The following is a 57756-nucleotide window of genomic DNA, read 5'->3' on the forward strand; positions in this document are numbered from 1 at the left end:
GCCTTACTAGAAGTGTGATGGGTTTGTAATCGTTGTTTAATTTTACTGCTGCCAAAAAACAAAAACCTTTTAATGCCATCCGGTATCGTTAGTAAGTGATTATCGACATTTCTCAATAATGTGAATACAACATGCACCGCTCCACCCAACCGAAGTTATCCAATTTGACACATAATCACGTACTTATCTCGCCTCACAAAGAAAACTTTGAAAAAATTATTTTACAAGAAAAGTGCAATATATCGAGATTATTATTAAAAACACATTAGTCACCTTAACTTTTATTATAAGCGTGCCAAATAAAACATATAACAATGAGTTGATAGGATACAAGATAAGGGTTAAAACATCAAAAACACGTACATGCAAACTTTTAATTCAAAGAAATAAAACAAACAAACGAAAGGTAAACGCAACACTATCCCATATATATATAGTACAACTCATTGCAGTAACGTCATTTTATCATGCGCGATCTAGACTGGGATTGAAATGTCGTCTCCATTACACCCAACCTGCGTATATTAAAATTCATCAGTCTTATAAATTGGATCTCACGCACTATAGAATAAACTTGGTAAAAGAAAGTGCTTGAATTGATATAATCGAGATAATTAGAGCAGTATGTACCAAAATTAATAATAAAATGAGTACATATAATATAAAATGGCTTACTAATAAAAAACGGTCACAAACTACGATAAAACAGTTACGGTTATTATTATCAAATGAATGAGTTATTTTAACTCACTATTAATACACAAATATTACTATACAACCAGTTGTATAATAAGCATTGTACAACCCTATACATTAATCCGAGCTTATGTGCAATTTTATTGAGTTTTGTAAGAGTTATTTTTTTTATGTTTAAGTGTGTGAGTTCAAAAACTTTAAAGCATGACTCAGATTCTTTTTAACAAAACTCGAAAACTTTAGTACACAGCTCGGATTGTACACCATACAACCATATACAACTGGTTGTATAATCTACTAATTGCTATTAATAATAGAAGAATTACGAAAAACATTAAAAAAGTACAAAAAAGTGGTCTGAGCTCAATAATTTATGTATTGAGATACCATCTTTCACAAATCTTTGTATTATTAAGTTAGAAAAACACAATGATGTATCTGGCTGGGAGGGACTATAAGGCCGAGGACAGTTGGCTTAATGTGTCCGAGTGCAAAAGAAGCGGCCATTCTCACAATCAATAATTTAATTTAGAAAAAGAAGGAATGTAAAATGTATGGTAAGATATATAGATAATTGCTAATTGTTGGTTATTAATGGTATAATTCATGGAAATTGGCCAATATTTATAGAGCGAGACTACACTACAGTCTACCATTCTACCCATCACGTAATAATATAATTTACCCATACCGATATAGGTTTGGGATAAGGTCATTTATCCACATACACGACGTCGTTCGACTAATAACCACACACACATGTTAGGAATGGGTTCATCTTATATTTACTACGCAATAAGTTTATTGTCCATGCATTACAACTTGCATGCAGACGATGCAGTGTGAGTTTTATTATGAGCAATGGTCGACTCCTGCGCAAATGCATCTTATATTATGGCTTCAAAGACGATGGATAAGAGTTAGAAGACACTTGATTGATGATGCCTAGTTTCATTGTTATTTAATTGTTTGCTTCTTAGTTATAATGTTTAACATTTGAAGTACACAGTTAATTTTCAACGATGGTTCAAGAATCTAGAATGATCAAGATGAAGTCATAATAGCTCGTATTCTTTTCATAGTAGCTCGGATTTTTGAAAGTACATTACAATTAAGTTTAAGCTCGTATTCTTTGCATAAAAGCTCGTATTTTGTTTCATACTAGTAGAAAAAGTGCTATTGACATCGCCTCAATAACATCGCTTCTTCATAAAAACGATGTAATCATTAATAATAGAGTTATTAACATCGGTTTTTAAATAAAAGCGATGTTACCTTTTTTTTTTTTTATTTACATCAGTTGTTAGCATCAGTTATTTGAAAACCGATGTTAATATATTTGTGTTGCATCGATTTTGTTGTAACCGATGCAATTTATTAGAGGGTATTTCCATTGCATCGTTTCATAAACCGCTGTTACAAAAGTCCTACTCTATTTTTTACACACATAATCACCTAAATGACCTAATAGCAAAGCCGACCCTTCAGTTAGCTCATTTCCACAAAACCCACGTACAATCCCGTCGTCGACCTCCTCTTCACATTATTTTTTTTTTCCTGAAATCAAATGCATACTTATTTTGTATCTTGGATTTGTCTTTCTATGTTTTCGAGACCACACACCTGACTACTGAGTATACTGATTTCTTAAAGCCTGAATTTATGCATTTCATATTAGATACAGATTTAGCACACTCATATAAGAACTCAAAACAACTATTCTGAATTTCTGAGGCCAAGATATATATCATTTTCGGTATGCTAGTCAAGGATTATTATTATTGAACTGAGGATAGTTTCAGTCCGATAATGATCAGAAAAGAGTGAGCCTTGCAGTCAGAGTGGGACTTTCCTTCTTTCTGTTGTTTGATAGAAGGATCCCACTGTCTTCCCTCGTTTCAATTTGATAAGGAACCAAAGTTGTATTATTTGAAAAATTAAACTGAACATAGAAAAGTTCATGCCAGGGAAACCACTATCCTAATTTTCTAGCAATGTCATCAACAGTTATGGCTGTTTTTTCCTCAAATATTTAGGATTGTATTATGAAACTTAATGTTACATTATATTAATGTGAAGCGCTAAAGCCACGTTATTAACTCCCTACGAATTTCAAGTTGAAAAGAATAAACAAGGTAAACAAGTTGAAAAGGCATTGAGTTGGTTAGTAATCACCACATGCTTCATTTTTTATTCTAATATTACTTACTCATCCAAGAATTAATCATCCAAGAATCATTCTAGGACCATGGGACATTGGATGGACGAGTTTACATCGCATGTAAATGGGCAAAAATACCCTTGAGTGTTCCTTGTTCAAAACAGAATTGTTGCATTTTACTCAGCAGCACCTTCAGTTCCTGTGTCGACTTGCAGCCCTTATAAATTTCTGATCCCTTGGAACTAACATTCCCAACCTATACCATTTTGAAGCTAAAGATGTTAGCATTCATGTCAAACAAGAATCACCCTAAATTATGACTTACAACTCGAGATACGCAAGTTTGAGTAGTAGCAGGTCAGGTCTGCAACATTCAGCATTCAATCATGTTCCAGCGGCAACTTTGAGGCTTTATATCTCTTTGCTCAGGTTGAACCAATGTATAAATCATACGTTAAATGAAATATAATTAAGTTATATTTCATTCCCAATTTGAATCACACACAAAAGATTTCAAGAGTGTGAGATATGGCCACTTCTTTGATGACAGGTCAAAACTGATTGCAGGGCATTCCAGTGCACAGTCCGCTTGCAGTGGCTATTGCTAGAGTTATACGCAAGATATGAGCAGGATTCTAACTTATACATTTTGCTAACACTTTAAGCTTTCTAATGATATAAGAACCATAGGATTTGCTGAAGTATACATGGAGATATGATACTTTGAAAACAACCCTGCTGTAAGCTACTTGTCAGAATGCTACAAGAATTTATTCCTTTTACCCCTAAATAACATCCAATTGTGAAGAACACGTGAGTAGTCCTTCAAACATCACTAATTTTTTACCATCTATGTTATTACTAATTTATTATTTAGTGTGGTGTGCATTTCCCTTATGTATTAGTTTTATGGTTAAAGAGTGGGTTTTATCTTTTTTTTTTCTCTTAATTATCTACTACTGATGTAATTCCATTATTTTATGATTTTTTTTTTTGGTTTGAAGCCTTAAAGAGTTGATGGTTGTGTTAAGTTTCACTTTATTTACCATACAGGTGATGGGTTGGGAGAAGGATATGGCATGCTTAGTCAAGGCGGAAGTGGTAAATTGCATATGTCGTCCCAACAAGCTTATTGTAAAAGCTGCAAGAAGTAAGCTATCTGTTTCCTTCTTTGCTATTTGTTGACATTTCCTCATTGTTGTTGACAGATCTAAGGATAAACGGTATGGAAGTAGTGGCACTACCTCCGAGTTAACTTCAAATTTGTCATTTACTCATGTTCAGGTTCATGCCCTCTCTTATTGCTTGAACTTAATGATTACTGTTCCATTTCCAAATAACGTTTATTTTCGAGATCTCAAAATTCATGTGTGTGCTGGTATTTATGAGCCGTGGTCATTTTGAAGCTGCAAATTATGTTTTTGTGCTTTATTTTGGCGACTTTTGTCCTGTAAATGTTGGTAGCTATAGAATTCTGGATTATTCCTTCACAAGTGCAGGGCTTTGATGTTGGTACTAGGTAGTACTCACTGTTTTTGTTTTGTAAGCTCATAAGAATGAAAAGGTTGTCGTATACTAAAACCAAATTATAACAATTTCTGTTACTATCCCACCAAATTATAACTTAATTTCCATCAAATATTAAGGAACATAAATCCGAGATGCTTGGTCGTCATGATAGTGTCCTCTTCAGCTCTTCTCTTCTGCTCTTCCTGATAACTTAATAACTGTGCATTAATAACTGTGCATTTTTCACTGTTTCACCGTTTTTCCTGGATATTTTTTTATATTTATACTTTGGAAGTCGTATACACTATTCGTACTATATTTGGAACATTAGGCAATTTTTTATAAGAGTTTTTAAGAATCATGTTCTAAGAGTCTATGGGATTATGTTTTGCCGCCATGTGTTCGTCGTTATTATGGCCATTTTTATCACTTGCCTAGGAATGTTTATGGGTTAGCCTCAATTCCGCGAATAAAAATCTGGTAACTAATGTTTGGGGTTATAATTTTTTCGTGCAGGGGATTGAACTTTCAAATCCACAAGCTCTTGCGCATACATCAACTTGGAAGTGGAACTCATTATCTGAAAAAGGCATATTTTCAAAAGTCAAGAGCAATTTAGGTAGAATTTTTCAGTCCCACTTAGAGAAACAAGTTTGTCTATTGTTTGTTTAGGATTTAGGATTAGTTTAGGATATTAATTCATTATGTACCGCTTGTGAAGCCATAAGTTGTTGCTGGTATTGGGTGTTGATAGGTATTTATTCATGAAATGATACATGTATTTAGATTTCATAGCCAAATTTTTCCCTTACTCAAGACATGATTTCCTCATGATATGGCCGGAGCTAATGATAAATTGGGCTTCAGAAAAAAGAAAATATTCTAGAAAAATATAATTTTTTTTAATTAAAAAAATACATATTTACATCGGTTTTACTCAATAAATGATGTAAATAAGGTTGATTTACATCGGTTATGCACCAAAACCGATGTAAATAATGATAATATACATCAGTTTTAGACCAAAAACGATGTAATTGAGACACTATTAACATCGGTTTTCACCTATAACTGATGTATATTATATGCTATTTACATCGGTTTTAGAACCGATGTTAAGGTTAAAATACTATATACGTCGCCCCCAGAAACATCGCCACAAAACCGATGTAAATGGGGCAAAATAACCGATGTCAATGGCACTTTTTCTACTAGTACGTGCAAGTGGGTGAAAAATCACAAATAAGATCCTACAACCAGTTGTATATTAGCATTATACAGCCGGCTCATTTATAGAATATTTAACTGAAACCCAATCTAATATTTATTAAACAAAACACTCTCCCTCTCCAAAATATCAGAGTAACCAAATGGTTATTGCAAAACCTCCCTCTCCTCTCTTAAATGACCGAACTTCATTGTTCTCTAATGTGGAAGACTTTCATACTCGTTTAAGTCCAACCAATTCCGATTTTTCAGTTTCAATGTCTATGAACTCGTAAATTAAATTCACATGAAGAATACGAGCTATTATGAAAAGAATATGAGCTATTATAAACAGAATACGAGTTTAAATTTAATTGTAATGTACTTTCAAAAATACGAGCTATTATATATGAAAAAAAATACGAGCTTTTATGCAAAGAATACGAGCTTAAACTTAATTGTAATGTACTTTCAAAAATCCGAGCTACTATGAAAAGAATACGAGCTATTATGACTTCATCTTGATCATTCTAGATTCTTGAACCATCGTTGAAAATTAACTGAGTATTTCAAATGTTAAACATTATAACTAAGAAGCAAACAATTAAATAACAATGAAACTTGGCATCATCAACCAAGTGTCTTCTAACTCTTATCCATCGTCTTTGAAGCCATAATATAAGATGCATTTGCGCAGGAGTCGACCATTGCTCATAATAAAACTCACAGTACTGCATCGTCTGCATGCAAGTTGTAATGCATGGACAATAAACTTATTGCGAAGTAAATATAAGATGAACCCATTCCTCATATGTGTGTGTGGTTATTAGTCGAACGACGTCGTGTATGTGGATAAATGACCTTATCCAAACCTATATGGGCAACAGGGCATGGGTAAATTATAATATTACGTGATGGGTAGAATGGTATACTGTAGTGTAGTCTCGCTCTATAAATATTGGCCAATTTCCGTGAATTATACCATTAACCAACAATTAGCAATTATCGATATATCTTACCATACATTTTACATTCCTTCTTTTTCTAAAATAAATTATTGATCGTGAGAATGGCCGCTTCTTTTGCACTCGGACACATTAAGCCAACTGTCCTCGGCCTTATAGTCCCTCCCAGCCAGGTACATCATTGTGTTTTTCTAACTTAATAATACAAAGATTTGTGAAAGACGGTATCTCAATACATAAATTATTGAGATCAGACCCTTTTTTCGTACTTTTTTTTAATGTTTTTCGTAATTCTTCTATTATTAAAAGTGAGTTAAAATAACTCATTCATTTGGTAATAATAACCGTATCTGTTTTATCGTAGTTTGTGACCGTTTTTTATTAGTAAGCCATTTTATATTATATGTACTCATTTTATTATTAATTTTGGTACATAGTGCTCTAATTATCTCGATTATATCAATTAAAGCACTTTCTTTTACCAAGTTTATTCTATAGTGTATTAGTGTGTGAGATCCAATTTATAAGACTGATGAATTTTAATATACGCAGGTTGGGTGCAATGGAGACGACATTTCAATCCCAGTCTAAATCGCGCATGATAAAATGACGTTACGGCAATGAGTTGTACTATATATATGGGATAGTGCTGCGTTTCCCTTTCGTTTTTTTGTTTTATTTCTTTGAGTTAAAAGTTTGCATGTACGTGTTTTGATGTTTTTAACCCTTGTATTCTATCAACTCATTGTTATATATTTTAATTGGCACGCTTATAATAAAAGTTAAGACAACTAATATGTGTTCTTAATAATTCCGATATATTGTACTTTTCTTGTAAAATTAACTTTTCATAGTTTTCTCTGTGAGGCGAAATAGGTACGTGATTATGTCATATTGAATAATTTAGGTTGGATGGAGCGGTGCGTGCTGTATTAGCATTGAGAAATGTCGATAATCACTTACTAATGTTATCAGAAGATTGGGAAATATTGAATTCACAGAAGTACAGAACGCTTTCATTATCTAAGACTACTTCTTAACTAACATACTAATTTTAATCCCATGCAAAAACATGCACGAGTTGATTTTTAGATAACATATGAAATATGTTAGTTAATTCAATAATTAGACGTAATATTCTGAAATAATAATTGAACGAAATTATGCTAAGGGCTTGTTTGGTTGCCCATTAAAATCATGGGATTTTAAACTTCCTAGGAAGTGTAAAACCATGATGTTGTTTGGTTGCCAAAATCATGGGAAGTACAACTTCCCACATGAATCTACTTCCTCCATTATGTGGGAAGTCACTCACCAAGTCCCCCCTTGGTCATTGGAACTTCCCACATGAATTAACTTCCCACATGCAAACCAAACACTTTTTGGGAATTCACATGAATTTCCAATTCATGTGAACTTGAAGTTCCCGGGAACTTTAGTTCCCTTATGTCAACCAAACAAGTCCTAAATAATCTAAGGCATATTTGTGGTAGGGCCCAACTCTAAAAAATGAAAAAAAAAATTCTCTTAAATCAGAGTACCAATCAAAAAACTTTAAATAATTTAACTTTTATAGTAAGGGGATAATGATAAAAATAGCTTGTAGGGATAAATAACCCATTATAAACTTAGTTAAGAATATAAAAGTATTTTCCAATCGTAGACAAAATTCATGTACTCGTCTAGTGTTCGTCGATATATTGGTGGTGTGCCAAAGTTGTATGCTATCAACTTAATTTTATCAAAACAATCGTATTTGCAGGATATTAAAATTTTCACCAAAAAGCTCACTTTAATTGTATAAATGAGTAAGAGATTAGTATCAAGGAAAATGAGATGGCGTTACCGGGGTATCTAAATGCGGTACTATCCAGGGTGTTTTGATTTAAATTTTTCGATTAAATTGTTTGTGTTTACTTTGATATAAATGTTTGGGGTGAGAGGGGTAATTTGGAAAGTTTATTAAAATTAGATGACGATTGAAGTAATGTGTCGATGAATAGCGATTGGGTAATCTACTTCTGAGTCTACGCTAGACAAGCCCACATAATACCAACAACTACTGTTGTCTCCCAACAAATCATAGAGAAATCGTACCAAAAAAAAAAAAACAAATCATAGAGAATGACCCAAAAGTTCCCATTGAACCGGCCAAGTATAAAACATCAGACCGTCTTGCTTGTGACGGTCACAACCTTGTGACGGAATAGTGTCATGACAAATGAGAATTTGTGATATAACATATGGACACATATGCACTGTGCGGTGTGCTTGTGTGCTTGTGTGCAAGTCTCCGGTACACAAGCATTGCCTTATAGTGAGCAGCTAGTCTTGCTTGTGACGGGCTAATCCCGTCACAAGCTTGTGACCTCTCACAAAAAGGGAGAGGGGATAAGGTGTGGCACTCCCCATGTGCTTCCCACTCACCTCTCAATGGACATTTTGTGAGAAAAAACGGTATCCGTCATAAGCTTGCGACGGATATCGTCCGTCTTCAATGAGATTTTGTGTTTAGTGAGTAAAGGGTTCATTGCAATTTTCAATCCTATTTCAGAAATTTACGAATGTGCTTTTCCATGTTAGAAAAGTTTACAGTAAAATTTAAGAGCAAGATGTGGTTTGAAAGCCGATGACTTCAACTTACCTCTATCATTCAAAAGGATGAGATAGGTTGATCCTACCTTAAAGGATCAATCTAGTTTTATTACCTTATTAAAAAAAACAAACAAACAAACAAACAAAGGGAATTGGAATAGACACAAGTATAGCGCGTACTTTCTGCTAACTTTACTGATTTTAACTTTTTTTTTTCATTTATATGGGTAATGTAAAAATTTGGCCCCAAAAATTTTGAGGTCCAGTGCCATTGCACATAAGGCCCCTAGGCTTAGACGGGCGTGTTGAACGGGTCAATATGAATAAGACAAAACCAGAATATATAGATAAAAGTAAAAAAATTATGTATTGTATGCTCAAATGGGGTAATTAATATTTCGGAAAATTCACGTGGTACCCCTAAACTATGTCATTTTGCACATGGTAACCAACTTTTTAAGTTTGTGTACATGATAACCTTGAAGTTTAATTTTCAAGTATGACATGCTCTTTTTATCGTTATTCGAATCTTCAATTGAGCATAAATTATAGATCTGAAATCGGAATTGACCAAATTTTTTTTCTATATTGATTATCTCTTCGAGATCTATAATTTGATAAAATAAAAAATGCTCATTAGAAAATTTAAGATCGAATTTATGGTCGATTTAAGGTTCCATGAGAAAAAACCATAGAAAATGTGTGGACACGAGCCACGGGGGCGCTTGGGACAAGCGTTTGCATTTGTGGAGTCGCCACCAATTTATTGTGGAAAATTGGAAACCGTTCGAATACCTTGTGTCAGTCAAGACACAAAGTAGTGACATGAACACCAAGAACTCGTTACCCTTAGCATTCTATGTCTAGAATGACTCTCGTGGATGCCAATGAACACGGATGTTCACAGAGATTTGGAGTAAAGAGTGAGGGTACGTATTAGGAAGCTCTTTTGATCAAACATCTAATCCCGCCCGCCTCGATAGCGACCTCTACTAATGATTAGGGAAATCATCTACATTTGATATTTTGTCGATTATATGCATGCAATGCAACATCCAATAAATTAATCCTAGCATGTGAGAATTAACTATGTCGGTAAACATGTAATTTAACATACAATTGGGTTGAAGTAGGTTTTAGATTGATTACATGTGAAAACATACAAACAAACGATAATCTATATCTATATATATACATAAAAGAGAGTTTTTTCGAGCGATTCTAGAGTGTCCACATCATCAAAAATTAATTTAGGAAAATTTCGTAAATAATATTTTCCACATAAAAAATAAAGTGGAGAATCTTTTAATTATTATAATATATATATTTCCTATTTTATATTCATGAGAAGTTTCTAATTTTTATATAAAAAGTTTAACATTTCATTTGGCAAAAAAATATCGTTATAAAAATTATGAAGATAATATAATTAGATTCGTGGTAAAATATGCTTTCATTAGAGTATAGATTTCATATGATTTGCACATATTAAAGATAGTGTATTTCTTAATATGTTATATGTCTCACATTGAAAAACAATGTTAGTGTGGTGATTATAATACGTATAAATTATAGAATTGTCCCACATCGAAAGATTAACATAAGGTGGGTGATTCTATGATTATAAATAGGAGTCATCATTGAAACCTATATACCAACCAAAAACCTTTTGAGTCTCTTAAGTATTGTTTTGGAGAGCTCTTAAAGAGTTTATATCATTACCTTCACAGTATGATATATATTTTCTATATTATATATTATATTCAAGTGATGTTTATAATCTTTATATAAAAATTTATACATCTCTTTTCCCAAAAAAAGTATTATAAAAAAAATTATGAAAATTATATTATAATAGATTCTTGGTAAAAGAAATGCTAGCATTAGTATATAGTATCATATTATTTGCATATATTTTTAATTATGATAAAAAAAAATTAAAAACAAACATATGAATATTCATAAATAATACTCCCTCCATTCAAGACCAAATACAACATTTTCATTTACACACTTGCCAAATCACAAATTACAACGTAAATATCTTTAAGTTTACATTATAAAAAATTAAAAATTTGATATTCTCATTGTACTTACGTGAATCAAATAAGATCACAGATGACCATATTTTGTCTTACATATTGCAAGAAATCGTAAAAATTCTATTCGTTCATGAATAGTGAAGAAAGGGAAATGTTGTATTTGGTCTTAAATCGAGGGAGTATAGTATTTGCTTATTATTATTAACCTGAGTTAGATGTCGAATTATGTGCGAAAAAGTTGGTGTATTTCTAAGTATGTTATTTGTCCCACATTGAAAAACATGTTGTTTATTTAAAGACAATCGATAGTATAATAACTTTATTTAAGACAAAATCATAATTTAAAAATAAAATGGGTGCTAAATATACATAAATTGGTCATTAATGTGTCCTATATAATGATGATTGTAAACAGAAAATTTATGAATTATAATACAATCAAGTGTTGCATAAAAAGATCTTGAATCCATAAATAAATCAATAATGAGCTTTTTTACTTTGATAAATAGTAGAATTAAATCTTTTTAACTTTCAAATATAGGTAATTTTATTATGCCTCATTACATTTAAGTAACTAAAACATATCATAATTTTTAACCATTAATGAAAATTACACCAGAAAAAGAAAATAGTTTGCATTTGTTTATACATTTTATTGCTACCTCAATTACATCTTAAAAGTCGTGTTAGGAAAAAAATGTTATTTGAATCATATCATTTGTTCATATTTTAATTATGACAAAAAATGGGAAAAACGTATGAATATAAATAGATACTATAGTATTTTCTCATTATTAAATCGGGTTGGATATCGAAATAGATGCAAAAAAGATGGTGTACTTTTTCGTGTGTTATTTGTCCCACATTGAAAAATAATGTAGGTATGGTAAGCATACTACATATAAATAGTTGAATTATCCCACATCAGAAAATTATCATAAGGTGGGTGATCCTAAAAATTAATTTAGGGAAGTATTATAAATAATATATTTTGATGTAAAAAATAAAGTGGAGTTTAATATTAAATATACTACATATAAATAGTTGAATTGTCCCACATCAGAAAATTATCATAAGATGGGGTGATCCTAAAAATTAATTTAGGAAAGTATTATAAATAATATATTTCGATGTAAAAAATTAAAGTGGAGAACTTTTAATTATTATAATATTTATTTCCTATATTATATTCAAGTGATGTTTCTAATTTTTATATAAGAACTTTTACATTTCATTTGGCGAAAAAATATCATGAAGAAAATTATGAAAATAACATAATTTGATTCGTGGTAAAAATGTTATCATTAGCGTTTAGATTTCATATAATTTGTACATATATAAAATTGTGTACTTCTTAGTATGTTATATGTCTCACGTCGAAAAATAATGTGGAATTATATAAAAATAATAGAATTGTCCCATATCGAAAGATTAACATCAGATGTGGTGGTCTTATGATTATAAACATGAGACATCATTGGAACTTAGGTATCAACCCAACATCTTTTGCGTCTTTTAAATAAGATGTTTTGACTTTTGATCATATCTAAATAAATGATTAGACATAAGATGTTAATATTAAGACCTTATAACCAATTTTTTTATTACTAAGTTAATTAACCCGTTGCAACGCACGGGCATCCAAACTAGTAATACAATAAAATACAATAATTAAAAATTACAATAGTTACATTGGTTTGATTGATCTACGTCGAAAATACATTTGAAATGGATAATTTAGAAAAAGAAAAGGAAAATAAACTAAAGAACAGATTAGCGGTGATAATACGAATAATAGTAGATTAATACGTAAGCTAATAAATTAGGTCAAAGCAACAACGGAAGTTGGAGGCGTAACTCAACCCTTAACAAAGCATCGTGGTCGTCCCTTGGAAGAGGCGCAGTGGTCACTGCGTCTGTTCCTGAGGTGAGTTCTGGTTGTGAAGCCGGAACTGTATATTGTTAATGTTCGTTGGTGAATTAATGATCGATTATTGATATTGGACTCGAGTAAAAGTGATTTAATGGATTATTTACATATGAATGGGTCATTAAAACAATAAAGGACGGGCTCGAATTAATTAGAACAAATTAAAGACTAATTACAAGATTAATTATGAATTAAATTTATTAAAACAAACTAATTAGGTTTATTAATGTCAAACTGTTGAGGATGATGACGATAAACGGATGAAAAATATACCAAAGGTCGAATTCCAGACACTTGATATGGATGAATCGAATCTCTAAAACCCGGATTTGATTTTATGACAAAAACCCGCAAATATTAATTACTCGGGATTTAAGTCGAGAATTAAAAGGGATGAATTATTAATGAACTATGTATTAAAATTAGTGTACGAACGAAATAAAAAGTAAACAAGAAATGACGAAGTAAAATAGACGAGTTGACAGAAGACGAAGAAAGAAGAAGAAAAGCAGGAACTGCGGCAGCCTCAGGAAGAGGCGCAACAGATGCTGCGACCCTTCGAAAAGGCGCAACAGTTGCTGCGTTTCTTCTCGACATCTGTCTCCCGTTAATCCGTAAAAGGGTTTGAATAAAAGGTTTTATAAATCGGTTTTAAATATGCTTTCGACGTAAATCTTACAATAACTAGTACAAAAATAAGATACAATAATAAAAGATGTGATTTACACCCTCAGACTTACATGTTTGACGAAACGAGATTAACTAAGTTAACGATTAGTGATTGCTCGACTCAAATGTACGACGAAAGTGCTTTCGTAAGAGGAATTTAAACTAAATTGATTAAGTGGATTGAGTGGAGTTGGTCAAATTGGTCGGTCATGCAAAACGAGGCTGGTACTCAGAAGGATCCGAGCTTACGTGGTCGAAAGTTCAAGCACGTAGACGCCAATAAGCAAAGAGCACGGTCTTAGAATGGAAAGGAAGAAGAGAAGAGCGGACACTCGCGTGAGAAATATGAGGAACGAAGATCCCTATTTATACTAATCACACGAAAGAATTAGGGTTTCGGTAAAACTTTGGAAGTAAATCTCGAAAAGATCTTAAAATACGCAGAAAGGAGCTGGGGAAGAGGCGCAACAACCACTGCGGCTCTTGGAAGAGGCGCAGCAGGTGCTGCGTCCTTTCCCCAGGGGTTTCCTCCTGCGGAAGAAAGATTTTCCGCGTTTCTGTTATAGAAATACGGTAGATCTCAATTTCCTTTTTATTTAAAATATAATTTCGGAAAATACTTTAATTTGCCAAAAGATTAAAAGATTGAAATATGGAATAGAAATATCCGGAACATTCCAGAATATTCTGACTCGTCATTTTAAACGGTTATTAGAAAATTAAGACGGTTTTTTGACCCGGACTCCAAATTCTAATTACTGTCAAAACGACCGTAACGGCGCGTAGATGACGACCAAGGGGTAGACATAGTTATTTGAGCTATCACTTGACGATAAACTTACGAATTGTTACAAATCGTTCCGTGTACCAAACATGCGGCCCAATCATCACTGGGTGGTTTGCGGGAGGTGCAGAAATGAGGTATCTACAAAATGTCAGTCGACAAATTTTTTTTTCAAATTGTAGATTATGACAAGAAAATGTGTGTAGAACAAAAAATTGTCTGATTCCGAATTCCGATGCATGGATTATGCTGCATTGAATTTTGTTAGAGCGACAAAAAAGATATGTTGTGGATAAAAATCAAAGGTAAAGGATAACATGTACACAAACTTAAAATATTGGGTACCATATACAAAGTGGCAAAGTTTAAGGATACCACGTGAATTTTCCGTTAATATTTAACCCATTTTGCAAGATTGTTCACTTTGAAAGCTTTAGGTTATCATAGATTTAGGTTACCATACAAAGCCACCTATCATTCTTGTATAGACCTCGACCCTCGGTCTTCGAATTCTAGAGTTTTTTCTAGGTACTCCCTTCGTCGGTCTGTCCGAATCAATAGTTTACACTTTACAATTACTCTAATTCTCCCTCACAAAATAAATTAAGTGTAAACTATTCATTAGTACAGAATGAGTAGCAGACTAGCCGTCATAGCACCAATGAAGGAGATCAGATGAAGTGTAACCAAAGATTAAACACTGTAATTAAAAATTAAATATATCTACATTTTATCATATTAATAATATTATAAAATTGATGAACATATAAATTTTAAGAAAATAATCAACAAAAATACGACTATACGAGTGCACGGCAAGCGGCAACCATATCTTTCTTTCTCTAGAACAAAAAGCAAGATCAGACGATCATACACAATCTTATCCGATCCATGCTCATTGAAGCCATAATATATGATGAGTAGTTCTTCATTCAAACATGTCATTTTCATCTGAAATAATAAGACGGGGTTTTAAGATCATTTTATAGCTAATATGAATTATTCCAAAAAAAAATTATCAATAAACTTTAACACTAACTTGACCATTGTGGTTACAACATTTGACCATAATATGGATATAAAACCCTGTCAAATTTTTTCAGACGAAAATAATCCGTCTAAAACAAGAATTTGCATAATATAGGTGCATTTGCTCATGAGTCCACCATTGCTCATAATAAAACTCACACTGCATCGTCTGCATGCAAGTTGTAATGCATGGACAATAAACTTATTGCGTAGTAAATATAAGATGAACCCATTCCTCATGTGTGTGTGGTTATTAGTCGAACGACGTCGTGTATGTGGTCATGTGGATAAATGACCTTATCCCAAACCTATATGGGCAACAGGGCATGGGTAAATTATATTAATAATACAAATATTTGTAAAAGACGACGGTATCTCAGTACATAAATTATTGAGATCCGACCGTTTTTTTTGTACATTTTTAATATTTTTCGTAATTCTTCTATTATTAAAAGTGTGTTAAAATAACTCGTTCATTTGGTAAATGTTGACCGTAACTGTTTTATCGTAGTTTGTGACCATTTTTATTAGTAAGCCATTTTATATTATATTATACGTACTCATTTTATTATTAATTCTGGTACATACCGCTCTAATTATCTCGATTATATCAATTCAAGCACTTTTTTTACGAGGTTTATTCTATAGTGTGTGAGATCCAATTTATAAAACGGATGAATTTTAATATACGCAGGTTGGGAGCAATGGAGATGACATTTCAGTTCCAGTGTAGATCGTGTGTGATAAAATAACGTTACTGCAATGAGTTGTACTATATGGGATAGTGATGCATTTCCCTTTCGTTTGTTTGTTTGTTTTATTTCTTTGAGTTAAAAGTTGCATGTACGTGTTTTGACATTTTTAACACTTGTAAGTTGTATCCTATCAACTCATTGTTATATGTTTTATTTGGCACGCTTATAATAAAAGTTAAGATGACTAATGTGTTCTTAATAATCCCGATATATTGTACTTTTCTTGTAAAATGAACTTTTTAAAGTTTTCTTTGTGAGGCGAGATAGGTACGTGATTATGTGTCAGATTGGATTATTTAGGCTGGATAGAGCGGTGCATGTTGTATTCGCATTGAGAAATGTCATAATTATTTACTAATGTTATCACTAGACAGGGAAATATTTAATTCACAGAAGTACAGAACGCCTTCATTATCTAAGGCTACTTCTTTACTAGCATACTAGTTTTAATCCCGTGCAAAAATATGTACGGGTCAATTTTTAGATAACATACGAAATATGTTAGTTAGTTCGATAATTAGATGTAATATTCTAAAATAATAATTGAATGAGATGATGTTAAATAAATCTAAGGCATTTTGTGGTAGGGCCCAACACTAAAAAATGAAAAAAAAAATTCTCTTAATTGGAGTATCAATCAAAAGACTTACATATACATAATCTGTAGGGATAAATAATCTATTGTAAACTTAGTTAAAAATATGAGTATTTTTCAATTGTAGACAAAATCCATGTACTCTTCTAGTGTTCGCGTCGGTATATTCGTGGTGAGCCAAAGTTGTACGGTATCAACTTAATTTTGTCAAAACAATCGTATTCGCAGGATATTAAAATCAGGCCCGTCTTTGAGCCCGTGCGGCTGCACAGGGCCCCCAAAATTTGAGCCCAAAAACCCAAGAAAGCAGACTATAATTAAATCTAGCGCATAGTTGAAAACATTGCAAGCATTGTGTCTCAGTGGTCTTCCTTTTGCTTTCCATCTTCAGCTCCCGCGTTCGACTCTTATTAATGTTCAGTTTTTTTTCTTGATTGCATTTAATAGTGGGTCCCACATCATTGTTTTAATTTCCATTTCCCTATTTCTAGCAAATGAGATTGAGAGTTGAGAGCAGCACAATATTTTTTACCTCTCAAGAGTTCAACCAAATTTAAAATAATCTCTATTATAAGTAGGATTTCACTTTAAAAAGATCCAAGATTATAAGTAGGATTTCACTTTAAAAAGATCCAAGAATGGTGGGAGACGACTTTCAATTTCGCTCACGAGATTTAAATAACTAATAAATTTATATTTTTACGTGGATTTAATTTATTATTTCATTTAGTATCCTAAATTGACTTTATAATAAAATTTAGGTTTTATTTTATAATATGTTTAAATTTTAAGCTTTATTTTCGATAGGTAATTGAAATTTAGATTTACACAAAAGTTAGAAAATTTTGCTTTTGAACAGTTATAGGGCCCCATTTTTAAATTTCGCACAGGGCCCCCTTAATATCCAAGACGGCCCCAAGACGGCCCTGATTAAAATTTTCACCAAAAAACTCACTTTAATTGTATAAATGAATAAGATATTAGTATCAAGGAAAATAAGATGGTGTTACCGGCACCGGCTACCGAAATATGGTACTACCGAGGGTGTTTTGATTTAAATTTCTCGGTTAAATTGTTTGTGGTTACTTTGATATAAATGTTTGGGATAAGGGGTAATTTGGGAAATTTATTAAATTAGATAACGATTTGAAGTAATGTGTCGACGATGAATATCGATTGGGTAATCTTAGTGTCTTTTCTGAGTCTACGCTAGACAAGCCCACATAATACCAACTATTATTGTTTTCTCCCAACTAATCATACAGAAATAGAATGGCCCAAAAATTCCCATTGAACCAGCCAAGTATAAAACATTAGACGTATGGGATTCTAGGGAGTTGGTATATGATTCTAGGTAGGGGTGAGCAAAAATATACGAAACGGTTTTAATATACGGATACAATACGGTATACGATTTCAATTAAACGAATTTCCGTATATACGATACGGATTTCCGTATACACGATACGATTTTCAAAAAACAGTATCGTATCCGGGTCGGGCAAAAACAAAACCGGGTATACGGTTTCTGATACGGTTTTTGAAAATAAATAAAAAAAAAAACAAAAATATCTTACAAAAACTAAATAATTTAACCAAAATCACTCTAACTTGTCCACTTTATTTTTCCCTAATGCATTTGTATAATTAATATTGAAATTTTGCTTATTTTAATAGGCAACCTATTATTAAATTTAAATTAGGGTGTACCGGTTTTATCATGTATGCAATAAATTGAACAACAAACAACTGAAATCCGTATCTGGGTATACGAAAACCGTATATACGGAAAAACCGGGTATACGAAAACCGGGTATACGGTTAAACCGGGTCGGATCCGTATCGGCAAAATTGTGAATTTAAAAACCGTATACTCGATACGGTTTTCAAAACCGTATCGGGTATACGGTTTTGCTCAGCCCTAATTCTAGGGAGTTGGAATGTAGTTAGAATCCATTGGACATGTAACTTAATTCCAAAAGTCTCCAACCAAACATTGGAATGGAGAAAATCCATTCCAATTCATTCCAAGAGAACCAGCCAACACCCCCTTAGTTAATTCGATAATTAGACGTAATATTCTAAAATAATAATTGAACGAAATGATGTTAAATAAATCTAAGGCATTTTGTGGTAGGGCCCAACTCTAAAAAATGAAAAAAAAAATCTCTTAAATCAGAGAACCAATTAAAAAACTTTAAATGATTTAGTTTTTATGGTAAGGTGATAATGATATAAATACATATACACCATCTGTAGGGATAAATAATCTATTGTAAACTTAGTAAAAAATATAAAACTATTTTTCAATCGTAGACAAAATCCATGTACTCTTCTAGTGTTCGCGTCGGTATATTGGTGGTGAGCCAAAGTTGTATGGTATCAACTTAATTTTGTTAAAACAATCGTATTTGCAGGATATTAAATTTTTCACCAAAAAACTCACTTTAATTATATAATAAATGAATTTTTTTTTTTTGGTGCATAAGAGGGGCCAAGCCCCAGATACAATTCAAACTTAAATACGAACTATTCGGGGGATAACTACCCCGAGTACATCTTCACGAATAATATTGCGCAAGCCATCAGGAGGGGCATCGAAGTAAGTCACGGAAATACTCGAGTTAACCCCGGCGTTTGCAAGACAATCTGCTGCTCTGTTAGCTTCGCGAAACACGTGATCGATCTTAACAGTCCATCCTTCTAGCTTAGTGAGTTCGATGCACCTTTGGACTAGTGGTCGAAGACTGTTGCTGAGGAGCTGCTCCTCTTGGACAAAACTCACGCACTGTGAGTTATCCATATGAACCAGCAACTTACGTACCCGTAACGATCTAGCGAGTTCCAACCCGATAACCAAAGCTTTCATCTCCGCCCTCATGGAATTACATATGCCGCAAGAAACATGAAAGGCTCTAACAAAATTACCCGCCTCATCTCTTAGGATACCTCCACTTCCAGCCGGTCCCGGGTTTCCTTTGGATGCACCATCCGTATTAAGCAGTAGCTAATCGTGTGGAGGAGGAGACCATCGGATGAAACGCTCTTCGTGTACAGTACCTGGAATGGGTATGAATAAGGAAAACGGGTCGAGAGCTTTCCTTGTGCACTCGAATTGTCCTCTCAAAAAAGTAATCGGATCAGTCGGGTTTTCATTTGCTCGGCCAAATGAGACATTATTACGCCAACGCCAAATCCACCAACAAGTCAAAGCGAATTTCATGGACCAGTCGTGAGTAGCGAAGGGTATACTGTTGCTAGCATTCTTTGAGACCCAATCTGAGAAGGACAGTGTATAAAAAGTAGAGGAAACAGCACACTCACCGAGCTGCTCCCAAATCTCGGTCGAAAAGGGGCACTTGCGAAGTAGATGATCAGTTGTTTCATCTGCTTCTAAGCATCGTGGGCATATAGGGTCGTCATGAATACCACGTCTTACTCGATTACAATTAGTCATAAGCCTGCCGTGAGCAGCTAGCCAAATAAACATTCGAGTTCGTTGTTGGACCGGTAATTTCCAGATGACGTGCCATGCCATGGTATCCGTTTCTGGTGGAGTATCCGCTGTTTTGATGAGAGCTAAAGCGGATTTTATAGAAAATTACCACTTGACGAGGCATTCCAGTAAAGAGAGTCTTCTAAATATGGTTCCGGGGACAGTGAATAAGCGGCTATTTTTAACAGGTCCTCACGTGATAGGAAGTTGGAGAAGACGTCCCATTTCCATCCCGAAGATTCATCCCACATGTCGGATACTGTGGCTCCCAAAATATCCTCCGGTAAAGGTAGAATGGTCCTATCCGATAAACTTCCTGAATCCACCCAAGAATGATCCCAAAAGAGAGTTTTGCGCCCGTTTCCAACCGCAACAGTGCTGCCCCGATTAATTATTTTAGCTTGTGACGTTATACCGGCCCACACATTAGACATGTTGGGTTTTGGCTGAAACATATCGACATCGCACCGACCATTACAATATTTATTACGGAGAACTCGTGCCCATAAGGTCTGTGGTTCAGTGAGAACTCTCCATCCTAGCTTTGTTAGGAAAGCTGCATTAGATTGTCGTGACGATCGTATGCCTAAACCCCCCATTGACTTGGGTTTTTGGACTGTATCCCATGAAATAAGGTGGATTTTCCTTTGCTCTTCTGTGCCTCCCCATAGGAAGCGTCTAGTTTTCTTGTCTAAATTGTCACAAATTGAGCGTGGAATTTTAGCTGTCTGCATACTATAATTCGCCATAGTAGATAAAGTGGATTGAATTAGAGTATTCCGACCTGCCAGTGATAGATGTTTTGTCTGCCAACCCGCTAGCCTTCTGTTAAACTTTTCTTCGAGGTGAGCGAAGGTCTCTTTTGTCACACGACCATTAATAGTTGGCATCCCCAAATATGTACCCAAATCATTTGTGACTTCAAAGCCCAAGATATCCCTGATTTCTTCAATGGCTGCACTATCCGTATTCTTAGAGAAAAAAAGTTTCGATTTCGCCACACTAACCTTTTCCCCCGAGGCGCGACAAAAATTGTCAAGAACGTAATTGATGACGTGAGCCTGATCAGCTCTTGCTTCCGCAAATAAGACCATATCGTCTGCGAAAAAAATGTTTGAGATGCTAGGACCGTGCTTACATATGGGTATGGGAATCCAGTCCTTATTACGAACCCGAGTGTCAATCGCTTGCTGCAATTTTTCAAGACACATCACAAATAGGTAGGAGGATAACGGGTCACCTTGTCTAACCCCCGGGAGGGTTTGAAAGTTTCGGTTGATTCTCCGTTCCATAGAATCTTCATTGTTGTGGTAGTCACGCACTCCATGACCGTGTCGATCATAAGTAAAGGGAATCCCATATCAGTTAGAGTGCGTCTGATGAAGCTCCATTTGAGACGATCATATGCCTTTTCTAAGTCTATTTTAATTGCCATATAACCCGTCTTTCCGGTCTTTTTTCGCATGGTATGAATTGCTTCCTGAAAGACTACGATATTATCCGTTATTTGTCTCTCTGGGACAAAGCCACTTTGGTTTTCCGAAATGAGCCATGGGAGGACTTTTCGAATACGGTTGGCTATGGTCTTGCTTATAATTTTATACGCCACATTGCAAAGACTGATCGGTCGGAATTGGGATATATGCTCCGGTGCAGGAACTTTAGGGATCAATACAATATGTGTATCGTTGAGAGCAGCGGGCATTCCCTTGCCTTCTAGTGCTTTCATCACCATGTCATATACATCTCGTCTGACAATATCCCACTGTTTTTGATAGAAGAGGGCCTGAAATCCGTCGGGTCCGGGTGCTTTAAGCGACTCCATGTGCATAATCACGTTATCAATCTCGGTTCTGGAGTAGTACTTATTTAACCATGTCCAATGCTCATGGCTAAATTCTTGAAAAAGGTCGTATGGGATGTCTGCATCGAAGTCGTCTGGAGTATCGTCCGTGTAAAGATTTTTATAATATTCCACCACTATTTTCTTGACATCATCACTGTTGTCAATCCATACTCCTTCATCGTTCTTTAGTGTATTAATGCGATTTTTCCACCGTCGAATTAACGTACTTACATGGAAATAAGAAGTATTACGGTCGCCGTCCCGAATAAATTCCACCCGTGACTTTTGGTACCAAAGTAATTCCTCCCTTTCGAGAATGTCGTCTAGTTCTTTGCGTAGCTTTGCTTCGAGCTTAATCAAGTGGCTCTGCCTTTGGGTCGAGAGGATACGCTGACATCCTTCTATGCGTGCTATCAGCTGCCTCTTTTGTCGGAAAATATTACCAAACACATCTTCATTCCACCTCTGCAATTTATTAGAAAGTTCTGATAAATTTGTAACTAAGTTCTTGCATGTCGTCCAATTTGATTCAATGAAGGAAGAGAAATTCTCGTGTGTCATCCAAGCCGCTTGAAATCGAAACGGTCTTTGGATCGCATTGAGTGGAGCAAAACCATTTGGGGATATTAGTAGTGGGCAGTGGTCACTTTGGAATGCAGGGAGATGGTCTTACGCTTGCATCCCCAAACATTGTACCCCACTCGCTGTTACATAATGCTCTGTCAAGACGAGCACTCTGTCTTGTTGCTTCCGAATTCCCTCGTGACCAAGTGTGGGCAGGGCCTGAGAATTCGAGCTCGATAAGTTGACAACTTTCTATCCAGTTATTAAAGAGCTCACATCTTCGCGCCATGTTGTTATTGCCTCCATGTCGCTCAGTTAAAGACCGAGTCTCATTGTAATCACCCGCTAACATCCATGGGTGATCATTGTTCCGCGCAAAACGTTCCAGTTCTGACCAAAGTTCTACTCGATTTGAGGGATTTGGGCTGGCATATACAACCGAGAAAAACCAGGGCAATTCACCATTACGCGAGACTTCAATAGTAATGTACTGTGGATGTTCTTTGACAGGCAAAACAGAAACAAACTCGGGTCTCCAATACAACCAAATACCACCACTGAACCGAGTACCGAGTACCGAAATACGGTACTACCGAGAGTGTTATGATTTAAATTTCTCGTTTAAATTGTTTGTGGTTACTTTGATATAAATGTTTGGGGTGAGAGGGGTAATTTGGAAATTTCATTAAAATTAGATGACGATTGAAGTAATGTGTCAATGATGAATAGCGATTGGGTAATCTTAGTGTCTCTTCTGAGTCTACGCTAGACAAGCCAACATAATACCAACTACTACTGTTGTCTCCCAATAAATCATACAAAAATATTTTATTTTTTTTTGGCAGATGTAAAAAACGTTTTACATAACTAGCCATAGCCTTACACGCAAGGCTATGTGCCACATTATTAAACGATCGAGGAATATAACTAATAACTAAACAATGAAAAAAAAAAAGAGGTAAAAAAGGATGTCTTCAAGGACCGCCTTAAGAAGATGATGTGGTCGCTCCATACCAGAATTGACCAACCAGAGAAAAGCAATCTGTAGATATCTCCAAGTGACGAATTCCCTGTTCCCGAGCCCACAAAAGGTCCATTCGCACTCCCAAACCTTCCGCTTGGGAAGGTGACTCAGCTATAATCCTTCTGTCAGCGTAGCAACATCGTTCTCCAGTTCCTGATAAAGCGACCTATCCAACACCGGCATTATCCACCCCTTTCCAACATGCATCAACAATAACCCGAACATAGTCACATGCAATGTCTAATTTCACCCACAAGACAAACAGGGTTACTTTCGCGTATCCAGAGATGACGCTCAGTCTGCATAGTAATTGTTGATCCCAGTGCTAAATTTGTTTCCTTCTGAGCCACCGCAATTACCCGATCAGCCGTACCAACAATTTGTGTCCATGGATTATAAAACATAACCGGATGAAAGTCCATCCCTTGGAAAAGAACTCGATTACGAATACTCCATAAACACGAAATCATGGCAAAAAAACGGACTAACCGTTCTTCCGCTCCCTCCAAATTACCCAAATAAGAAACCCAGTCAATAATCCATTTCTCAACACTCAAATGTGATCCCATGTCAGTACGAGTACCAATCTCAGAGCAAGCCCACAACGTTCGTGACACAGGACAGTCCCGAAATAAGTGTTCTATTGTTTCCATGACCATTCCATCATTTTTACACAACTTGCATCTTGGATCCACCTCACTATTTCTACGTGCAAAGTTATATCCAACCGAAAGGGCATTAGTAATGATCCGGCATAGCAGAATTTTCCATGCTTGTGGTCCAGGAAGTCACCACAATGACTGCTTACAAAAGTTACGTGTAACCGCGGAAGCCCTTACCTTATCCTTATTCGATCCTTTTCGCACCATGAAATCCGCAAAAAGAACCCCATAACCACTCTTCACACTATACACTCCATCATTAGTATGTAGCCAATATACTTCATCACTTATCTGTGTCCTACAAATGGCTAAAATACTCATAGCACTATAATCCTCAAAAAGTTGATGAACCAACCCTTCATTCCAAACCACATCCTCGGCATAATGCACCCGTCCTATGAGTTCTTGAATCTTTAAGTTCCTAAGATCCACCGACTCCACACCTAAAAGATTCTGCTTAGGCTCAGGACACTCACCTCCAACCAATTTGTTCGTCCAGACATTCAGTTTCGAATCCAGTCCCGGTTTCCATCCCACATGTTGTCTCACAAAAGTCAGCCCATGTAAGACACTTCTGGCACCCCATGATAAATTATTTCCATAATTAAGAGCCAAATTTTCCGAAAGCAGTCTTTCACCTAGAAGCTTTTTCCGAAAAACTCTCGTGAAGAACGAGCCATGCCCATAAAGGATCTCCACACATGTTTTGCCAACATTGCCTGATTTAAACATTCTGTTATAACAGAAGTAAGAAAGAACTAATAAAAACAATAAAGAGACAAACGCACAGATTTACGTGGTTCACTATCGGTGTGTTAGCTACGTCCACAGGGCAGAAGGGAAAAATATTATTGATCTTGAGGATTACAGATTTCAGAGTATACTCGTTAGAGTATTCAGATTTCAGACGACTCAGATTTTTGACAGATTTCTGAATGAATAAAATAGACGGCTTATGAGAGTTTATATTAGGGCTGAGCATCGGTCCAAGACCGGACTGGACCGGACCAAACCGGACCGGACCGAAAACCGAAAATAAAAATTTTGTGGACCGAAGACCGGACCTAAACTTTTCGGTCTTGGACGAGACCAAACCCGAAATATTCGGTCCGGTCAGGTCTTAGACCGAAATGGACCTAGAACTAATTCTTTCAGTATTTCGTGTATGATAATTACATTTCAGTTTCACTAAAGTAAATGTCGATGAATAATTAGACGAATGTTTTTGAGAAAAAAATACTCAATATTAATTTATAATGTCTTGTGAAGATAAAATGGTAATTTAGTTTATAATATTCTAATGATAGTCTTTAGAAACATAATATTTGGTCCGGACCTAAAATATCCGGGTTTGGTCCGGACCGGACCGAAGACCGAAAACTCAAAAAATGAGGACCGAAGACCGGACCTAAAAAATTCGGTCCGGGTTTGGTCCAGACCAAATGGTCCGGTCCGGTCCATTTTTCCGGTCCGGACCTAAACTTGCACACCCGTAGTTTATATAGTACTCTCATAACAGATATTTTCCTTAACAGAATTAGGAAACCCTAACAATTTCCTAAACAGACAAGGAAACTAAATAATAGTTTCCTAAACAGATAAGGAAACTAAATCAGATGCGGAATTCAGAACAGATTCAAGGCATATTCTAACACATTCAATATTTCGAATTTCAAGACCTTCTTCACGTTTAGGTAAGCTAAGGTATTTTTTACTGCACCAATGAATAGGCCTCCCCAATCTCCTACCCGCCCACCAAAAATGTGATAATAAGGAATTTATCTTAGTAGTCACACATACCGGTATTTTAAATACCGATGGAAAGTAAATAGAAAGATTTGATAGGACAGACGGAATTAGAGTAAGTCTTCCCGCAGGTGATAAGAAAATCCCATTCCAAGAGGAGATCTGTTTCATCACAATATCCAACAGGCCCTTAAATAACTCTCTCTTTGATCCTTGAACATCCGTAGGTAAACCAAGATATTTTCCAAGGCCCTTATTGCCTTTGATCTTCAGGTTTTTCAACCCCGGCGCGCCTTTGCAAGCGTAGTACTCGGACTGAACATAATTCCCGATTTATTTTCATTCATAATTTGTCCCGAAATCTTACAATATTTATCCAAAATGACCCTTAATGATTTGGTCGAATTATGATTGTCATGTAGAAAAAACACCGCATCATCTGCAAAGAGCAGGTGAGAGAGCGGATCTTCACCCCGACACAAACTGATGCCTTTCAGGGTTCCATTATTCTAGGGTTCCATTATTCTGTGGACGGATCAGATTCGAAGAAAGAGCCTCCATGCAGAGTACGAAAAAGATAAGGTGACAAAGGGTCACCCTGTCTAAGCCCACATTTTGGTTTAAATAAATTTAGAGGCGCTCCATTGAAAAGGACCTGATACGAGACAGTGTTAAAACAATTCATGATCAACTTTATCATACGGCTAGCCGGCTAGGCAATCCAACCTTAATAAGAACAGCCCTTAAGAAGTCCCATCGAACACGATCATAAGCCTTACTCATATCAGCCTTGAATGCATAACGACCATGCCTTCCTTTCTTATGGGAATTGATTTTATGAAGTGCCTCATGTGCCAATAAAATCATACAAAAATAGAATGACCCGAAAGTTCCCATTGAACCGGCCAAGTATAAGACATGAGACCGTCTTGCTTGTGACGGTCACAAGTATGTGGCCTTTCACATTCGCAGCCCCCTTCCTGTGCCCACCCACTTGCTCTCCCACTTGCTCCTTGTGAGAGGTCACAACCTTGTGACGGAATAGTGCCATTACAAATGAGAATTTGTGATATAACATATGGACAGATATGCACTGTGCGGTGTGCTTGTGTGCAAGTCTCCGGTACACAAGCATTGCCTTATAGTGAGTAAAGGGTTCATTGCAATTTTCAATCCTTTTTCAGAAATTTACAAATGTGCTTTTCCGGTGTAGCTTCATTAGGCGGTAAATTGAATCGATTCTTTATTTGTTTCACGATTGATAAACAAGTGTTTAGCCTAAAAAGAAGGGTTTTCCACTTGTCAGTATTCATCTCCAGAAATCAATTTTTGACAAACAAAAGCGATCACAAATACGGAGTACTTGATAAAGATTGATGCCGATTTCTTCCATTACCCAACTCATTTAACGAGAGCAATAACAGCATTCTAATCTGTATTACACGACGGTCTTAACCAAAAACCAAATGAGAATAAACTCTCGATTTTTTCGTTAAATATATATCATCACATACCGAAAAGTTAATTTGTCTTTTTTCCCAACAATTACAAAATGCAATTCTCCCCAACATCGAGAGTTAAACCCGTCTCCAAATTCCTACAAAATGGAGTACTCTTTTCCAAAATGGAGTACTCTTTTTCTTAGAGCGATGATAACGTCACTACACTAATACAAGTTCACTCTCTCACAACTTGAATAACATTAGTAAAAACGACCGTTAAATTTCCTAAATTCCTTCCTAGTTCTACTAATGCTACAATTTACTACCATCCACAATTAGAATTAGCATAATTACTACTAATACGAGTATAATCCTCACAAGTTGATACGACCACCACCACTATTCCTCCGACCACCACCACCGCGATTAAGCTGAAAAAACTCGAGCTGCATTTTCATAAGAGACTCAATCCTCTGAATTTCCATCTCTTTAACAAACACCATCCTCTGCCTCTCCATCTCCACTATATCCTCCAACTTCCCCCTCTCCGCCGCCTCATACGCCTCCCCAAACCTCCCTATCGCCGTCATCAATTCCTCCATTCCCGTCTTCTTCTCCTTACCCTTCTTCCTCCCACTTCCACCACTACCCACATTCATCTCCACTCTCTGCCTCTTCTTACTCTCATTAGGCAACCAACACTCTTTTTCCGAGTCTGATTCCGAGTCCGAGTCTAATTCTATCACTGCAGGTCTCATACCACCCACATTGCCTACACTAACATTAAAATTATGATTATGATTCACCGTACTATGAAGATTAAACCTCTGCTGTACCGAAAACGGTGTCGGAAATGGAAAACAATGCCTAATTACTTGCTGCGGAAAAGGTAAGGGTAACGGTAGCGGCTGCGGAATCCCGAAAGGAATTCCGACCGGAACCTCTTTCTGAACCGGAGCAATAATCCGGTCCAACCGGTCATAAAACGGCCAGTAAGAAGGACCACAACCAGCTAAAACCTTGGATTTTTCAAACTTATACTTATTAATCACGGCATCAATGCGATTCTTACACTGAATTTCGGTTTTGGGAGTAATGCAGTACTTAACAATGGCGGAAATTTCATTCCAGTTGATATAAGAAACGTTACCTCGTCGAAGCTCAACGTAACGGTGGGCCCACGCGTTGATTAGTACGGAGGTGGAGTCGTCGGTCCATATGTCGTCTCTTCCACCGGCGTATAAGGCGGAGACATCGGCGGTGATTTGACCGGAGTGTGGTTGTTTTTGTTTGTTGTAGTTGTTCATGAAGAGAGATAAAATTAGGGTTTTGGAGAAGAGGAAATGAGAAAGGATTTGGGGATTTTTGGGGCTTTTGGATGTGGAGGATGATATCTTTACGGGGATTACTAATCGTGTCACGGATGATGATGCGGACTGGCTAAGGAAGCCTTTCTCGGCCAAGGAGGTCCGGAAAGCGGTTTTTCAAATGGGTCCTCTCAAGTCCCCTGGTCCTGATGGAATTCCGGCTATGTTCTTCCAAAAGTGTTGGGGGTGGATCAAGTCTGATCTCACTACAGCTGTGCTTTCGGTACTGAATTCTGGGAGGGTGTTAAGGGAGGCTAATCGGTCTTTTATCGCTCTTATCCCTAAAGGTGATAATCCTGAGACTGTTCAAGATTACCGCCCCATTAGTCTTTGTAATGTTTTTATGAGAATTGTCACTAAGTGTATTGCTAACCGATTGTCTAAAGTGATGGGTTCCTTGGTCGGGGAATTTCAAAATGCTTTTATTCCGGGAAGGCTGATTAGCGACAATATCTTGCTGGCTCATGAGGTTATTTATGCCATTAATGGACATAAACAGGGAAGAGTTGGAAGATTTGCGTTTAAGGCTGATATGAGTAAAGCTTATGATAGGGTCCGGTGGCAATTCCTGGAGTTAACTTTATACAAGTTTGGTTTCCCTGAGACGTTGGTAAAGCTGATTATGAGTTGTGTTTCTACGGTGTCGTATGAGGTTCTTTTTAATGGTTCTGCACTCGATGCTTTTAAGCCAACTTGTGGTCTCCGACAGGGAGATCCCCTTTCTCCGTATCTCTTCATTTTATGCATGGAAGTTTTGTCTGGGAAGGTGCTCCAAGCGCAATCGGCAGGGGCGCTTCAAGGCATCCGGCTCTGTCCGGAGGTTCCTCCTTTAACGCATCTATTCTTTGCGGATGATGCTGTTTTCTTTCTCCAGGATGTCAACCGATCGGTGTATAGGTTAAAAGAAATTTTGGATGCGTATTGTCGGGCATCGGGGCAACAGATTAATGATAAGAAATTAGGTGTTCTTTTTAGTCCAAGTACGAAGCTGCTTCAGGCTAAGACATGCTTACAAGTTCTCAATATTCGTGATAATAAAGGAATAGGAAAATACCTTGGTTTACCTACTGAATTTCAGGGTTCAAAGCGCGATATTTTTGCGGGCCTAACTGAGATGGTTGCAAAGCGAGTTTCTTCGTGGAATGGAATTTTTCTATCACCGGCGGGTCGTTTAACCTTGATTTCTTCTGTCTTATCAAATCTCTCCAATTACTTTCTATCGGCATTTAAGATGCCGGTAAGTGTGTCTAGCAAGATTAATTCTATGCTGGCGCATTTTTGGTGGGCGGAATGTAAGGTAGGGAGAACTACTCACTGGTGTAGTAGAAGGTTCCTTAGTCTGCCGAAGAGTTCGGGAGGGCTCGGAATGAGGAATATTGAGTGCTTGAATCAGGCCTTGTTGGCTAAACAGGCTTGGCGGATTGTTTCAGGACAGACTTCCTTGTTTTGCAAGATCTTTAGGGCCAAACTATTTGGCAAGGAAGGTTGGCGGGAGGGGTCATCGTATTCACGTCGAAGTAATGTCTCTTGGGCGGTTCAGAGCATTCGCTATGGGATGGATCTGATTTTGCAGAATGTGGCTTGGAAGCTGCGGTGCAGTCGGCTCCGAGCTCCGGTGCTGTCCGCGGCATGGGTGGCTGGGGAAAAACCGGATCCAAGTGCAGAAGCTATGCTTCCGGAAAATTCACACCTTAAAGATTTGAGAGTCAAGGATCTACGCTCATTGGATGGGCGCTGGGATGAAGAGTTTGTCCGTTACTTGTTCAGTAATGAGTCAGCTGCAAAAATCTTAGCTATTCCTGTTTGTGTCTCGCAGATTACGGACAAGGTGTTCTGGAGGCACACCCATAATGGTCTTTACTCAGTTAAGAGTGGATATGGAGTTGCCTTTGATGAATTTATGACGCTTCATGGGACCACTAAGGATAGGACTCGTTTGTGGTCCGGGTGGCATTCTGCAGAGTAAGCTATGGAAGTTACCTGGACCAAGCACTTGGAGGGTCTTCTTGTGGCGTTTACTGACGAATTCGTTACCTATGGGAAACGAGTTTGTTAAGCGGGGTTTAGGTACAGATTCGACTTGTAAGCTGTGTTCTCGGGAGGAAGGGAACACTGAAACGAGTGTGCATTTATTTCGGGATTGTCAAATCGCGCGTCGGGTCTGGGCTTGCTCTGATCTTGGTATAAGGATTGAAGGGGATGCACATATTGGGATAGAGGAATGGATTATTAATTGGCTCTCTTACCTTGAAAAATTGGATGATGCGGAGGATAAAATTGTTAAATACTTGGCGACATTATGGTGCTTGTGGCTAACTCGTAACCGGGTTGTTTTCCAGGGGGAGCCTTTTCATCCGCTTATGTATTTTGGTTTATGATCGAGTTCGGTCGACACTGCTTTGCAGGCTCTTAACAGTGGGAAGGAGGAGAGCAAATATGGAGAGGTGGATGGGCGGATAAGGGAAGCATGCCAGATACGTGAAGGGCGACCTCACTTTGTGGTAGGCAGACGGTATTCGTGTACAGCCACTCGGGTAATGGTAGATGCTGGGTGGAAATCGGTGGGGGAGGCTGCGGTAGGGTGGATTGCGTACGTGGATGAGGGTGGCCCGGGGCTTACCAGAAGTACTAAAATCGGTGCGGAATCCGGGTTGCAGGCTGAAGCTTTAGGAGTTCGGGATGTGTTACGATGGGCGCATTCTCAAGGGATCCTTCATCTTGAGGTCAATTCGGACTGCTTACAGCTCATCCTTCAACTGGCAGGACTGGAGTTTGAGCATCATCTCATTAGTGGTGTAATTAGTGACATGCGTCTTCTTTTTCCTTATTTTCATTGTCTTTCGTTTAGGTTTGTACCGCGTCGTCTTAATAAGGTTGCTCATGGGCTCGCTAAGAGGGCTATGAGTGACTAGGCTTTGGATTGTTTTTTACTGCTGCCAAAAAAAAAAAAAAAAAAAAAAAAAAGAAAAAAAGATTGTGTCGGGTGAGGTGTATGTGAACGTTTACCGAGGAACGGGAGTTAAACAGAGGAAAGCCCTGGTCAAGACAAGTCTTTGTTAAGACGATACTTCAATCGGATTTTAGAAAATGTTAATGGGATTATACACTGTTCGACATTGGACACGTTGATTTACACCAAAAATAAAAAACGACATTGGACACGTTGATTTACACGTTGATTTACATTCGACATTTTTGTGGTTTGTTAATTAATTTTAGTACTCTCCATTTCATTTTATTGTTATCTTTTCCACAAAATTTATTTCAAATTAATTGTTCTCTTTCTAAATGTAGTTCTCCGTAAATATTTACATTAAAGAAAAATGAGATGGAGCCACCCGGTGACGCTAAATTTGAGCGCCACCGAAGGTATTATCGTAAATTTGTTACTTATTTGACTTTCCCTCCATCTAAATTTGAAATTCAAATTAAATAATGTTAAAGGGTAATATAGAAAATTAACATTATTAATTAGTTACGGAGTATAACAATAATATTATTTATAAATATTAAAAAAAAAAACTCCAAAAATAGGCGTTTTTTGTGGAATCAGTTGAGCACCATTGTAGTATTGTACCAAGAGGCAAGAGTTGTTACAAGTTATAAATAATACTGAATCCCCAATAGAAACCATTAAAAGGCCATCCTTTTTACATTAAATCGCTTATCACACTCATTTTATTACTCATTTTTAAATCCACTCAAAATATAGAGTAAACCAATATAACTAGAATGGAGGAAGTATTCTTGACTGAGTTATCTTTAAGTGCAAATTGAGCAATTAAATATACGAATGTTAACTCTTTCTTTGTCTATGAATGAATGATCAAATGAAAAAATATTTTTCCCTACAAAAAAAAAACATGAATTATTATATTGAACTCTTTGCATATACGGTTTTTCAAAATATATGAGAGAATTTTGAAAAAAAAAATATATGACAACCAGATAAAAGAGATGAAAGGTGGAAACATATTTTGTATGGAATACCATTTTTAAGTTGATAACGCAGTCATTTATAAGGGGGAGTCGGAAATAGTTCGAAAAATCGATTTAGTTGTGAGATTTCCTCAAATTTTGCACATTCAACTATACCTGGCCAAACTGTCAAAAAAAAAAACTATACCTGGCCAAATAACTAGGCCTAACACCCGAAGTAAGGACCGAGTAGAGGCGGCAATTATTGACACGATCCGTAAAAACGACACAAACCCGACACGAAATTAGCGGGTTAGGGTTAAGACGTTGTGACCCATTTAAGTAATTGGGTTAACACGGACACGATACGAAACTCAAACGGGTCGGGTTAGGGTAGAGCTCTTTCAACTCGAACCTGACACGAATAACCCATTTATTTAAAAGTGTTATAATATATTTCGTTTTAATCAATAATTCAACAAAACAACTTTAAAATAAGTATTTTTATTCCTTATTTTTGGGATAGAAGGACTGTAAAGCTTAGTTTATTGGATTAAACGAGTTAAGCGGGTTAAAAATTAACTGCTTATAGATAAATGGCTTAAACAGATCGGGTTGGGTTATAGAAAACTTAAATGGGTCGGGTTAGGGTTGAGGTAGTAGTGACCCGTTTAAAGTTGATACGAACACGAACACGACACGGCCTGTTTGCCAGGTCTAGGACTGAGCATGACCATAACCCGAATTGACATGCGTGAAACAATATAATTTCGTCTAAAGGTTTATTGTTGCAAACGAACCATTATTCATGAAGAACTTGATCCGACCAAAATCTTGCAAACTCGAAATAAACCCAGCTCAAACAGACTCGAGCCACAGCCAGCCGGCCTGCCTGACCCGTTGCTCTTTGCCTAATCCAACCCAATATAACATACTCTGTCACCTTAGCTCTCTATTAAGTATAAAAACTCGATAAAAATAATAAATAACCAACAACAACAACAACATTAGAGCCTTAATCCCAAAATGATTTAGGGTCCGCTGACATGAATCATCTTTTAGAACCGTCCATGGGTGAACGCTCAAAATGCGAAAAAAAGTAGAAAAGGGGAAAAATGAAAAACAAAAGAGAGAGCGAGACATAATACAAAGTCAAGGTAAATAACCAACCGGAAAAACTACCTCATTAACTAAATTAAGTATTAAACACAATTTTCTGCTTGATAAAACACTCCACAATTTGGAGGCCAAAAGCAATCAATGTGTGAAATACAACATAAATAGAAACTCAATCACCAAAAGAAGATTCACGAAATGTAGTACTCGTTCAGTCGTACGTAATACAAGGCTGGAGATACCACTTGAGGCATCTCTCTAGATCCTTCATCGTCGATATCGCCTACCAGTGACACATTCAAAGCCGAAATCATATTGAGATGCCGGTGTTATCATAGGAGTGATCATGGAGAGATGAAACCCTTTGTTTCCTTCTCGGTCTCCTACTACCCGCTCCTCCTTCGTCCTCTATGTTGGTTGCCCTTTTCTCTCCCGGGTTTCCCCTGCACTCCGCCTGTCTTCACAATAAACGCATTTCTTCCTTTAGATGCGGTTTACAATTTACTCACTCCTTGAAACATGCTCGAACCAATTAAAGAAAGGAACGATTAATTGTTGTACAAAAAAAGGAACTTAATCGCTTACCCCTACACGATAACTTAATGTGTTTGGATTGAAGGGAGATGACCCTTGTACGCTATTCATCTCAGAACAGCTTCTCTTGTTCGTAATACTTGGACTCTCCATTGATCCAAAAAACGCTGAAGAGCAAGGGGTCATCCCTTGCGACGATGTGGAAGGAAATGCATCACCATTGTCCCTTTGGAACATCTCTTCGAAAAGCTCTTGTAATTGTTCAAAGCTCTCCTCCCCATTTTCCTGTTAATTAATTCCGTCAATGAAAACAATTACGGACTCCTCCTAAACCGAACATTATAGCCATCTTGACTTTAATCAGTCCCCAACATTCCTAACCAAGTAAGATTGTGCAAATAATTCTAATTCTAATCTAGCGGCTCGCGTAAATCACGTATCTAAATTTAACACGGTCAAGTCTACATCTAACCCCCTAGGATCGCGACCACTTCTAAAATGAAAGGTGTAACAATGATAGACATGAGAGCTCACATTAGGCTTTTGTTCGCACATCATAGTAGCCATCTCGTTCAAAAACTCGCCCATCCCCTGCATTTAAACCAGAACATAGTTTAGCATTCTAACTATTTCAGTACATTCATCTTATGCCAAAAATATGACGTTTTTTCACATAACAACTTTACACCCAGTGGTGGAGCTAGGGGGGCTAGCAGGAGCGCTTGCCCCCTTGGCGGATGAAATTTTCGGAATTTCTCGTTAAAGTTTTCGAAATTTTTCCAGTGTACCTTATAATATTACCATTTCGCCCCCCAAAAATTTTTCGCCCTCATACACTTGAATCCTGGCTACGCCACTGGTTACACCCGATTTTTAGTAACGGTGTATTTACGCGTTTAATGACTCACACAATATTAGTCATGTCGCCGTGAGCTCTAGGTCATAGAAACAATGATGAGAAAGACCAATACATTAATGTAGAATCATAGTACAACGTTTTCGTTCTACAAAAGGGTAATACATTTAGAAAGCAAAAGGAAACAAGCAATGCCAAAGGGACTCACATGATTGTTTTGGTCATCATCATTGTCGTAGACTCCAACGTCATACATAAATCTTTTGGTCTCATCAGATAGAACTGTTCCAACAACCAAAAAAATCCCTAAAATCATGTCAAGTTGCACTATAGCTCCGAAAATTACAAACAATATCTTCAATTTGTTGTAAATAATCAACATGCCAATCATGCTTATAAGACCAAACATTCTCGACGGTATCCAGCAATTTCACGGCAATCCAAGACCCAACCAATACAAGCCGTCGATGACTCGATCAATATTATTTAAGACGAACATATCCGTCTTACACAATTAGACAAGTCAAATAGATGTATAAGTTAAAAAGCATAATAATGTCTATAAAATACTCCCTGTGTCCCGGTGATTTGTTGTCATTTTTCATATTAGGGTGTCTTAATCAATTATTGTCCTTTCTATTTTAAAAATGAACTTGATGAGCAATTTGATCATTCACATTTAATTTGTTTCACTTGTCATTCAGTAATTGACTCATTCCTCTTTTCTTGGTCTTTGTGCCAAAACCAAAGGATAACAATTGATTGAAGGGGAAGTAGTAAACTCTTGTCCCCATCCACCAATATGGGGTGGCATACTAGCATTTAACACCGTTTTACACATATTAAGACGGATATGATCGTTTTAAAGAAGACCAAAAAAAGTGCGGATCCAATAGTATCTTTGTTGCGGAAGCTCTCGCTTTAAAAGAAGGTATTTTAGCAGCTAAATACTTAGAAATCTCAAATTTAATTGTGGAGGGTGATAATTTATGTGTGATTAACTCGATTCGAGGTACTTGGCAAATTCCTTGGAAAATTTCTAGTATTATCAAGGATGTGAAATTAGACCTTTATTTTTTCGATGGAGTGATAATTAAACATTGATTTCGTGAAGCCAACAAGGTTGCTGACTTCATGGCTTCTATTGGACAATCATGTCCAACTCCTTTAAAGTGGTTTGATAGCTGGTGGCTTCAACTACCTCCCTCAAGGATGAGATAGGTTGGTCCTCCCCTAGAGGATCAACCTAGTTTTCTTACTCTTTTTTTTTTTTTTTTTTTTAAAAAAAAAAATATAGTAGAACTGTAAATTCATAATCCTAGATTTAAATAAACCAAAAGGTGGGTCTCATTCAACAACCAAGATTCAACATCTTTTGATCAAGACTTTACGTAGTCCGAGAATACGAGGCCCAAACTCATACCTCAAAGTCTCGAACTTTACGCAAAGTTGGTCGTAATAATGAGCACTTCTAATCAGAACAAAAACCGGAAAGGGTACAATAATAAGCTGAAAATTAGCAGTAACGGAACCAGGATTTATTATTAAGGGACGATAAATTTCATGTGAACGCACCAGTAATGCAATAACAAATCAGGACAAAACCGAAAAGGAGTACAATAATAAGCTGAAAATTAACAGTGACGGAACCAGGATTTATTATTAAGGAGTACAATAATAAGCTGATTTATTATTAAGGAGTACAATAATAAGCTGAAAATTAGCAGTAACTAACGGAACCAGGATTTATATTATTAAGGGACGATAACTTTTCCACAATAACTTTCTTTATAAAGACTATTTTAATCAAAAATAAACAAATTACCGAGACGGAGGGAGTATTTGGTAACCTAAAGGAACAGAGAAGGAAAATTACCAGAATAAGCAGTTTGAATAGCCTGAAATTTCTTCTTTGCTTCTTCAACGAACTTTGAATTTCCAGAAGACGAGCAACGATCCGGATGCCATCTCTACTCAAATTAAAAAATTCAACAATAAATCAAATGAAATTAAATTAAAATACTCCGTATAACACGCTGTTTTTTGTCATGCAAATTAAAACTCTATTTTTAACATATTAATCCAAAAAAAGTGATTTCTTAACAAATTGCAGAACGTACGGAGTAAACGTAAACTATTGACCGTGACGGAATGAGAAACACAATACACATTAATTAGAGAGAAAATAAACAAGAATCAAACCATGGCAAGTTTTTTATAAGCAGATTTAAGCTCAATTTGTGTACAATCTTTATGCAATCCAAGAATTGCATAGAAATCATCATCATTGTTGTTGTTGTTTCTCTGTTCTTCACCCGACATTTGTATTTTAGATTTTGCAACACTTTGGTGTCGACGAATTTGATTGTAAGATTATACGGAGTATATTATTATACTTATATAGTCAATAAAATAAGAGCGAATTGAATGGGATATAGAGATATGGTACGTAATAATAATAATAAATTTATATAATAATAAAAAGAAAGAGCAAAGTTATGATTTTGTAGAAGAAAGAAGAAGTTGTAGATGGCTGGCTAGAAGAATAAAATAGGGTAAAATTAGAGTAGTAGTACGATACTACGATCAACTTGTTGTGTATACGTTAAGGCACAAGAACTCTCCAGAAGCGGCTACTTTCTTTACTTTTTTTTTTTAATTTTATACGCTCTTTAAATAAATCAACTACGCTGCTGCACATCTAAAATATCATATACTTTAGGCAAATTTAGCAAAACTAGACTTCTATCTACCCCCAATTACACATATGTCTACACCAATTTTTATTCAATACCGTCTTAACTTAAGATGATTCTTCCAATTTCACAACGGATTATATATAATAGACGAAAATAAAATAAGCTTTGTTAAAATGTGTCTAATTATATCGAATATGTCTTAATCGAGTGGTTAAGATAGGGGTATCTTGGATAATAGGTCTCAGGTTCAATTTATCCTCCCTTTATTGTAATGCGATTAAGTGCGCGTTTCGTTGAAAAAAAAAAAAAAAAAAAAAAAACTTGTCTAATTATGTTGTGAGGTTAGGAGTAATAAATTTTAGATTAAATGTGGCATGACTTGCATCTCATGAAATGAAACGTTTTACTCTTTTGATTATTTGTTTACCTATTTTTTTGGATGTCTCATTTATTTAACTTTTTATATTGCGGATAGTTTTGATGGATAATTTCATCACTCATTTTATTGTTGTCTATTTACGGCTTCTCCTCCCCTCTGAATATCTCATTGATCTTTCATGCAAAAACAAAGTTAAATAAATAATTAGGACGGATTTTTATCGTCTTAATCAATAAATGAGATTCCCTCTATATATGAAAATACTTATTTTAAATATTTTATTTTGGAGAAAGGTGAGTAAGAAAAGGGATAGGAAAGAGGAGGAAGATATTTTGTTGGAAAAGTTGAGATTCATTTTCATTAGTTTAAAGAGGGACCCACATGGGGAACAACTTGAATTCCACGTGTAATGTATAATAAGAATAATAAGAATATAAAAGAAGTGGTAAACCAAGAACTAGAAGGTTCGGTTTTAACTATTTTCGGTGAGTTTACGATTGTGGACCTACTGGCTGTACATTTGTTTGGGTTTATGAGGAGTTACGGTCCATGCAATTATGCTTAAGAGTTGGTTGGTCTATTCTTGTAATTTGCATGACTAAGTAATGCATTAGTCAATTTGTGTATGAAATTATCTTGTACAAATACAATGTTAGACTTTAATTAATGCTTTTTGTTTAAGTGAATGATTGATTAGATTTGTGATGTTTAGGGTGCATGTGGGTCATTGGCTCATTGCTAATTAGATAATATAAAATAATTAACTTGATTATCACGTTAAGTTGTTACGTTTAGTACTGTGTTCTAACTTACTATGTTTTACCGTTGAAGGGTTATTTCAATAGAAAGTCAAAATTGTGCTTGTAATAGAATCTTGTTATTAGTTTGTTACATTCTTAACTAAAAATGTATATTCGTGACAAAAAAAATTTGTGAAATTTGACTTAATTTTCTCATAATTGCTAGTAATGGTCCAACATGAACATAATCTGATATGATATTGACTCGATTGAGCATGTAGCCAATGTGTACTAGCACAAACTAATACTCGTAACAATTAGTCTCATTATAGACGTATATATCCGTCTAAAGTGAAAGACGGGTCAAATATACTTAAAGTGGTAATATTTTTTTTGTACTTTCACCATACAACTTGTTGCTTGTTTTATACTTAAACTGGGTGGATATTTAGTCCGTCTATAACTATAGAGGGATATCTCCCGTGAACTAATAAAGTGAGTAATCGAGATTCATCTAAACCGAGTCAATACTAGACATAGCAAATTGGCAAAGTGGTCCATAAGTTTATGTCAAGTGTTTATGTAAAGTGTAGAAGCAACAGTTACTGAATCAACTTGTGGTTATTCCAATTTCCACAGCCGACGTACTAAAATTCGGTTAGTATCTCTTAAAACGGCGATATTAGTCTTAGGACTAAAACTGGTTAAATAATACCCATTAGATTAGAACGAGACAAGTGTTTTTGTTATATTTATCTCATTTACACTATTTGAATCGTTTTAGGTTTAAGACAGATATACCTATCTTATAGACGAATTCGTGACAAGAATTATGTGAAGTCATTTTCATTTTCAGCAACAAAAACAGTACTCTAGAGGTTTACAGCAAGGGATGGAAAACTACAGCTATAGACTTTCGGACTTTATGACAGTGGACACACAAGTAGGATCCACAGCTGTTTGGGCAATTTGCTCAGTTCATCAGGTGACCACCATGGCCCATTAACTTTGTACCCGAACACTAGAGTTTTATGCTTAAAACTTGGGTTTTTGACCATACCCCACTTCTGATCGGTACTCTCTTTATCCTGATCATTTTGATTTTTCGTTTGATCATATTAGCATGTAAGTTACTATGGACGATATGATATCGACCATGGTTGCCTCTTCTATGGTTGATTGTAAAGGTGATCATGGGTCGGGCCCATGTAGTTTTAGGCCGGTTGGGGAGGGTAAAAATGGTCGGGCAAAATGTATGGGCCTATTTAGTGAGCCTAAACCTTGCCCTTATGTGTTAAATTGGGCTTTTCGGGCCCTAAAATTTACGACATACCGAAGGAGATAAGTAGCATAATACACTTAACTAGTACCTTAAAAAACATACGCCGTTTTTAAAATTGTGCAATATGATGAAGTGTACACGAATTATTCTCCAAAAATATAATAAAATAATCATCGCCGCATTATGAATAATTAATAATGTACTAGTAGATATGATTTGTTATGTAAAAATCGTTTTTAAATCTCAGTAAATATACATAACTTTGTAAAGAGTTTTTATAACTTGAACAAACTCACAAGAAAAAAAAATATTCCTTATTAATTAAGGTGGACTGGGCTCGATCAGAATTTAGGCCAAACACTTGGTCCAAACCCGGCCCAAACATACTTTGGGCTTTTGGGTTGGCCCATGGGCTTTTTGGCCAAAATAAAAGGTCAAATTCCTTCAAAAACACGGTCTAGACCGAATCGGGTTGGTGGACTTGGGCCATTTGATCAACTCTAGTTGATTGGTGATTTATAAAGAGTTAGGGTACGTAGCAGAGATGAATAGCTAGAATGGTTGTAGACTATGTTATTTCGTCTCTTCACATTTGCTGACATCCCCGTATTCGACACCTGTTAGTAAAGTTGGTCATCAGCACGGCCCGACCCGGCCCTTCGGGCTCTTTCAACACACAGCCCGGCCCGACTAGCCCAGGTCACGAAACCCAAACCCGGTCTACCCTTGGCCCGCTTATTTAGTAAAAAAAAGAAATTACACAGGTCCGCTAGCCCGGCCCGCCCTCCACCCACCACGGGACTGGGCCGGGTCAAACATACTCCCAGCCCAGCCCGACCAAGCCCGCCCCTCCCCCTGGCCGATTCAGGGCCTAGACAAGTGAGCCCGCCCCGCCCCGCCCCGCCCTCAGGTCAGCCCGGTCTAGCCCGAAGACAACTCTACCTGTTAGTTGGACCCTGACATGGTAAAGCTGAACTAGCAAGTCTTGCACCATAAAAGTAGACGAAAGAGTTACCAAGCTAGTACTTCTTATGATTCTTTATAAATTGCTTTATATTCCATTTTTTACATATTCATTAGAATTGTCTCTTTTTTCGGCATTTGTAAAAGCATCTTACTTTATTAGTGAGACTCGCTTACAACATTAATTCTTGTACAAAAAGTAAATGGATCATTTTTAAAGAATGGAGGGAATATTATATTTTTTTTTTTGAGAAAAACACCCGTAAGGGTATTAACTTAATAACGATAAATCAAAGATTACAGCATTGTTTGCGACAGTAGGTAAAACATTCGACCAAAACGAGCTACCAACAACCCGTGGAGTGATATGCGCTAAAGCGTACGCAACACAATTGTTAACTCTAGGAGTATAAGACCATAAAACAGAATCAAACTCAAAACAAAGATCGGAAATATCGTCCCTGACTTGCGAGAAAATGCTCCTCCCTTGCTTTCGTTCCCGCAACGTATCCACAACCTGTAAGCAATCGCTCTCCACAACCAGGCATCGATGTCCCCTATCCCGTGCGGCTTGAAGACCATCAAGCACGCCACTCGCCTCCGCCATACATGGTTCCCACTTTGTTGATCCCATACAATCGCGCCACCCCACAAAACATGTCCTCGACCGTCCCCGCAAAACGAACCCCGTACTTACTCCCTCACTCTCTTTCACTCCGGCATCAACGTTGACCTTTACATACCCTTCCGGTGCCGCAGCCCATCCACCGTCATCCCTCTCTCCCCTGTTTTGCCTCTCCATGCGTCTCCCCTCCCTCTCAGACCCCATATCTCCTACACCCTCACTCATCACATCACACACCCTTCTAACAATTCTGTCCGGTTCCACCTCCACCTCATCAAAGACGACCTTGTTACGATGCTCCCAAATTGCCCAAAGAACCCACCATGAACTTGCCACATTCCCCTTCTCCCACTCTCTCCATCTAGCTTCCACCCACCGGCGCGTCGTCACTCTCCCCCTCTTCTTCCCATTCAAACCCCAACCCCTCCCAGACCCAGCGTGCCACTTGACAATCACGAAACAAATGGAGACTCGACTCATTAAAATTATGACAAAAAGGACAAGAAGAAGACTCACCTCCAACTCGAGTAATGATGTTCGATTTCGTTGCCAAGGCCTCCTTACACAGCTGCCAGAAGAAGAGCTTGACACGGGGCTAGACCGGAATTTTCCAGAGCTTATTCCACAGCCACCTCCCCCTCTCACCATTCGATTGTTCCTCCATATCCATCCCCTCTCCTGCAAGCATTTTATACGCCGTCTTTACCGAGTAAATCCCATCCTTCTCCAATCCCCAATACCACATATCCGGGCCACGCCTCGAACTCAGTCGAATATTGAGAACTCTCTCCCTCTCAAAAGGTAGAAATAATTGAGTCACCTTCCCCTCATCCCATCCTGTCCCAGCACCGTTCAATAAATCCGCCACCAGCATGTCCGCATTCCCATTCGCACAAGGAGAGATAATCCTACCCGTTTGCGTGCTTGGAAGCCACGCATGCTGCCACACAAACATACTCAGACCGTCTCCAATGCGTCTTCTCATCCCCTTTTCTAACACACTTCGGGCCTCCACAATGCCACGCCACGCATAACTCGGGTTATACCCAATTCCCGCTTCCATAAACTCCCCATGCGGATAATACTTAGCCTTCATGATTCGCGCCCATAACCCGTTCGTGCAAGTTACTAACCTCCAGGCCTGCTTGGCAAGCAATGCAAGATTAAACAAAAGAAAATCCCGAAAGCCAAGGCCTCCCACTCCCTTCGGCGTACAGATCTTCTTCCAAGCTACCCAAGAAATGCCTCGTTGTCCTTCCCCATGCCCCCACCAGAAGCGCGATACCATCGATCTAAGTTCATCGCAAAAGTTCGAAGGAATTTTGAACACACTCATCACATAGGTAGGAAGTGAATTGGCCACGGCCTTTATAAGAACTTCTTACCCCCCTCGACAATATTTTCCCTCGCCACCCTTGGAGTCTTTTGCTTAGCTTATCCCGGATGATATCAGTAATCACTTTTTTAGACCGTCCAATAACAGTCGGTAACCCCAAATAGCGCTTCTGTTCCTCCACCACATTTACCCCAAGTCTCTCGGCCACCCCGTCCTCCGCCCACTGGAACTCCTTTCTTTGAAAGAGACAGACGTTTTATCAAGGCTCACTAGCTGACCCGAAGCAGCTTCATACCGGCGCAAAATATCATTAACCATATCAGCCTCTCCCAAAGTGGCCCGAACAAAGAAAATGCTATCATCCGCAAATAGCAAATGAGAGATAGCAGGTGCATTATTTGCCACTCGAATCCCGTGAAGAGAATTCCTTTCGACCGCACGTCGCATCAAATTTGATAAGGCCTCCGCACACAGAATAAAAAGATAGGGGATAGCGGGTCCCCTTGTCTTAGCCCTCTCTCCGGACAAAACTCCTCCGTGGGTGACCCATTAATAAGCACCGCGAACTGAACCGTAGTCACACAATCCATGACACGCCTTACCCAACTCCCATCGAAGCCCATCGTCTCCAAAACTCGTCTCAAAAATTCCCACTCCACTCTGTCATATGCTTTCGCCATGTCCAATTTAATTGCCATATGTCCCTCGCTTGACCTGGAATTCTTCATATAATGAAACATTTCGAAGGCAATTAAAATATTATCCGTGATTAATCGTCCGGGCGTAAAATCACTCTGATTGTCTGACACAATCTCTCCCAAGAAAATCTTCAGTCTGTTAGCAAGAACCTTTGAAACAAGTTTATAGACCACATTACACAAACTAATTGGTCTAAATTCCCTCATTTTATCCGGTGCTTTCTTCTTCGGGATCAAGACAATATTAGTCTTATTATACTCAATTTCTTTAGAAGACTCCCCGTAAAATACCGAAAACAAGACTCACCACATTGGGGCCGATAAGGTGCCAGTAAGATTGATAAAATAACCCGTTCATTCCATCCGGTCCCGGAGCTTTAAGCGGATGCATTTGATTAAGCGCTTCCACCACCTCCTCCTCACGGTACTCAGCTCGCAACACCAAATTCATACGGTCAGACACTCTTCCCTCCAACCCTTGAAGCACATCATCAAACTGTGATGGTCTCGATGTAGCAAAGAGTTCACGGAAATAATCCATGGCCACCCTCCCAATAGCCTCGTTCCCGATCAGTGTCACCCCGTCTCATCGACTAGGCTCCCAATAAAATTCTTACTTCTCCTCTCCCCAGCTCTCATGTGAAAAAAATTTGTATTCCGATCACCATCCCGAAGCCATAGTGCACGCGAGCGTTGTCGCCAATATTGTTCTTCTTGTCGACCCAACTCCGCAATTTCCGCCACAAGTTTTCGCCTTTGCCTCACTTCGTCCTCAGTTCGAGCCCCCACATCCAACCGAGCCAATTGTTTGCGCTTTCGCGAGATAGACCATCCAATTTTCCCAATGCTAGTCTTTTTCCAAGCCTGGAGCTCCCTCCCACACTCCCTAAGCATACCCCCTAGATTGCCGTTCCCTTTCTCCATTCCCCTAATCACAGCTTCCTCGCACCCCTCCTCCCCTACCCATAGTTGCTCAAAGCGAAACACCCTTCTCGGCCACTACAAGAAAAACTAAAACAGGCGACCGAAATATGGCGACTGATCTATTTAGTCGCCAAATTGGCGACTGATTTTCAAATTGGCGACTGAAATCAGTCGCCAATTTGGCGACTGTCTTTTTTTAAAAGGGAATAAAGCTTGGCGACCGAGAATTAAAATATGGCGACTGATTTATGTGTAGTCGCCAAATTGGCGACTGAAATTCAGTCGCCAAAATGAATTTCAGTCGCCAATTTTCTTAGTAGAAACCAGGCTGTCACTTTTTAAAAAAGGAATCTATTTGGCGACTGTTTTTTGAAAATTGGCGACTGATGTAGGAGTAGTCGCCAAATTTGGCGGCGAAAGGCGATCGCCAAATTGCTTTTCGATCGCCAAATTTTTTATAGAAAACAGAAGACCTCTCTCCTGCTTTACTCTTTCGAAACAAAAAAAAAAAAAAGAAGAAGAGAGGAAAGCAGCGGGCGAAACAGGCGACGACAACAACCACACAACCACACCACCACTTCCACCACTTCCACCACCGTGACCACCGTTCTCATTGCCTCCATCACTCTCTTTAATTAGGTTAGTTTTTTTTTGTTTAATTTCAGTTTAATTTGTTTAATTTGTTAGATTAATTTGTAGTTAGTTTGATTAATTTGTGGTTAGTTTGTTAGATTTATTTGTAGTTAGTATGTTAGATTAATTTGTAGTTAGATTTAGTTTAATTTGTGTTTGAATTAAAAGGGAATGATTAAGGGGGTTTGTGTTTAGGTTTAGGGTTATGGGTGGGGGTGGAGGTCGGCCGTGGGTGGTGGCGGTGGGGGAAGGGTGGCCGTGGGTGGTGGCGGTGGGGGAAGGGTGGCGGTGGGTGGTGGCGGTGGGGGAAGGGAATTATTGTTATTATTATTAGTATTAGTATTAGTATTATTATTAGTATTTGTATTATTATTATTATTGTTATTATTATTATTATTATTATTATTACTAATTAAACCGCCTTATTATTATTAATGTTAAGCTAAGTGAAACCGTCCTTTGCATTAATGGAATTAGCTAAGTGGAACCGTCTTTTGGATTAAGAGAAATTATCTATTAGCTAAGTAGAACCTTCTTTAGGACTTGATTTTGATAAATTTAGTTTGATAATTCATGTTATTGATGAATTGAGGTAGAATAACCTTGTTATTTTTGTTTTTCTTTTCTCTTTTCAGGGTTGTCACCGTTGCTAGGCACCACCGTCTGTGATAGGCTTTGTTGCTTCTTGTTTTCTTTTCATTTTTGCTTTTACTTGATTAGGTAACCTCTTCTTACCAGTTACTTTTTAAATTTACTAATTTTAGTTCAAATTATGTTACGGACTTTAGGATAGAAGCCTTTACTATGTGGTTGAATTGGGCTATTGATTGACTTCGGATCATAAGATGATCCTTGAGCCGACGGGATTATGGTAAGTTTTATTCTTTATTAGTCTACTATTTTTTTTTTTATTTTTTTTTTTTAAATAATAATTGTTTGTAATTTTACATGTTCAAAATAAATGCAGGTTTATGGACAATTGCGTGGTACGAGGTGTCACGAAAAGCACGAAGACTAATTTCGTGGGTCCAATTCCTACGTCGTGGACACAAGCTTCTCCTGCACAAAGAGATGCGTGGTTCAATAACTTTCGGGTATATATTTTCCGTATTTCTTTGTTTTAATAACCAAGGTTATACTTTTATAAATACTAAAAGGTTATACTTTTATAAATACTAATATGAAATTTTGTCGCTTTTTTTTTGTAGCAAGCATATGCTTGGTCACCGTCTCAAGAACGGAATGTCCGTATCAGGTACGAGGAAGTCGGTACTCGACGATATCGGGACGTGATTTGGAAGGTAGTTAGGCGCCCAAAGGAACCAGAGAACATGAAAGGTATTTAATTAACTTGTTTTGTTATTTGTATTAATTAGTATATACTCTCTTATATTATAAATAATATCAGTAACTTATTAGTTATGATTTCATATGTGTAATTGCAGGTGACAAGTATGAAGGCTTAATAAAGCATACCAAAACTCCCGCTTTTCGGGAAGAAGTCTAAGCAAGCATCCCTCAACAAAAGAGGAGGAAAGGAAGACGCCGTGAACGAGCCAACTCATTACGCGGGTTCACGATCGTTCTGGAATCGTATGTTGGGGGTAAGTTTGTCTATTATTTCACACTTTTTTTTTGTTTTCAATACAACATGTTTATTTTATGTTAGATTTTTTGTTGATTTTCTAACATGTATGTTTTTTTTTCATTCGAGAGGAAAGAAGAAGTCACGGCCCGATTGCGACGGTACGGAATCTGCTTTACGGACACGCATTCCAGGGTTGACCACAAAGGAGTTAGAACTTGGACTAAGCCAAAAGACAAGCAATTATATGTAAGTTTCCGTAACACTTAATTTTTGTTAATTTACTCTCTTTTAAAATGTCGTATATAAGGTGGTTACCATATTAACTTACAACCATTTGTTTAATATTGTAGGAAGCATTTGAACAAGAAAAAGCCGCCAATCCAGAAACTCCGGATAATGACATATGGTTTAAGTTGGTGGATGGCTTCAAGAAAGGGAACGTGTATGGTACCGGAAGTTCAACACCGGCTTTCTATGAGAAAACGCGTAGGAGATCGACTTCAACAATTCCCAGCAACACGTATCAACCGGGAATTATTAGTCAACTTCAAGGTCAAATAAAAGAGCGTGATGAACGTGATGCCAAACGTGATGAAGAAGATGCCAAACGTGATGAAGAATTGCGCCAAATGAAGGAAAGAATGGCAATGTTTGAGACTTGGTGGCAAGGTTGTAACCCCGGACCTAGACCCAACTACGATCCAAATAATCCGCATGGTCCACAAGGGGGGAGTGGAGCCGGTGTTGGCTTCCAAGTATGATGATTTTAGCATGTAAGCTTGTAAAACTTGAACACTTTAGACTTGAACATTTAGAATAGCTTAGCTTGTAAAACTTTCATTTTCAATATATGAAATGAAGTTTGAGAAATTGGGAGGTGTTGGGTTGAAATGTATGGTGTTGTGTGTTGAAATTTGGGATGTATGGTGTTGTGGAACATCGGTTTGTATGCAGGTTGTAAATATTTGGCTAGCAATGAAAACGAAAAAAACCACCAAAACTTACAGTAGCTTTGGCGACTGATTTGTGTTTTAGCGATGAAAAGCGATCGCCAAATTGGCGACTGATTGACAAGGTAGTCGCCAATTTGGCGACTGATTGACAAGGTAGTCGCCAATTTGGCGACTGCCTTTCAGTCGCCAAAACACAAATTAGTCGCCAAATTTGGTCGACCAAATCGCTCGTCACCCAAAAAGGCGATCGAAAAAGCATTTGGCGATGCTCATCGATGATCACGCCAATTTGGCGACTACCTTTAATCAGTCGCCAAATTGGCGACTACCCTATCAGTCGCCATTTTTGACATTTGGCGACTGATTTGTCAGTCGCCAAATTTGGCGACCGACTTTAGTCGCCAAAGCTAGAAAAGGCGACTAAGGTCCGCGACTGACCTTTGGCGACTGATTTCAGTCGCCAAATTGATTTTGGCGACTGATTTCAGTCGCCAATTTCAGTCGCCTGTTTTAATTCTTTTTGTAGTGGGCCCACTATCCTCCTCCACACGGTCAAGAACAAGCCGGATTGGCGCATGATCCGACCACTCACGAACAAGATGGAAAAGCTTAGCATATGGAAACATCTCGAACCAGGCACTCGTACCCATTGCTCGGTCAAGAACACACTGTCTATTAGCTTCCCCACTTTGCCCATTGTCGAAAGTAAACTGGTACCCTTCCCAAAGCACATCCCTCAGTCCACACTCATCCACCACTGCGTGAAAATTATTCATCTGCCACTGAGGTCTACTCCCTCCTTTCATTTCAGTCGAATACAATATCTCGTTGAAATCTCCAATACAAAGCCAAGGTAAATCCGATTTAGTGTGAAGCAAACGAAGCAAATCCCAAGACAGATGGCGATCAGAAGCAGCTGGCCATCCATAGAAACCCGTCACACGCCACTCTCTATTCTCCTCTTTCACCGAGAAGTCCATATGATGGACCGAAGCCGACATAAATTGACACTGAATATCACGACGCCACATAAAAGCGAGACCCCCCGACCGACCCATACTATCCACTTCCATCCCATTATACCCATCCAATCGCTCCCTCACCCTCCTCATATCACGACCACACAATTTTGTCTCGCAAAGAAAAAGTATGGCCGGGGCTTCCCTTCGCACGAACTCACGAAGGGCACGAACCGTGTCGGGGTTGCCCAATCCCCGACAGTTGAGGCTTAAGATATTCATTTTGTCGGGCGGGGTTGAGCTCCCTCAACCTCTGCCTCAGGTATTAAGACGCCCCCGTCTATCAGCAGTCTTGATTTCTTTCCCCCCTCCATCTCGTCCACTTCCTCTCGCCCTCTTTTTCCACCACTTATTCCAGTAATCTCCCCAGTCTCCACCATCCCAACCCGTTCAAAACGTCGCCAAGTCTTCCCCACCACCCCACGGTTTCTCCCCTCCACTTCGTTCTCCTCCATTCCCCTCTGTTCTGCCTGTCCCTCCTCATACTGCACTTCGCCTTCCCCTCCTACTCCCTCCCCGACAACACCTTCCCCAGTGCACCCATACGACCTCCCATCCTCCACCCTACTCCTTTGCACCTGCTCCTGCACAACATTCATCACCACCCTGTCCTCCCTTCTGCCCAGTTGCCAATAACTTACCTCCTGCATCTCCATCATCTTCTCCCCCCCCCCCCTCCGCCACTCTGTACCCCCTTGTCTTCTGCAGCCTCCTTCATCGAAGCCAAATGCTTACTTCCATCCCCTTTCCCACCCTTCTTGTATTTAAAGTTAAGAGCAATCGACTGCAATTTTTCAATCATTCTATTGATCTCAGATTCCTCCTCCGCCTTCCCCATCTTATCAAACTCCGCATTCAAATCCCTCCTCGCTTTCCCAGATCCCTCCGTAGTAGTCTTCGTAACTTTCCACGGTGAGGCCCGAAGCCATTCCCCGAACTTCAGGTCGCCTTCATCATATGGTCCCTCATCACAATCTTTCTCCCCATGCCCCATTACCCCACATCCGTAACAAAAAATAGGAAGTCGTTCATATTTCACAGTGAAGTCCACCACCTTCGCTTCCTTCATTTTTATTGGGACAGAGTCCTTTAAGGGTTGCCTTACATCCTGGAGTATGCGAATACGTATAGCTCTATCGATATCAGGATTAGGGCCAAACTCAGCATTGATAAAAGTCCCAAGACACGAACCGATATTTCGAGCATTTGTCACACTAGTTCTTCCACCAACAGGTAAATCATACACCCGAGACCAAATAGGGAAATGAAATAGAGGCACGTCTGTAAGTTTACCTTGCTCGTTAGGTTCATTGAAACACCACACAAACTTGTCGAAATGCCATGGTTGCCCCTCCAAAACCCTAGCTTTATCTTTTTCCGCACCAAATTTGAAGACGAATAACTTCTCTTTAGCATCGACCACGTTCCCTATAACCGGCAGTGACGGATTCCAAAGACGAGTCATGGTATCAATTGCCGCTCTCACGTTAATCGATTTCGACGCCCAGATTTTACCCACCAATAACAGCTTACTCCTATCCTCCACCGTATCTGCATCATCATCCCACTCTATTGCCTGGCTGCCCCCCTCCACCATAGGCTCTTTCCCATTCCATGTCCGACCCGATGAACCACTCCTCTGCTGGCCCTGCATAAAGAAACAACAAACAACAAAAAAAGAACAAAAGAAATCAAGTCTCACGATCAAACAATCGTGAGAGGAGACCTCGAGAAGAAGGAGAAACTAAGAGCAAAGGTAGACGGAAGCCCTAGGAATTTCGTGAAACCCTAGACCTATTTTTAAGAGTTGCTGGCAGATAGTTTTAGTAGTGGAGTAATCCGTTTAAAATTCTGGAATATTATATTTAATTCTTTCTTATTTGTCAAAATTATTCAATATACTTTATAGTTGTCTCTGAATTACTTTCTAATATCCACTTGCATTTCATCTTAGGCACACATTTACCTTTCTTGATCCATTTACAGCACTAAATATGGTCTTTATTGTTTATATCTATAAAACTATATTAAAAGGATAACCTTAAAAGGCCACGTAGACAAAGCCACATAGGCGAAGAAAAAGTCACGCGTGCATTACGAATGCCACATCTCTAAATCTATATAATCTATACTATATAGTTAAAAGGCAACTTAATACATTTAATTTTTGCCATGTAGTATTATCATAATTAAATTCTATTAATTTATATTGTTAATATTAAGGCTACTTTAATAAATTTATTAAAATTCATTATAAGGGTTTAGTAATATTTTTTTTATGTGGAAATCATAAGATCATGATTTAAATTATAAAAATAAATTAAGAATTTAGTCTCATCATTTAAATCATTCAATTTGTTCATCTAACTCCTCCTTAACCATAAATATAGTAGCTAAAAGGTCTTATATAGTAAATAAAAAATCTAATAATTTGGATTATAAAGCTACTAATATCTACAAATTTATAAATATAATTAAAAGAAAAACCAAAATATCTATCATCATCAATATGTCATATTTTAACTATATAGTTAAAAGGCAACTTAATACATTTAATTTTTTTGCCATGTAGGATTATCATAATTAAATTCTATTAATTTATATTGTTAATATTAAGGCTATTTTAATAAATTTATTAAAACTCATTATAAGGTTTAGTAATATTTATTTTTGTGTGGAAACCATAAGATCATGATTTAAATTATAAAAATAAATTAAGAATTTAGTCTCATCATTTAAATCATTTAATTTATTCATCTAACTCCTCCTTAACCATAAATATAGTAGCTAAAAAGTCTGATATGTAGTAAATAAAAAATCTAATAATTTGAATTATAAAGCTACTAATATCTACAACTTTATAAATATAATTAAAAAGAAAACCAAAATATCTATCATCATCAATATGTCATATTTATATTACATATACAAGATAACTTTTTAAACGACTTTCATGCAAAGTGGAGTTTGTAAGAAAAAAAATTAATAATAATAATAATAATAATAATAATAATAATAATAATAATAATAATAATAATAATAATAATAATAATAATAATAATAATAATATTTAATAGCCATAAAACGCATCCTCAATTGTTTATATATTTTTTATGGAAGGCAAAATTTGTAAGCAAAAAATTTCTTATCTCTATCGTTAGGAGATTGGTATGTGTCACCGATATTATTAACTTTTTTTTTTTTTTTTGGAAGTTTCGTTAGGTTATGAAGTGTTCATCACATTTTCAATTCCGCGTATGTGTTTGTTTTGTTCTCATTTAGGTGCTATCAAGATTATTTATTGTGTTAAGCTTTTCCAAGGTAAATATACTTACATTTCTACGATTTGATTATCATTCCCTCTTTTTTTCATTACTTAAGGTGAAACTAAGTTAATAACGATAATATTGCATAAAACAAATTCCACTATTATTGTGTTACTTTTTTTTAATAGGTATGATTTATTGAAGAAAGAAGATTATAAGGAGAAGTGAAATACTAAGATTGCTTAAACAACTATATTTTACATACTAACTAAAGATTGGTGACATCAACGTGGAATGGTGGATGATTAATAATTTTTTGAGCATTTATTATATATATTTTGAAATATCACAAAAAGGTGGAAAATTTGAGGAGATGACATAACATTTTTTGTATAATATTGTTTAATAGGTGAAGTATTCGACAATACTGATCCAACTGTTGTTCAAGTTGTTGCGGCTTTAAAATTTTTAGTTCCGCAATTTATTATTTTATTAGCTTCAATTTTATGGGGGTATGAAATGTTAGTTTTGTCATAACATTTCTAATTGTGCGTTTTTTGTTATTTTCATAATTGTTGATGAAATTTCGATATCTAATTTGTGAGGGTGCTCTATATTTGGGGATATTTGTTTGATAATATAGTTTTGTTTAATTTGATTATATGAATACTTATATTATTAATTCATGTTAGCTTGCATTGAGTTACTTTAGTTTTGATAAGGGTATCTTAGTATATCTAATGTATGAAATTTTAATTTCTGATAAACTGTTGTGTAAAAGACTAATTGAATTTATACAACCCTTAAAACATGAAAACCGTAAATTGAATTGATTGTAGTATATTATTGTATTAAATCACTAAAGTATTACACTAGAAACAAAATAATCCGTGAATTTCACGGGTCACAAAACTAGTTTATTATTTATACCCCTTAAGTCCTACAATTTTCATATTTTGAAAAGTAATTGTGAGTTGGAGAGTGTAAATTTTTTGGATTGATACCCATTTTAATTCAATTACTACTCGCTAGATACCACTAAATGGCCGACCAAATATGTATTATGGATTTATGGATATCCATTTATAATATATATACTCTAGTGATTCAGAATGTGAAAAGTAACGAGTTACAACTCTTGTATAGAACTACTCTATAGCATAAAGCTAACCTGAAAGAGTGAAATGATAATAGCCCAAAGTTAAAATTTGATTATATTTTTATTTTTATTTTATTTTTATGACATGATATATTATGATAAATATCGACATATTTAATCGATTATATATATATATATATATATATTTGAGTATAGTTTATTTATAAGTTTATTAACTAATTTAATTAGATTATTTGCTATTAGGCTAATCCGATATATTAAATGGTCTTATACAATCATTTGTGTTTGAAAAGTACTGTATAAATTTTCCACGAGCTCTTGGGAATATTACATGTCCAGCCCATATGTGGATGGACCGGAAGTGGGCTTGTGCAAGAAGGCCATTCTCTAATTAATACTTCTTGATGCCTTGAAGTTGAAGCTTTACGATAGAGGTCAAGATAAAAGAGTTGGTTACATTATCATTCTGCAACTCTCCTATTCCGCAGGATAATATATAAATTCTGTTTGGTAAAACTACCTGAAAAAGTAGCTGAAACTTGAAAAGGTAGCTGAAAACTGGAAAGCTAACTGAAACCTGAAAAGGTAACTGATAAGATAGCTGAAAAAGAGGAGCTGATAAGTTAACTGATTATATAAAAATGTGTTTGGCAAACTAGCTGAAAATGTAGCTGATTTTGGTAAAATGACGTAAAAAGATATGAAAACTATTTAATATTATAGAATAAAGGGGTACCAAATGGAAAATAAGTCATTTCAGGTACCTGATTTCTCAAATGCTACCTGAGGTAACATTTCATTTCAGGTACCTTATTTGACCAAATAAGCTACTTGTCAAACACTTGTAAAAAAATCAGGTAGCTGAAATTTTGGTCAAATAAGCTACCTGAAGTGTCGTGCCAAACAGAGCCATAGTGTTGGAAAATTAAGGCTAATTTGCACTCATAACGAAAGTAACCAATCGATAAGTATACCGCAAACAATAATAAAATCTGACGCTATTTAGGCTCAAATCCAAAGCGTAACCCTCCAAGACGGAAGTAAATTCACCAATCGTAAAGACTAGAATTTGCACTATAATAATAGTATCTATACAACGTAACCGTCCCGGATTAGCTACTCCGTATCAATTTGGAACCCACAAATGTTAAAGTAAACCACATGTAGTCGTCCTCCAATACAATTGGTAAAGGATAGCAATTATACCCTAGAGTAACCCGTTAATTATTGTACAAGAACATGTGTTCTAGTGTCTCCCATCCTAAAACTCCGATGTTTTTCTCTACCAAATCACCTTGTTTGATAATGTTTTGCGAGATTCTGTTATTACTGTTTCCAAATGAACTCTTTCCATTATATGAAAGCTCATGGAAAAAAATTCCATATACCACCATTTTCATTAAAGACATTATTTTTTTTTTGGCATAGCTAAACCAATAAACCAAATAGTTTTTTTTTTTTTTTTTTTGACAACTGATAATAAAGGGTTTCTACATTCTCATGGCCTAACGCGCAACTGCGCAAGCCCATGAGCTATTCTATTCATTCTCATAGGTAGATAACTAAAACATAAACAATGGAAGCATGCAAACAAAACATATATGTCTTCAAGGATCCCTTTAATTAGATGATGTTTGCACTCGATTCCTGCAATTTGGTTCAGCAGTTGAAGGCATTCAGAAGAGACGTCCAGATGTAGTATGCCACGATCACGTGCCCATTCCAAGATTTTCCGAATTCCCAAAGCCTAGGCTTGTAGAGCCGACTCTACGTACTCTAGTCTTGACACCCCCTTCAAAAAGGATAACTCCTCCCAAATCATAGACAACCGGACCAATTGTGGCATCATAAGAACCATGCCAACTCGCATCCACCTTCACCTTTATAGCTTGACATTTCCCTTGCCACCAATAACATAAAAGGGGCGGCAATGGCGAATCATAGCCTAACTACCGTCATCCCTACTCGGACCAATAATAGCATTCCCCTCCTTCCCTTCACTACTCAACTAAGCAGCGGTAAGTGCTATAGCCGCAATTAGTGGCCAAAGCTTAAAGAAGAACTGGGGAACGAACTTCTTACCTCTAAAGATGACATTATTACGCAACACTCATTGACTCCATAGCGTAGCTAGAAACTATAAGATCCGATGATCACTCTTCTCAAGCTTACCCAAATAATAGATCCAATTAATAATCCATTCTCCAACACCCACATTCGAACTCTGACTCGTGTTAATACCCAAAGACGAGCCAACCCAAACCCTTGTCGTTATACAACAATCCCTAAACGAGTGTTCCAACGATTCTATCACATTCTTATTCTTAATACAAAGCTGACAAGAGTGATCCACCAACAAACTCCTTTTGGCAAACCACTCCTCACAGGGAGTGAGTTAGTAAGCTAAGTATCTTCAACACCAAAACCTTCCACATCTGAGGACCGGGTAATTGCCATAAACGAGATTTACAAAACCTCTTGCTAATAACGTTTAACCTCGTCCTATCCCTAAGTGACTCCTTTAGTTCCATAAATCTTCCAAACACAGTACCAATAAATCAAATATAATTCAGTGGTTGTACAATGTAACTTTGTAGTTTATATGCATATTAACATCAACACAAAACTAACCTTGTCTTAGATATATCGTCACAGTGAACCAACAAATAAATTGAGTGTTATGACTTGAGTCATTTAAGTAACGATAATACTCTAATTAGGTACTCCTTTCGTCCCGATCATTTTGTTGTCCTATTTCATTTTAGTAACGATAACATTGTTTGGTTGCTGGTGTAGGAGTTGAATTCCATAACAATTTACAACTATCTTGGTTGCCATTTCCCCATTATGTAGGTCTTCGAAATTTCTAGAAATATTGAATGTTTACATTTTGCTAAAAAAATGGCAATCAAACAAATTCCCATTTTGTAATTCATTAGATTTCTCAATTTATATGATTTGCAAGAGGTAACTAAACGATACTATTAGGCTGGCATCCGGAAATTGATTTAGGAGTTTTCAATTACCTAGGAGAAGAATCATGTGATTTGGGCAACCGAACAATCCATTTTTTCAATTCATGTGAACTTTTACCACCTTTATAGTGGCAACCAAATGATACCAAGTAATAAAGGGTAATAGAAGGGACTTCAACTATCATATTTTTTTTACAGTTAAGAACCTTTACTATATTCAGTAAGGATCTATACCCTAATTCCGTTAAGTTTTCCCTTAAATTTACTTTGGATATTGAATTGTGTCAAACTTAGAGAGAGGAGATTATTCCATAATATTTGAAAACCTTTATTATTATCTTTCATTATGAACAATAAGTGTATACTTCGTACAATACATCATGATACGTTATAAAATCTAACTTTTATAGGTTATAGAGTATAAACTCAACAATCAACATAATAAATACTAGTATAAAGTAACTCGATTACATTGAACATAACTCTCTAATAAACCCCTCCAAACTAGAGTAGGCAATGGGCCGTGCTGGGCCGGCCCGCGTGCCGGCCCGTCATGCCTTTCCCCAAAATTGGCCCGGGCCAGACACGGATATTGAGCTCCTCGGGCCGTGCCGTGTCAGGCCCACTGATCCAAACCTATGCCGCGGCCCGCTTAAGGCACGACCATTTTCGTGCTCGGGCCGTGCCTAGCCCATGGGCTTTTCATGCCTTGTCCGTGGGCCGGCCCATGTGCTTTAATATTTTTTTATTTTAAAGAAAACGTTATATAATTGATATATTTTTTGTACTTTTTGTTTAATAAATGATGATTAATGGTTTAAATATATATTTTATTAAATATTAATGTAATTTTTGTTTAATAAATGATGATTAATGTTTTAAATATATATTTTATTAAATATTAATGTACTTTTTGTTTAATAAATAATGATCAATGGGCCATTCTTCGGGCCGGGCCGTGCCAAGCCCGTCGTGCCTGGTGCGTGCCGGGCTCCACCGTGCCTGTGCCGTGCCGTGTCTGGGCACAAAATTCTGAAGAAAATCGCGTC

The 57756-nt window shown here is 37.0% G+C and overlaps 7 protein-coding genes and 2 long non-coding RNA genes across 10 annotated transcripts; 4 read left to right on the forward strand and 5 right to left on the reverse strand.

Moving 5' to 3' along the window:
* Positions 1–6421: 6421 nt before the first annotated feature.
* On the forward strand, positions 6422–7328 carry LOC141591732 (uncharacterized). The gene is made up of 2 exons (XR_012520977.1): positions 6422–6710; positions 7090–7328. It is a non-coding gene; the product is annotated as an uncharacterized LOC141591732 (long non-coding RNA).
* A 12126-nt stretch (positions 7329–19454) lies between these two features.
* LOC141589715 (uncharacterized) lies at positions 19455–24525 on the reverse strand. The gene is made up of 7 exons (XM_074410341.1): positions 24130–24525; positions 23857–24032; positions 22952–23399; positions 21673–22743; positions 20542–21622; positions 19997–20215; positions 19455–19912 (listed from the first exon to the last, which is right to left on the reverse strand). The coding sequence occupies exons 1-7, from the start codon at positions 24523–24525 to the stop codon at positions 19455–19457; spliced, it is 3849 nt and encodes a 1282-aa protein (XP_074266442.1).
* A 3565-nt stretch (positions 24526–28090) lies between these two features.
* Positions 28091–29023, reverse strand: LOC141589716 (trihelix transcription factor ASIL2-like). The gene has a single exon (XM_074410342.1). It carries the CDS (start codon positions 29021–29023, stop codon positions 28091–28093), a length of 933 nt encoding a protein of 310 aa, XP_074266443.1.
* A 2096-nt stretch (positions 29024–31119) lies between these two features.
* On the forward strand, positions 31120–31995 carry LOC141589717 (uncharacterized). The gene is made up of 2 exons (XM_074410343.1): positions 31120–31410; positions 31489–31995. Exons 1-2 carry the CDS (start codon positions 31120–31122, stop codon positions 31993–31995), a joined length of 798 nt encoding a protein of 265 aa, XP_074266444.1.
* A 2171-nt stretch (positions 31996–34166) lies between these two features.
* On the reverse strand, positions 34167–38029 carry LOC141591730 (uncharacterized). Of its 2 annotated transcripts, none has more exons than XM_074412164.1 (6): positions 37710–38029; positions 37384–37477; positions 35716–35789; positions 35186–35242; positions 34703–34936; positions 34167–34571 (listed from the first exon to the last, which is right to left on the reverse strand). In XM_074412164.1, exons 1-6 carry the CDS (start codon positions 37827–37829, stop codon positions 34428–34430), a joined length of 723 nt encoding a protein of 240 aa, XP_074268265.1. In that variant the 5' UTR covers positions 37830–38029; the 3' UTR covers positions 34167–34427. The 2 variants fall into 2 exon arrangements, with proteins under 2 accessions (XP_074268265.1, XP_074268266.1); XM_074412165.1 differs by having other exon boundaries at positions 34167–34575; positions 37710–38027.
* A 3812-nt stretch (positions 38030–41841) lies between these two features.
* On the reverse strand, positions 41842–42675 carry LOC141589718 (uncharacterized). The gene has a single exon (XM_074410344.1). It carries the CDS (start codon positions 42673–42675, stop codon positions 41842–41844), a length of 834 nt encoding a protein of 277 aa, XP_074266445.1.
* A 3949-nt stretch (positions 42676–46624) lies between these two features.
* Positions 46625–47293, forward strand: LOC141589719 (uncharacterized). The gene is made up of 4 exons (XM_074410345.1): positions 46625–46657; positions 46754–46880; positions 46995–47124; positions 47232–47293. Exons 1-4 carry the CDS (start codon positions 46632–46634, stop codon positions 47291–47293), a joined length of 345 nt encoding a protein of 114 aa, XP_074266446.1. The 5' UTR covers positions 46625–46631.
* Positions 47294–47545: 252 nt separating this feature from the next.
* Positions 47546–48244, forward strand: LOC141590885 (uncharacterized). The gene is made up of 2 exons (XR_012520538.1): positions 47546–47620; positions 47725–48244. It is a non-coding gene; the product is annotated as an uncharacterized LOC141590885 (long non-coding RNA).
* Positions 48245–48606: 362 nt separating this feature from the next.
* LOC141589720 (uncharacterized) lies at positions 48607–49439 on the reverse strand. The gene is made up of 2 exons (XM_074410346.1): positions 48924–49439; positions 48607–48627 (listed from the first exon to the last, which is right to left on the reverse strand). Exons 1-2 carry the CDS (start codon positions 49437–49439, stop codon positions 48607–48609), a joined length of 537 nt encoding a protein of 178 aa, XP_074266447.1.
* Positions 49440–57756: the final 8317 nt, after the last annotated feature.

Source organism: Silene latifolia, chromosome 7 (genome assembly GCF_048544455.1).
Source record: "Silene latifolia isolate original U9 population chromosome 7, ASM4854445v1, whole genome shotgun sequence".
In the NCBI taxonomy this organism is placed as follows: Eukaryota; Viridiplantae; Streptophyta; class Magnoliopsida; order Caryophyllales; family Caryophyllaceae; genus Silene; species Silene latifolia.

Bases quoted from the DNA above. Each gene is read 5' to 3' on its own strand.
- LOC141591730 (XM_074412164.1), bottom strand. From the start codon at position 37,829: ATGTCGGGTGAAGAACAGAGAAACAACAACAACAATGATGATGATTTC. The intron at 37,478-37,709 runs GTTTGATTCTTG...TAATTTGAGTAG, and splicing joins CTTATAAAAAACTTGCCATG to AGATGGCATCCGGATCGTTG. The intron at 34,572-34,702 runs GTAAGCGATTAA...TTGTGAAGACAG, and splicing joins CATTAAGTTATCGTGTAGGG to GCGGAGTGCAGGGGAAACCC.
- LOC141589715 (XM_074410341.1), bottom strand. From the start codon at position 24,525: ATGGTCATGGAAACAATAGAACACTTATTTCGGGACTGTCCTGTGTCA. The intron at 24,033-24,129 runs GTTTGTCTTGTG...GGTGTTGGATAG, and splicing joins GGATACGCGAAAGTAACCCT to GTCGCTTTATCAGGAACTGG. The intron at 21,623-21,672 runs GTGACCCGTTAT...GAAAAATTGCAG, and splicing joins CCTCCCGGGGGTTAGACAAG to CAAGCGATTGACACTCGGGT.
- LOC141589719 (XM_074410345.1), top strand. From the start codon at position 46,632: ATGATCCTTGAGCCGACGGGATTATG. The intron at 46,658-46,753 runs GTAAGTTTTATT...AAATAAATGCAG, and splicing joins CTTGAGCCGACGGGATTATG to GTTTATGGACAATTGCGTGG. The intron at 47,125-47,231 runs GTATTTAATTAA...GTGTAATTGCAG, and splicing joins GGAACCAGAGAACATGAAAG to GTGACAAGTATGAAGGCTTA.
- LOC141589717 (XM_074410343.1), top strand. From the start codon at position 31,120: ATGGGAAACGAGTTTGTTAAGCGGGGTTTAGGTACAGATTCGACTTGT. The intron at 31,411-31,488 runs GTTGTTTTCCAG...ACTGCTTTGCAG, and splicing joins TGTGGCTAACTCGTAACCGG to GCTCTTAACAGTGGGAAGGA.
- LOC141589718 (XM_074410344.1), bottom strand. From the start codon at position 42,675: ATGAGTCGAGTCTCCATTTGTTTCGTGATTGTCAAGTGGCACGCTGGG.
- LOC141589716 (XM_074410342.1), bottom strand. From the start codon at position 29,023: ATGAACAACTACAACAAACAAAAACAACCACACTCCGGTCAAATCACC.
- LOC141589720 (XM_074410346.1), bottom strand. From the start codon at position 49,439: ATGAGGAGGGTGAGGGAGCGATTGGATGGGTATAATGGGATGGAAGTG. The intron at 48,628-48,923 runs GTTCGTGAGTGG...GACTGATTAAAG, and splicing joins ATGCTAAGCTTTTCCATCTT to GTAGTCGCCAAATTGGCGTG.